Raw genomic sequence first — 72,089 nt, forward strand, 5'->3', positions numbered from 1 at the left:
TATGACCTTGCTGAGTTATTATTGAGACAATTCAATAAGAATATAGAAAGTATTAGAACTTACAAGAATAACCCATGCAAATTTGGTTCTTTGTTAATCTGTTTATTCTTTTATGTTCAAAAGTTATTCCCTTCCAAAGGCACTGTAGTCTAGAGAAAATATGTGCCTATACTGTACCAAATAAATGAATATATTGCAAAAATGGGTGAGAATTATGGTAGCATCATGGACAACTACTTCAATGTGTTCAAAGATAAAATGAACAATAGGTTCAAAATTCCAAAGAAGTTAGTTGAGGACTACAAGGATGATTTGTGCTTCATGGTGGACTATGATAAGGTATACATCCAGGTAGTTAAGCCTAGAGTTGTGTGGGTCAAACCTCTTGGCTATGAGGTAAACACTGACGAGACTAAGGATATCATTGAAGCCCTTATCAATGAACCTATTTATCCCAAGGCCCCTTATTTTGGTACTTATGATGCAGCTAAGGAAAGAATAAAGCAAGAAATAAAGCTCCCATAGGTGATTAACAAAGGAAAGAGGAGGATAGCCAAACTGAAATCTAGTGCACCTCTCATGCTAATCGAGGGTAAAGGTGAAGATGAGGAATGAGCATAGGATGAAGAAGAATTAGAGAAAGAAGAAGAACCTTTGAAGAAAAAGGGCAAGGTGATCTTCACCAAGCCTTCAAAATCATTCACCACAGTCTTCACAAGGAGGTAAAAGAAGAAAGGAAGTGAATTTTTTTTTAGCAAACCTTCACCCATCTTTCAAGGAAAATTGAAGAAAATAGAAGAAGGAGCTGGAATAACAAATTTCAAATCTTTGAAATATGAGACTAGGATAGAGGTAGAGCAGAAACAAGTAGAAGAATTGGTGGTGAGAAAAATGGGTAAATGGATATGGGTAAATGGAAGTACTGACCAGACCATATCACCTCTCAAGTCTCTAATGAATTTTTGGAGAAATTAAAGCCAAGATGGGATTTTTCCATGCAAATAGTAAAAGACATTTATGTACAAACCTTAAGGTAGTTACCACTGAGCATATCAGATGCTAAGATTAAAGAATCTTTAAAGAAAAATGAAGAAAAACTGACTCTAAGATTTAATACTTATTTAGTTTTGATCAAGGATATAGAGCATGTAGTTAAGAATGCTACAAACACTTGGAAGAACATTTATCATCTTCATAAACCAAGTGAATAACTAATTGACATAAAGGATGTTGATGAAGAAGAGGATAAGGAGAAAGATGAGGAGGAAAATGTTGAAGAAGTGACTCATTTTGATAATGAGGAAGATGAAGAGGATCAAGCTGAAGAAGCTACCGAGGAAGATAAGCAAGATGATGAGGAGATTGAACCAATAAAGATAGCTATTGTAGTCATTGTCTCACTTCCTCATTCCCTAAGAAAACTTTTGTCTACATCAAGTATGGAGACAACTTCAACAAGTTTGGTTGTAACTACTATAGATACATCAAATGTCCAATCACTCTTTGCCCCAACTCATCTCAGCATATCATTGATAGAAGTGACTTCCACTTCATCAACCAAGTTGCAGACTCCTTCTTCATTTTCTAAGTTAAGTTCTTGAGTCACCACCTCTCCAATTTTGACTTCTTTAGTTTTGAATACACCCATGGTAAGCTCTCCAGTTTTGTCTAATTCAATTTTGGATTCTACAATTTTGACTTCATCAACTTTGGATTCTTCTAGCATCTCTGTAAGTATTCCACTAGTCAATGCTATATTTTTTTTTAATACAAGCCAAAGTATGTCCACTATTATTTCCATTCTAGGCACAAAAGAAATAAGTACAAGGATAGTTGAACCTAAGGCTCAATCGAGTACAAAATTTTTGAAAGGAAAGGAGATAGAGGAAGATATAGATTTGGATGAGGAAATAGAAATTCCCAAATGGGATATCTAGAATCTTTTTGCAGACCAAATGCACATATTTGGTAAAGCCCTCTAGAAAAAGGCCAAGCAACAAATATTGAGAGAGGAGAGACATAGAGTACAAGATTATAGATGATGCCAATAATATTTTAACTAAGGCTATTGGAATTGGGGTTCATTCTTCTCAACCTATTTTGTTTCAACTTGGAGAGGCAATCCAAAAGTTCAAAGAGGACACTAAAGGACAAGAAAAATTGGTTGAAAAGGCTAAAAATCAATTCAATAATAATGTACTGGAGCACATTGCTCAACAAATAGCTATTCATCAAGTTGAGCTTTCAACAATTTTGGTTAATTTTGAGGCATCTTGTTCAATTGTGTCATCACTTTTTGCAAAACTATGTGATATCATTGAGTATAACAAGGAAGTAAAGGAAAAATTGTCCAAAATTGATACTAATCTTAAAGTAAGTGCTTAGCAGCTGCAACTTGACCCTACTTCAAGCTCTGCACATTTTAAGAAGATCAAATTTTTGACAGACATGCAAGCTAAAATTTTAAGAGAAGAAGCAAGGATCCAGTCAAAATTGGTTGATATACAAAACATGATCCTTCCAGTCATGGATTCTATGCAGAAACACATTGTATATTCAAAAACTTTGATCCATGGTAACAACTTTTCTGTTGTTGACCACATGTTTGAATTATCAATAGAAGTGCAAATTGTCATTCATGCATGCAAGGTATTGCAAGAAAACTAGGATAAAAATTTGGCAATCACTCTCAAGGTACACTCTAAATTCTTATCTCATTTTGGCATCTCCATGTAAACATGTTAGAATAAAACTTTGGCATTATTGTCAAAAAGGGGGAGATGAGATATGGGAGAAAAGCTACAGGGGGAGATATGTTATTATATCAGAGAAAAGTTACATGTACATAGTAGAACACCTAGTATGGGGGAGAAATATGCTATGGTGGAGAAATACTTTGTATATACTTACAAAGATCAATTTTGAAAAATCTCAAAATAGACCGAGCTAGTATCACATGGTGATGAAAACAAGATATTTAGTTTTGGGCTAATAAGTGTTTTTGTCACTAATGCCAAAGGAGGAGATTGTTGAAATATAAGTCAAGTTTGTTATTAGTGACACACACTTATTCAAATTTTATATAGCTACCAAGCTCATTGAATTTTTTTTAGTCTTTTCCATGTAATTCAGTAGCTATCAAGTTCTATAGTTGCTATCGAGTCTTTTGGACTAGTTCCAGTGGTTACCGAGTAGATTTAGTTAGTGTGAAGTCTTGTAGTTCAAACTGAGCATTTCAGTGTATACCAAGTTTATCAATGGTTACTGAGTTCATAGTTCATGTGATGTGAAGCCTATGTTTATCAAGCATTGCAATATCTACCGAGTTTGTAGTTTCGGTGATGCAAAGCCAGTGTTAACTGTGCTACTTCATGGTAAACAAGTGATTCAGTGTTTGCCAAGTTGTACAATATCTACTGAGTCACTAGTGGAGACCAACTTCAAGACTACCTAAAAGTGATTAGTATGAATCAATCTTTTACATCTACTAAGAGCATGATGATGCCAAGAAATGACAGTGGATACTGTGTATCAGAACCTCACCAAGTTAGTCTTCAGAACTTGAGTATCTTCATGTGGGACAACTTTGTAATATCTGTGTTAACTTGTGTCATGGCCAAATTTGTAATTTTTAAAATTGGATTGGTATATATATGTGATGTATTGTATCATATCCAATGTATGAAAATGTAAGCAAGAGCAAGAAAGTGCAAGAATGCAAATGTGTAAGCATATGTATTATGAATGCAGTAGATAAAGAATTATAAAGGCCATATCAGTACAAGGAGCAACAATGAAAAATGTATCATATAAAGGTGATCAGTATACTATAGAATCTCTATCGACAAACTCAGTTACAAATCAGAGATCTACTACTTCATCCTAATAGGTGAACAAGTCAAAATCCTCTAACAAGGTAGACCTAATAGTCTTTTCTAAATCTCTTTACCGAGTGCATACTTCATTGTACATTTTTAAATCCTCTCACAAGGTGAACCTAGTAGTCCTATTTTCTCCTAATAGGGTAGATCATTAGAAGTGATCAATGTAAGCCTTAATAGGCCAACTTTATGCTGTAGTACTAAATTTTGTGGGCATCATCCCCACCCCAGTTTTACTTTCTATTTGGAAGGTTTTTGGGTCACCAAATCTTTGTGCTCAAGTGTTGTGGATGCTTTCATGTTTTTAGTTTCTCATGCATGCAATTAGTGATGAATTAAGTACTAATTGATTTATTGGATTAAGAATTGAAATTGTTAAAGTTTTAGAAGTTACTGATGTGCCCCTCTCCTCTCAGTAACTTATCATAGTCTTGAATATTTCCAACATAAGTGATGGTGAGGTGGAGGATGAGAAAATAAAATAGATAAGTTGGATTCATAATTACAAAGAATGTAACTTTCACAAAGTGAATTTTTTATTATGGGTCTATGAATGGTATCAAAGAGAAGATGCAATCTGAGTACATGAACTAGATTCATTTGTTGTGAGAGTAGTATAAGTTCCTTGAAAATTAAATTTCTGTAGAAAATCTTCCTTAATTTATGATTTATGATAAATCTTGAGATGATGGCCATTCACCAAAAAATTTAACCATATTAGATCTATGGTATATAACTTCATAACACCATTGTCATAGGCTACTACTATTTCATATGGGCCCAACCACTTGGTTTAAAATTTTCTAGGAGTTTGCTGGTAATTAAAATCATATAGGAGCACCCAGTCACCAAAGAGAACTATTTGTCCTTTATGAATTTATAATGCCATCTCTTGCATTGTTGCTGGATAACCTTAGTATTATGCAAAGTAGATTTCCTATATCCATCCAATCCATGCAACTATAGGATTTCTACTCTTTGAGCTTTAGTGAGATCAATGTTCAATTAGAGAGTTGTTTGAAGTGTCTTGTATTCAAAATCCATAGGCATACAAATTGATTTCGCATAAACCAATCAAAGGGGGTGAAGCTAGTAATTTTCCATGCTATCTAATAGGCCCAAATTGCTTGAATAATGTGGAGTGCCCAATATTTCTTATGGATGGCTATTGTCTTTGTTAAAACTACTTCAATCTCTCTATTAGTTATCTCTTCTTGGTTATTAGCCTGAGAATAATAAGGAGATGACTTCCCATGCGTAATGGTATATGCATTCATTAGGTCAATGATTAGGTTTGAGGTAAATCGGGCACCTTGATCAATTAATAACTCTTTAGGGAGACTAAATTTAGTAAAAAATGGCTCCACAAAATCTTCAAATTATTCTACAATATTATTATCCCTAGTGTATTTCATAGGTTTTACCTCTACCTACTTAGTGACATAACCAATACAATGTAAAATGTAAGATTTACCATTTGATAAGGACAATATTGGTCCAATGAAATCAATTCCCCATCTGTCAAAAGGTGTAAAAACTACCGATGATTGTAGGGGAATTTCCTTAGATTTGGTAGGTTTATCCATCATTTGACATTTGGTACATTTCTTAGTGTACTATGCTACATCCTTATGTAGAGTTGGCTAGTAGTAATTGATTATCAATATTTTGAAGGTGGTACTTTTTTCTACAAAATATTGTCCACATGGCTCATCATGACATGTACAAAGGATGTCATATGACTCATCTTCATGTACAAATCTGCACATCACTTCATTAGGTCCTATGAAAGATGAGCATCCAAAAATCGAAGAAAAGTTGGAGCTTTTCTCTGTTAGCAACCTTCTTTCTATTGGAGAGAAGTGAGTTGGAGCCCTTCATGTAGTAAGGTAATTTTCTATATTAGGATACCTTCTGATCTAGGTGGATGGGTTTGGGGTGAACCATGTTAAATCTTGGTGTCTTGTGTTCTTTGATCTCCCACTTGGGGATTGATCAAACTCCACACTAGATAATAATATCCCACTTGGAGACTGATCCTATAGCTATGCCACTATGCCATGAGGCTCCCATAGGATCAAACTACCTTGGACTCTGCTATTTTTGTATTCCTATTCAGTCTACAAGACCAACCAAAGCTGAAGAGGAATTTAGCTTCTCCTTTGTCACTATGTTTGTAAACATATCTACTAGATTGTTATTTGTATGTATCTTATCTAGCTTTAACTATCCATCATCCAAAATTGACCAAATAAAATGGTACCACAACTGAATGTGTTTAATCTTTGAATGCAAAGCTGAATTCTTTGCAAGATGAATCACAATCTAACTATCTATAAACAAATAATTATCCCTCTGAGAGAGTCCCAATTCTACCAAGAAGATCTGAAGCCATATCATCTCCCCTATTGCCTCTATAGCAAGAACATACTCTACCTCTATATTGGATAAAGCATTAACCTTCTGTAATCTAGAAACCTAGCTCACCAATACCCCACCAATAGTAAATACATAACTAGTAGCATTTTTCCTGGTATCAATATCCCCTATCAAATATGAGTCAACATAGCCTTGAAAATTAGTAATAGAGTCCCCAAAGTGTAAATACTTATTGGATATTCCTCTCAAATATCTGAGAATCCATTTGACTTCATTCCAATGCTCAATTCCTAGATGAAACATATATATGCTAATGACTCCCACTGTATGTGCAATATTTGTCCTTGTACATACCATAGCATACATTAAGCTTCCTATAGCTGAAGCATAGGGTACCTTATACATCTTATCCTCCTCTTCTTGTGTCTTAGGACACATCTCCTTAGTCAACTTCAAATGAACAAGTAAAGGTGTGTTGACAACTTTAGTATTCTGCATAGAGAAACATTGTAACACCTTAACATTATCAACTTGAGATAAAGTCAATTTCCTATTCTTCCTATCTTTGCAAATATTTATACCAAAGATTTTCTTTGCTGCCCCCAAATCCTTCATACCAAAAGCATGCGCTAATTGGTGTTTCAGCCCCTTACTGTGATCCATGTTAGACCTAGCTACAAGCATATCATCAACATATAAATATAAAATAATGTAGCTATCATCATCCAACCTCTTAAAATAAACACAATGATCTAAAAAACACCTACTATATCCATGCTCATGCATAAAAAATATCAAATTTTAGATACCATTTCCAATGTGCTTGCTTCAAGCCATATAAAATTTTCTTCAATCTGCACACTAAGTTCTCCTTACCTTTGACCTCAAATCCCTGTGGCTGAGCCATATATGTATCTTCATCCAAATCAGCATGAAGAAAGGTTTTTTTAACATCAAGCTACTCCAAATACAAATCTTCAATAGCCACAATACTTAAAACAATACAGATAGAAGTCATTTTAACAATAGGAGAAAATATCTCATCAAAATCAATGCTTTTTTTCTATGTAAATCCTTTTACCACTAATGTAGCTATAAATATTTTCTTACCTCCATTCTCTTCTTTCAGCCTATAAACCCATTTATTATATAAAACCTTTTTACTTATAGGCAACTTGCATAAATCCCAAGTCTTATTTTTCAGCAAAGAGTCCATTTCATCTTTCATGGTAGACTCCCACTAATTCTTAGTATCCACCTACATAGCTTCATCATAAAATTTAGGTTCAGCAACATCTGTTAGAAAATTAGAATACAAAGAGAGAGAAAATCTTTCTGGAGGTCTAATTTTCATTGTTGACGATCTAACATTCACTAGTGTGTGTGTTATTTTTTGTTACGATTGTTTCACATCATGAGGAATTGCTATAACATAATCTTTTGGAGTACCATCTAGCACTACATAATCATCTTCTTTCTTCTCATGTTGCTGCAACATATCTTTGTACAACACTTTCTCATTGAATATGACATCCCTACTTCTTACAATTTTACAATTTTCAAAACCCCAAAGCCTATAACCAAAATCATTAATGCCGTATCCAACAAATACACATTTCTTTGACTTAGCTTCCAGCTTGGTTCTATTTTCAAAATCTATATGAGAAAATGCTTCACAACTAAAGGTTTTGAGAAAAGAGTAACTCACCTTCTTACCAGTCCATACTTCCTTTGGAATACCACAACCCAAAGGAGTAGAGGGATCTCTATTAATCAAATATATAGTAGTATTGATAGCCTCCACCCACATGTGTAAGGGAAGCCCAACATGCAACCTCATGCTCCTTGCATGATTCATTATAGTCCTATTCATGGATTCAGCCACTCCATTTTCCTATGGAGTCCTTGAAATAGTTTTCTATCTACAAATACCATTATTAGAGAAATAATATTCAAATTCATGATTGTAATACTCACCACCATTATCAGATCTAAGACATTTTAATTTCTTACTAATCTCAATCTCAACCAAGCATCTCCATTTCTTAAAAGTTTGAAATACATCAGATTTCTATCTAAGGAAATAAACCCATACTCTTCTAGTTGCATCATCAATGAATGTAACTTAATAATGAGAGCCACCAAGGGAAGATACCTGAGCTAGTCCCCATACATTGATATGCACAAGTTCTAATTTCTTCTTTTTGTTTTCCTTCCCAGTCTTCACAAAACTCACTCTCTTTTGTTTTCCATACACACAACTTTCATAGAAATCCATATTAACACATTTCAGACCTAGTAAAAATTTATTTGAATGAAGTACTTCCATACCTTTCTCACTCATATACCCAAGCTTGTTGTGCCACAACGTTGTATCAAAATCTACAACAACTATTTTTTCTCCCTGCTCAGTTGTAGCGACTATTCTTGAACATTCATTTTTCTTTGAAACAATTAAAGTAGAAGGAACAATATGACCTGTACAAAGATATAAGGTGCCTACTTTCAAAAATTTTTCTACTATAAGGGAACCTTTTGAAACCTTCCAATTTTTATCATTAAAAGTAACTACACAACCCTGATCACCGAGTTGCATTTCTGAAATTAAATTCCTACTCAGCCTTGGAACATGTCTTACGTCATGTAGTAGCCAATGATTCCCATTCTGCAACTTAATCTTAACTTTTCCCTTTCCAATAATCTGACAAGGTTTATTATCTCCCAAATAAACAAGCCCAAATATCCCGTTGGACATAATCAATGAAATAACCTCTATGAGGTATAGTATAAAAAGAAGCACCAAAATCTAAAACCCATGAATCATCAACACTTTGTAAAGACAGAAGCAAAGTATCCTCTTCAGATTTGTTACTTACCACATTTGACTCCTTGTCTCCATCTGGTTTATCTCTTTCATTTTCTTTCAACTCCAATAATCTTTCTTTTTATGCCCTAGTTTTCCATAGTACTAGTAGTCATTCGGTCCTCTCGATTGAGATCATCTCCTTTTGACTTTCTTGTTGATTTCCCATGATTTTTAGAATTTCTTCCTCTCTCAATCATTCTGCCTCTACTTTGTGCATTCAAAGCACTTCTTGATGTAGATGCACTTGAGGCTTTCCTATGAGTTTCCTCACTCAAAATAACACTGATTACATCATCATATTTTAGGGTACTAGATATAGGAACAAAATTACACACAGTCATTACCAAGCTATTCCAACTTTTAGGAAAAGAACACAAAATCAAGAGAGCCTAATTTCTTCATCAAAATTGACACCCATAGAAGATAGTTGTGTAGTAATAGTATTAAACTCATTTAAATGATCTACAAAAGATCCACCTTCTACCATTTCTATATAAAATAAATGTTTCATGAGAAATACCTTGCTTGAAGCAAAGGGATTTTCATACAATTTTTTTAGGGTTTTCATCAACTCTTCCATCATATTTCTTGTTTAATATTAAATGCCACCAATGGTTCTAGGCATAATCAAATGCTTCCAAGTTCCTTTCTATCTAAAATATCCTAGTCATCATTTGACATGGATCCCTAATTCTTGGTTTTTCCTTCCAACGACTTCCATAAATCCTTCTAATAGAGATAGTAGTCCATTTGCATCTTCCATAACTGAAATTTTTACCCATTAAACTTGTCAACCCTCAGCTTACCCTCGACTGCCATTGTTCCCTCTCAAAAATGAGAATTTCTTACAGAGGATAACTATAAAAAAACATCACTTTGATACCACTTGTTAGGATTAAACCTCAGACAGAAATAACAATTACATGTAAATATAAGCAAGATCAAAAAATAATAGATCACACAGAAAAGAACACAAGATACCAAGATTTAATGTGGTTCACTCAAACCTTGAGCTACATCCACCAAATGGTAAGTTCGATATTATTACAATCCATTGATTACAACCTGATTACAATCCGTAATCCCTTACTGCTCAATACCACCACAAGAACCAATTTTCACATCGTTCACCATAATACAATCCCTAACCCTAAGCCCTTTTATACAAGTATTTTTGTGCCTTTAGGGTTACAACATATCAGCCCTAAATTGGCAAATAATAGCCACAACTTTAGTGGCAAATTGGTAAATAGTACCAAATTTTTTTTTTTTCAGGGCAATGTCCTGAACCCCAAAGAATTTATGAAGTATGTACAGTACTTCCTTGATCGGTCACCATAAACTAACATGTTTAAAAAACATAAAAATACACTTAAAACACATAAGTGAACATGGTCAAATACATGACTAACTACTACTATAGGAACCTAGTCTAGTGTAGCAAGATAATAATACATAGTGCAATCTTTGTACACATCTTAGGGTAATCATGGAACAAACTCATGATACCACATCAATCCTAGTAACCATTAGCACAAACCTAAGTGGAACCATCTAACACATCATAATTGCATAAATAACCATGACCATAATCAAAGGAATTGATACATCAACATAAATATAATCACCTTAAGGGTGTAGACCAGTCATGGTCCCAATCACGATCACTTCACTAAGAACATCAACAAGGTTGCATCCATCAGGATGACTTATAAAAATCAAATGGTAGAGGTACTACATCATTCCCTACAAAGACTAGGCTTACTCGTGGAGCTTGCAATCCAAGAATAGAAAACAAACACACCAAGTGCAAAATCAAAATTAAGCAATAGGAATTACTCATCAACCTCTCCACAAGTCAAATCCAAATCACTCCAACATTCACAAACCTTCTTGTCAACCCCCAAATAGGTTAACTATAAGAGAATAGGTGTTACACCAACACAAGGTCCTCCAACAAGGAACTTCCTAAGCACTAGGAAAACCCATCTAGCCATAAAGTCAACACTATAAGGTAAGGATACAACCAAACCTAGTCAACAGGTGCACAACTACAACACACACCTACCTATTGATATTATGGTCACAAGTTTGTTTATTTGTGACTCACACTTAGTCAAATTGTTAGTATTTATTGAGCTTATCTTATAGTTTATAATATTAACCAAGTAATCTAGGTTCTATCGAGCTCTATAGTTGCTACCGAGTTTCAGAATTAGTATTTAGTTCACATTGAGTAGTATCTACTAAGCTGATAAGTAACAATGCAAACTGAGCTTCATAGTATTGATTGAGTTTCAAAGTGTCAACCATGTTATCTAGTGTCTACCAAGTTAATAGTATCAGTGATGTGGATCTAGTGTTGACCAAGCTAAGAAATATCAACCAAGTGATTTAGTTTATACTAAGCTTGTAGTGTTAGTGTTAACTAAGTGCATGCAATCTCAACCAAGTGATTCAGTTTATATGCCAAGTTTCATAGTATTCACTAAGTCACTAGTGTTGACTGAGTTCAGACTACTTGGAGGTGATTAGTATGAACCAAACTTCTACATCTACTAAGAGCATGATGATGCTGAATGTTGACAATGGTTGTTGAGTATCAGAGCCTCAATGAGTTTGTGTTTATAACTCAAGTGCCAATAGTTGAGCCAACTTTTTGTATTTTGGTGAAACTTGTATTGTATTTGACTTTTATGAATTCTAATTTGGATTGGTATATATGAAATGTATTGTATCACATCCAAATAATGGGAAAAATAATACAAAGAAAGTATGAAGAGAAGAAGTATGAATTAAGAAGGCTATAAGTAGTATAAGGAGCACCAAAGATTTATCTATCACAACAAGGCAATTGTTACACTTTAAAGGAATCTCAACCAAAAAATCAGAGTTGTAGATCAGAGATCGACCACTAGTTCATCCTAACAGGTGTATCAGTTAAATCCTTTCACAAGATAGACTTAATATTCTTTTGCAAATCTCTTTATCGAGTGCATACTTCATTATATATTTTTTAAATCCTTTAAAAAGGTGGACCTAAAATTCCTTATTGCTCCTAATAGGGAAGATCATGAGAAGTGATCAATTGTAAGCCTTAGTTGACCAGCTTTATACTATAGTACTAAAGCTTGTGGGTATCATCACCACCCTAGTTTTACTTTCTATTTGGAAGGTTTATGGGTCACCATATCTTGTGTCAAATTGTTATGAATGTTTTAATGCTTTCATTCATCCATGCATGCAATCAAATCAAAATATAAATGAAGGATTATTTGATGTAATAAGATTAAGTGTTATTGGCTCCTGATTCACACCTCCCCTCTTAGTAACCTAGCCTATCCTATATTTCTAGCACTATCACATGACCACAAAAAAAGGTCAAAACACTACGCACTTCCAACAAGAGTTGGAATCATGGGGGAATAATCATCCCAAGATTTCCAAGAATGCTATCATGCCACACATGAGAATCCTTGAATCTATGTAAACTTACCCTTTAGACAAAGAGGATGATAGATTACTAAATAAAGTGTACGATCCTCAGGATACTCTCCACAAATAACCACCAAGCATAGGAGCACATAGTCTCTATGATACAAAAAACTCAACTATCATTGGGAACTCTGATTACATAACCCAACCAAACAAGATATCACCTTTCCACAAGGTTGCAAAGAATTTCATTAGTGGAAAAAATAATTTAGTAACTTCATACGAACTCATAAGATGGTAATATGTGTCCAATGATACCATGTCCTTCCAAGAACATGGTAGGAATACTACACCCCACCTATTGCTAAACTCAATCTCTCACCTTGAGTCAACTGAAAGTGGGCAACTCGGCTGAGACAGTCCTCTTGAAGATATAAGATTAAGGAGAAAGAAACTACAGAGTATTAGGACTGAGATGGAGTCTCTCTCAACCTCTGCACTAAATCAGCCCAAGACGTATTAGGGAAAGTAACAATTCCACCAACCATCAAAACAATTATCCAAAACTATCTAAGCTAGTGGCATTACCATGCCAACCTATCCACTCCTAAGAGGTAAGCACAAGGGGATACACCAACATTGAAGCTCAAAAATAGGGTCAACCTTAAAGGTGAACTAAGCCACACCCAAATATAGTAGGAATAACATCCACCACAGAGGACGACACCAAAGAAACACAAAAATTGGCTTCTCTCCAAATGCCATAACTTTCACTTTTGAACACTCATTGACTCCATTCCAAAATAAATTAGAAATATGTTGATGAGGCCTACAACATGATATAGTTTAGAGAGTCCTAAGATCAAAGAGTTTTAGTCACCACTCAAGATAAAACACAAAGGCACAATCAAACAGTCTTGGTTCCCAAGACAAGCAATAAATGCAATGTCCAAAATAGCCAAAGAGAAGACATGTCCAAAATGACATAAGGCATGAAATTAAAGATAATTAAAACATTGAACTCAATATTACTTATCTTTCATAATTTCATTAGTTAACCATAACACAAGCATTAATGCACAATGAAACTAAAAGGTTTTTGAAGCAAGGGTTCAAGAGTTACTTACCATAAAATAAGTACGCATCTTTTGAAGTTTCTTTCATGAATAACATTATGTTTAATCATCATTTAAACCATCCAATTATACTAAAAAAATTACATCTGTCACAAACACACTAGTATGTCCTCAATGATATTATCCCTTGTACATAATACCAAAGGTTTGAGGTGAACATGGTAGAGTCACAACACAAGACTAGCTACCAGTAGAAAACATGTAGAATAGTCACCATGAGACAAAATCAAAAGCCCAAATGTGGGAATTTTCAAATCCAATAGTACATTATAAAAGATCTCATTTCCACAATAAGTCAAGTGTGACAACAACCAATTAGCATCTCCATCCAATAGGCTCACATAAGCAACCAAAAAAACTAAGGCACATAAAATCTATCCACATAACTAGGAAGACTCACTTCCTTCTCCTCACACTTCTCTAGTCTCATCTACTAGACAAGCAAGTCCATCACAAGTAGATATCTAAGCAAAAAAGATCATGAGCTCTCAACAAGAAATCACACTCACATGATCACAAAATCAACCATATGGGAAACATATACATAGAGATCCCAATATTTGAACATGGGCTTTGATAGTAGATGTAATGCCCCACTTGGAGATCCTTGGAACAAAAGGATAAAACATGCGTTGACTAATTTTTTTCTTAAGATAATTTACTTAACAACATCCTAAAGTAACCAAGTGCAAGAGTGAAGTAACAAAGTAAGATGATAAGAATATGGAACATGGCAAGAATTACATGTTCATCTACACTAGTAGAAGTCTCACATCTAATTCCAAAGATCTCCAAGCTCAAAACTACAACTCACAAATCAAAGATCACATGAATCATTAGAAACTACTAATGGGATGTTCTTGCTCAATCTCAAAGTAAAATCTCCTAGCATGGTTAGACATACAAGTCCATATCCAATAATCATATCATAATCAAGAATCACAAGCAGAGACCAACCATGGTCATGCAAAAGAAAAGAACTCAAAGCTACATCCACTCATCTACTAGACACCATGCTAAAAGATAATGATGACTCCTAAAATTTGGCTATGTCTAAAATCTTGAAGCCCTAAAATTTCTTAGAATCCTTATATTAGCTTGGAGAGGCCTGGAACCTAATTCAAATGAATCATCACATATATTAAAATATATCTTAAGTATAAGGAATTAGATATATGTCAATTTATACTTGAACGATATATTTTAAACCCCATAGAAAATTTTCTAAACTAGGAAGGAGTGCAACCCTAAAGGGTACCCAAAACACCCTTCAACTCTCAACTGAAAATTTTGGAGATACCTATTGTTTGCTCAAGTAGGTATTTGCAAGAAAATAGGTGACACTTTCCAATAACCACATGATATTTCTTACTATAGCCAGGAAATAAATTTTTCCAAGGTGATAATTTTCACTATATCTAGGTGATGCTTCTCAATATGGCTAGGTGATAGTTCTAAGTATGGCCATGCAATACTTCACTAGTATTGTACGATATTTCACACTACTATGGTGTGATACTTTCCTGTATCATACAAGCTTTCTCCTTAAGGCATCCAATACTCTTCCAGTATCACCCAATGCTGAACCACTATCACCCAAGATTGAAAAGAAGCAACCTGAAAAATAATCAAAAGGGAAAAAAAATTAGAACCTCCACAACAGGGAGTACTAGATCCACTATAATTGAGGCTTAGACACTCGAACACATGAAATACAAAACACCATGCAATAGGGAGAAGAATACAACTATCCATCTAATTGATAATGGTATATGAAGGAACATGTAGAAAAAAACATTGCAATGTACATACATGGTTCAAGAACCAAACATCATATGAAGGAAAACCATAAATATCTAAGAACCAACATAACAGAAACTCATGTGCAATTCTTCCCAACCATAATAGGATAATGAGACCTCAAAGGCCCTAGCCATCTCCACATGTAACATCCCAAACTACCAAATAGATAGTCATAGCTATCTTATGAGGGAGTTACTACTATAAATCTAACTAACATCATAAGAACAAGAAGATATAACATGCTAATCCATCAAAGCATATATATTCCAACTCATATTAAATCACATCATTTAACCATATGCTAAACATCATAATAAAGGAATGCATGAAATGAAATTAACATCATCTAAACATGATATACAAGCATTCCAATTAAAGCATAAATCACAAGGAAATATACTCTAGAAACTCAAAATACCAAGTAAAACATCCAAAATTAGTCTCAACTAGAAATCAACCATCTCTATACACTTATCTCTAATAGTAGTATCGGTAGCTACACCTCCCAATCATGTGGAACCCGTAGGTCCACTCCCATAATGCTAATGTAGATAATGACCTAACCATAAATACACACAAAGTAAATGTCCATGGCTAGCACTCACACAAAATAGTAAAGATGATTGAAACCAAGATCATAAGACAATGCAAGTGGATTAGGTCCTAGTTAGACACTCTATGGTTCAATATGTAGGGGCTCACTGGAGGGTAAGTAGCTTGGCATCGAGTAGGCCAAGCTAGTATTAGTAGCTCAAACTCTCTTGGGGAGGAGCACAATCCTATGTCCTCAGACTTAACTAAGTGCTCACATATCAAGTGTCCTTAAACTGAATAAGGTGCTCACTTACTTTTTATTATCTTATATTCATTACCTAGTAATTTATTTAGTTATCACTTATTAGAATCTTCTTGATGTCAATCCTCTGGGAAATAGTCACCAAGGTTGCGATAGAAGCCCCTTCATACTACCCTACCCTACCCATGCTCCTCACATGATGAGTTCCCATAGGAAATGCATATTTTGAACCCAACCCCAATGAACATAACTCCATCAAAATAAAATTGGGAAACCAGGCCTCGCAAGCCACCTGACAAATACACACACACGTGCATGTGTGTGGCACACCACCAACACAAAGATCATAAAACAAGGGCCAGATTAGAACACAAGAAAAGTATCACTCAACCAAATACAAGATTAAGAGTATGGATTCTACACAAATACTAATGAACAATAAAAACATACATCATGAATTCACTCGACCGACCTCAATCTAGGAGTATGGATTCTACACAAATCCTAGTGTCCACCAAATAACAACAAGAGTTTGATAAGAAAGAATAACACTAGGTATAAAATCACTCATTCGAGCACAAAGTCAGGAATATAGATGGAACACACATCCCAATACCAGCATAAAGATGTAAAAATGTTCAAATTGACATCCTATAGATAGTCTAAATCCATGACCAACACCATGTTGAGAAAATTGGGTGACACACAAGTTGAGGTGAAAACCTCAAAACTCAAAAACTACAAAATTAAAACCCATTTGGTGTTAGGGCACAAAATCCACAAAAATAAATAAAATATAAAATGTCCCATTTGTGATTTTATATGATATTTAAAGTCTCTAATCAGATTTTTAAAATCAAACAACCAATATTTCAAAGATCCGCCAATTTCTCAAATAAACCCAAATCGGGTATGCCCGAATAGTGCCATAAACTTCATAGCTTCACATATTATTAATAAATTTGAAAGTGGAAATTTTTCCAAAAAATTCACCGGCATAACAGCCTAAAAAATTAAATTTCTAGATCTATATAGAGTTTACAAAATAGCTCCCAAATGGAGGACAAAAACAATGCTCATTGGGCTCCCGAAAATAACACTAAATAGCTTGAAAATACTACAAAAACACTAATAATCTATCACAGAATTATAACCATGTCCCAATAAATATATTAAGCTCTCCTTTAACATCTAAATATCTGAAATACAGTAGCAACCCAAACTGATATGAAATACTCAACCGAAAACACCAAACTCTTACAAAAAAAACACCCAAAAACCCACAAATCTGCACTGTTTAGCACAAGGGAAAACTCTGCATGAGATTGCACATGGAATGGCTTTAAAATCCCATCCCTAGCCTTCCTAGAAACCTAAAAACTCCCATCCTTGGGTCTCCTTCTCCACAGGTTTGGTAGCCTCTGAAGAACAACAAAGCAATGAGCAAAATCAACTTCTGAATGAGTCCAAAATGCCTCCAAATCCCTTAAAAGAGGGTATAACCCTAACTCATGTCCAAGAGGGGTTAATAAAATATATTTTAATAATAATTTTCATTTATTAGTCCATTGGTTTCCAAAGATTAGCTCCTTTTTCTGAAACTTCACCTTTTGAGCCTGCCTGCCTTAGCAAAGATTATTATTTTTTAATTATTTGAAAAGGGGACATGAAAAGTCCTCCCCTCCCAAATATTTCTTGTCCTCAAGCAATGAAGGTTGGAATTCTCAAGAATATGTGCTCCTCCCCAAGTTACATCCTCCAGTGGTAATCCTTTCTATTTGACCAAATGCTTTATGATGCTCCTATTTCTCAATCTTTTCTCTCTTGTATCCAAAATCTCTTTTGGTATCAAAACTAATTTCCCTTCATCATCAAGAGGTGGAAATTCTATAAATACTATGGTTTTCTGGCCTAGAACCTTCTTTAGGAAAGATACATGGAAAATATTATGTATTTTACTATTTGGTGGGAGCTCCAATTCATAAGCTACCTCTCCTACCTTGTTGATGATCTTATATTGCCCATAGAACCTTGGATTAAGTTTCTCTGCCCCACTCCTCTTCAAGGTGCTTTGCTTATATGATTGCAACCTAAAAAATACCAAATCTCCCACCTCAAAAGATCTTTTAGTCCTTTTCCTATCAGCATACAACTTCTGTTGGTTCTATGCATGTTATAGATTATCCTCGAGGGACCTTGTTATGTCTTGGCTTTGCTTGATGAAATCACTTGCTGCAGGTACTCTGCTATCTAAAAGTACTAGATCAATAAAGGAAAGGGCATCATAACCATAAAGAACATGAAAAGGAGGCATACCAATAGACAAGTGATGAGATGTATTGTAACAATACTCCCCTAGGTGCAACCATTTCACACAAGCATGTTGTTGATTTGAAACATAGTTCCTCAAATATCCCTCTATCCATTTATTAATTATCTCTGTTTGTCCATCTATTTGAGGGTGATAGCTAATACTGGGAGTGAGTTCAGTTCCTGCCAAATGAAAGTGCTCCTTCCAAAAAGAGCTGAGGAATCTACTGTCCCAGTCACTAACAATGTTTCTAGGCAAGCCATGTAATCTAAAAATTTCCTTGAAGAAAAATTTGACCACTTGTGATGCCTTGAAATTAGATGTGATAGGAAAAAAATGTGCATACTTATTTAATCTATCTACCACCACATATATGCAATCCTTACCTTGAACCTTGGGCAACCTAGTGATGAAGTTCATAGAAATACTTTCCCATTTTTGTTTAGGAATAGGAAGTGGCTGCAACAACCCTACATGAAAATTTTTCTCACTCTTACTTTGTTGGCATACCATACATTCCTTAATGTGTTTAAGGACATCCTCCTTCATACCCTTCCACAAAAACCGCTCTCAATTTGCCTGTATGTCTTGAAGTATTCTTGATGACTAGTCAAAGGCATGTCATGAAAGGCCCTTGATATCCTCTCCTTAGTTTTTGATCCTGGCACTAAGATCCTATTCTTGTAATAAATCAATACATCAACAACCTTGTACTTGTTATCATCCACTAACTTATCCAAAATCTTGGTGGCAAAGGAATCTTTAGGATACTCTAAAATTATGGAGACTTTCCAATTAGTAGAGATAGATGTTAAGGAACACAGAGTGGGCTTTCTTAAGAGAGCATCAACAACCACATTATTCTTTCCTTTCATGTATTCAATATCAAAATCATAAGCTTGCAATTTGCTTACCCATTTTTGTTGATGATCATTCAAATCCCTTTGGTTCAAGAAGAACCTGAGGCTATTATGGTCTATCTTTACAATGAACCTCCCACATACCAAATATTGTCTAAACTTATGAAGTGCATGCATGATTGCCAACATTTCCTTATCATAGATGGAGTAACCTTTCTCTGATTGATTTAGTTTTCTACTCTCAAATGCTATTGGATGTCCCCTTTGAGTTAGGACAACCCCTATACCTTCTCCAGAAGCATCACATTCAAAAACAAAAGGTAAAGAGAAATATGAAATTGCAAACATAGGGAATGAACTCATTACCTCCTTAAGCTTATCAAATGTTTTTTGAGCCTCTTTTGTCCAAAAAAAAGCTCCTTTCTTTGTCAAATCAGTCAAGGGGGAAAAAAGTTGAGAAAATCCCTTGGCAAATCTCCTACAGTAGCTACACAACCCAAAGAAACCTCTCAACTGTGTAAGATTAGTGGGTGGAGGCCAATCCAAAATTACCTGAATTTTTTGTTGATCAACTTGTACTCCTTTAGAACTTATAATATGTCCCAAATATAGGATCTCTATCAAACCAAACTCACATTTAGATAGCTTAACATAGAAGGATTACTGCTCCAAGATTCCCAAAATAGTGTCTATGTGCTTTAGATGTTCTTCCCATGTTTTACTGTAAATCAAGATATCATCAAAAAATACCAAAACACATTTTTGAAGATGTTGGCTGAATACCTTATTCATACAAGATTGGAATGTTGCAGGTGCATTAGTGAGGCCAAATGGCATAACAACAAATTCAAAGTGCCCATAGTGACATCTGAAAGTAGTCTTTTCCACATCTTCACTCCTCATTCGGATTTGATGGTACCCTGATCTTAAGTCAATTTTTGAGAAGTATACAACACCATGTAACTCATCAATGAGTTCATCTATGCGTGGTATGAGATACCTATTTTTTATGGTCTTCTTGTTTAGAGCCCTATAGTCTATACACATTCTCATTGTACCATCCTTTTTCTTGATAAGTACCACAGATGATGCAAATGGACTAGAGCTAGGCCTTATGAATCCCATGTCCAGGAGTTCCTTAATAGTTTTTTCAATTTCTTCCTTATAACCTCTTGGATGGCAGTATGGGGTTGTTATAACTGGTTTGGCACCCTGTTCTAACTCTATAACATGCTCAAAACCTCTATCTGGTGGTAATCTTGGAGATACGTCATTGAAAAATATACTATGCTTATCAAGAATATTTTGAATTTCAAAATGGAAATTACCTTGATTCTTTGGAGAGCTTGTTGGATGGATTATGACTCCTACTGGCCATGCTACTTGTCCTCTTTGAAAAGTCCTCTCCATCCTCTTTGTAGAGATCGCCTTAGGTGCTCCATTCGATAAGCCTCTCAATAAGACTTCTTTCCCATTGGAATGAAATTTAAACTCTATAGTTTGATGATTCATGTAATAGCCTCCAATAGAGTGCAACCATTAAACACCCAGTACAAGATCTGTCTCTGCAATGCCAACAACATAGAAATCATCACATAACTCATAATCTCCTAGGGTCATCTTGAGTTGTTTCACCACCCATGTGCAAGGCATAGTGAATCCATTAGCTGCAATAACATTGAATCCATCAAAATCTTCTATTTTAAGCCCTCTTTTCATGACAAATCCCTCATCAATAAAATTGTGAGTTTCCCCACTATCAAGAAGAACTATCAACCTTTTCCCTGCTAGTACCCCTCGAATTCGAAAGAGATGGTATCTTGGGACTCTTGATAATGCTGCCAAAGTACCACCCTTGCTACTTTCTTTTTCTTTCTCTTCTTCTTCCTCCTCCTTAGTGTCATGAAATTCCTCATGCTCATCTGAATCAAATTCTAAAGCAACTTCAATATAGTGCACTTGACCTTTCCCCAAACATCTGTGTCCTGGAAGCCATGGTTCTCTACAAGTGAAATAAAGCTTTTTCTTTTGTAATTCACTCCTAGTCTCTTCATCTACCCTCTTTTTTGCCACATTTATCACATCTTTTGGTGGTAGTGTTGGAAAAGGTCTTTTTCTGAAAATTCCCCTTATGTTGCCAAAGATTTGGGGGTTTTTGATTAATGATTGGTTTCATAGGCATGCAAGTTTCAAGTTGTAAGCTTCTTTTGATAGCTTCCTGTAAGGTTGAGGGTGAGAAAGCCTTAACCAAACCCTTAAAAGAATCTTCCAAACCATCAAGAAAAATATAAACAATTCTCTTTTTACTCATATCAGGTACCATAATAGCCACTTTTTGAAACTCTTCTATATACTCATTAACTGATTTGGTTTGCTTCAACTTTGACAATTCTTTAAAATACTCTTCATCATCATTGAGGTCAAATCTATCTATCACTCTTTGAATGAAATCATCAAATGTAGTTACCTTATCATAACCTTGAGTAGTCATTCCATGATACCACCAATCATAGGCTACATCTTCCAAGTGTAAACTTGCAAATTGAACAACATCACTCTCCTTCATGGGGTTAAGTGTGAAGAAGGTCTAGCTGAAATTTTATTTGTTCCATCAAAAGTAGGTGCTGTAAACTTGCTTATTTTATTTTTGAGCTCTCTTCTACTTATTTCATGCTCCCTCCTATACTCTTTCTTGGGCATCAAAGTTTTCATCATATCCACATATTCTCTAAAAGGAATCAAACTGCGAAATTCATCATCTAAGCCATTGTAAGTAGCTCTTAATGCAATCAAGTTACCTATAACCTCTTCCATGAGATTAAGGGCTAGATTTGGTACTAGTGGCTCATCTGTAGGTAGGAAAATAGTTTTTGTTGATTTAGAGGGTGTGAGTTTTAGATTTCTTGGCTCCTTTGAAGTGCTCCCTTTCTCATTAGTAGACGCAACTCCCTGCAGTTTTTCTGTCAATATTCGTAAAGCCTCTCTAGTTTTTTCTAGACTATCCACTATTTGCTTCTAAGTATTCTGGATGTCTTGGAAGAATTTCTTTGCCATCTCATCTGGGTCAGCCATAATTTTTCCTTCCTTGGATTTTGTACTTTTACTTTTAACTGGAGGTTTGATCAAAATTTCTTTATTCTTTTCTCAGTGCAAATATCTCTTTTCTCTTTCACTCAGTTGCATGCAAACTTCTACAAACCCTTAGGCCGGCAAGATCATAGCTCTGATACTATTGAAATGTCCCCTTTGTAATTTTATATGATATTTAAAGTCTCTAATCAGATTTTTAAAATCAAACAACCAATATTTCAAAGATCCGCCAATTTCTCAAATAAACCCAAATTGGGTATGCCCGAAATAGTGCCATAAACTTCACAACTTCACATATTATTAATAAATCTGAAAGTGGACATTTTTAAAGAAATTTCACCAGCATAATATCCTAAAAAATGACATTTATAGATCTGTATAGAGTATACAAACAGCTCCCAAATGGATGACAAAAACAATGCTCATTGGGCTCCTGAAAATAACACCAAATAGCCCGAAAACACCACAAAAACACTAATAATCTATCATATAAGGATAACCACATCCCAATAAATATATTCAGCTATAATTTAACATTTAAATATTTGAAATATAGCAGCAACCCAAACTGATATGAAATAATCACCCGAAAACACCAAACTCTTACAAAAAACACATCTGAAAATCCACAAATCTGCACTGTTCAGCACAAGGGCAAACTCTGCATGAGCTTGCACATGGAATGGATTTAAAATCCCATCCTTAGCCTTCCTATAAACCTACAAACTCCCATCCTTGGGTCTCCTTCTCCACAGGTTTGGCAGCCTCTGAAGAACAACAAAGCAATGAGCAAAATCAACTTCTGAATGAGCCCAAAATGCCTCCAAATCCCTTAAAATAGGGCATAACCCTAACTCACATCCAAGAGGGGTTAAAAAAAATATTTTAATAATAATTTTCATTTATTAGTTCATTGGTTTCCAAAGATTAGCCCCTTTTTCTGAAACTTCACCTTTTGCGCCTACCTGCCTTAACAAAGATTATTATTTTTTAATTATTTGAAAAGGGGACATGACAAAATCTAGGTTTGGAGTCAGTATGAAAAAAAAGCTAGCATTATGATGCAAAATCCCAAACCCCCATCCTAGAAAATAAGGAAATGCTCATACCTGCCCAACTAGGTAGAGCTAACATACAAAAACAGAGAGGAACACTAGTTCTTAACATTTAACCAAATGGTTACCAAAGAAGGAAGCTAAAATGAAGCTAAAACAATAAAATGAGAGAACCCTACCTTGTAGCCAAAAGAGAAAATACAAAAAAATGAGTAATAAAATACAAATGTTGCAAAAACTACCAAAAGTCGCGACAATCCAAGGTCTCCCTTAGTTGGATCCAATGAGACCAATCTCGTAATGATCCCACACTCGTATCTCCCACAGTGAAAAAAATAGTATTTTCTTATGAAGATGACTTAAAATTTTCTCTCAAATTTCTATTTCAAAAAGTGTGAAGTGAGGAATAAAATTCCTTTTTGGATACCTATTCACTTTTTGAGTGAATAAAGAATTAGGGTAACTAACTAGGTCACCTAGTTAAACCCTAAATCCACCAAAACAAAAATAGGCTATTCCAAGTAAATGGATTTCAACTATGAAAAAGCTATTGAGAATTAAATAAAATAAGATAAAGCACAAAATTCCCTTAAACCAAAAATCACAGAATTTCTTAATAACTTTTATGATAACTGCGAACCTCTAAATGCACAGACACCCTCATGGGTCTAATGATGTAATGCAAATGAGTCTAGATTTATTAAATCAATAGAGGGCTTAATTTAAACTATTAAATATGATACATTGACCATACATGGATGACATTGGCTAGATATGAACTGTTGAATCACTAGCTCCATGTGCCTCTGTTAGGGATATAAATCTTGCACACTAAAACACATGATCAAGTGAAATTACATATAATAACATAGACAAAGAAATAAATGTATTAAAAAACTTAATTTAACCATTTGTTTAATTATACTAAAATAATCCATTTACATTACTCACTTTCGCATAAAGCATCACAAAGCAAGAATGAAGTAAATAACCATAGCATTAAATTCAACATATAAACGTAATCAAAGATATGTCCAAATACTAAATAATCGTATATTATCATAAAATATACAATCATCTCAAAAAAGGCATCATCATGCAGATATGATCAACTAAACAACATAGTAATTTAACATGGTCAATTCATTTCTAATTATTTAAGCATTTAATAATTGTTGTTTAAACAACATAAAAAGGCACTTAAAACACATAAGTGAACATGGTCAAATACATGACTAACCACTACTACAGGAACCTAGTCCAATGTAGTAGATAATAATACACAGTGCAATCTCTGCACACATCTTAGGGTAATCACATAATAACCTCATGATACCACATTAATCTTGGTAACCCCTAGTACAAACCTCAGTGAAACCATCTAACACATCATAATCTCATAATCATCCATGAATATAATCAAAGCAACTGATACAATAACATAAATCTAATCACCTCAAGGGTGTAGACCACTCCATGTCCCAATCATGATCACTTCACAAAGAAATATCAAGAAGGTTGCATCCATCTAGATGAGTTACAAAAATCAAATGGGAGAGGCACTACACTTTAGTTGATAACTCCATCATATTATCAACAATAAAAAATTTGTTATCATGGATTAATGTCTTTGCATGAACAATGTGTTTTTGCATCATATCCATGTTAGGAATGATCATACTCTAAATTTTTGCCACTGTAGCCCTGATTCTTGCTTGTTCTTTCAACAACTCTACCTGCAAGTCTGTCAGATACTTGATCTCGATGAAATGCGCTGAGTTGGTACTAGGATCAAGTGATAACTAGTTTGCACTTGCCTTCAAAATAATATCATTTTTTGACAACTTATCCTTGATTTCCTTGGTAAAGTTTGTAGTATCACTTAATTTTACAAACAAGGAAACAACATTATTTATAATATTCTCAAAATAAATAAGAATAGTGGATATTTCCACTTGATTAATGACAATCTTCTGTGCCACCTTCTCTGATACCTTGTTATCAATTTTTCTTTCTGCCCTCTGGAATATATTTTCTTGACCATTCAAATCTTCAATGTTACTTCAATTCACCAATTAATCTCTTATAATCTAATTTGATCTAATTGCATGCATGGAAGACTTAAAACAATAAAAAATTCAAAACACTTGACACATTATTGGTAACCTAGAAACCTTCCAAATAGAAAGTAAAACTAGGAGGGGGTGATACCCACATGCTTTAGTACTGCAATATAAAGTTGGCTTGTTAAGTCATACAATTGATCACTTCTAGTGATCGGCTCTATTATGAGCAATAAGGACTATTAGGTCCACCTTGTAAAATAATTTATACAATACAATGAAGTATGTACTTGGTTAGGAGATTCTGAATAAGACTGTTAAGTCCACCTTGTCAGAAAATTTGACCAATGCACTTGGTAGGATGAACCAATAGCTGATCTCTAATCTACAATTTGGTTTGTTGAATAAGGTTCCTTGATGTAGAATGATCACCTTTATGTGATAGATGAGACTATGTTGTTCCTTTTAATTCTTGTAGCCTTCTTCTAGTTTGCACTCATACTTATTACACAATCACACATGGATATGACAAGATATCTTACATTTATATCAATTGAAATAACTATTTTATAAAGTTGACTACAATACCATGTTCAATAATTCTCACTAGGTCAGCTTAATATTGATACTCAGGTTTTGAAGACTACTCGAGTGATATACTAACACTTAGAAACATAGTGAACTTTTTGGATCTTAGATTGGTTTTGACAAGTGAGTGTCAACACACTTAAGTTATTTACTTAGTTCATGCCCAACTAATAGTACATGCCAAGAACAACATGTAAATATCAGACCAAGCTAAGTCATAGTGAGTGTCGAGCCACTCATGTGTCGAGACACTCAAGTACTAAGTAGATAGTATAAGCCGAGTAACAGAAGAGCTAAGTAAATAATGAATGCTGAGTAAAATAGGTGCCAAGTTAGAATAGAAAGATCAATGTATGTCAAACATCAGAGACTTTAGATGTCGAGTAAAACAATTTTGACATATTTGTTTGTAAAGGCACAAATAACTATGTAAACTATTTTTGAGCTGACTTAAGATTGTATTTTAATATTTTGGAGATAAGGATGAATCTCTAGTTGGATTCCCTATGCAATTACGTGCAACTAGTCATAAAATGGGAAGGATTAAGGAAAAAATGGATGAATCTCAGTAGTAGATTCATACCTAACCCTAAGCCACCAAAGTCTTCTTAAGGAGGATGAAACTCTAAACTCTTTATAAATGAATGAATGAATGTGTAAGTGTGTTGAATGAGAGAAGATGATAGTTTTCATGAGAAAATAGAGCATTCATGGTGACTTAAAAGTTATGAAGTGAAAGTACATTGCAAAATTAGTTAGAGCAGAATAGAGGATAAAGAAGAGTATACGACATAGAGACATCTAATCGAGAAGGATCAAGAAGACATTGTTTAGAGGTGATCTATTATCAGGCAAGCAAGTGCCAACTGTAGGATCTATGCTAAGACATTCTAATAGGTGATTAGTCAAATATCTTAACAGAGTACTCCTAATAGGTTGCATGAAATCCTTTAATAGGGTGCTTACTTAGTTGTAAGTTAAAGTCCTTTAACTAGAGACACATTTAACAGGGTGTTGAAATCCTCTAACAAGGTGAAAACTAACAGTCTTTGTAAGCCTTTAACAAGGCAGGCCTCTCATAGGGTATATCATAACTCATGATCAAAATATTGTAAGCTTCATTACATACACTTTATTTCTGCAGTAGTGAAGATTCATGGGTCTCATACCCACCCCAGTTTTACCTTCTCACTTGGAGGGTTTTTGGGTAATCATATCTAGTGTTATGCATGTGAATGTTTACATGTTTACATGATTTAGATGTATATGATTTACATGTTATTTTAGTTTACTCATTGAATGCATGAGATAGATGTGTGGTGAAAGTTTTATGGGTCCAAGTTTAAACTATTGATTCACCCCCACCCCCTCTCAGAATTTTACCTTTCCTATTGTAATTCCAACAAACTTGGAAAGATCTAGCACTCGGTTGAGACTGGTGCTCAATCCATATTGATCACTCAGGAGTAGGTGTGAACTTGGTTAACATTGATGACTCAACAAGTATTATTGAATCTGATTGGCATTGTAGATCTTGATTGACACTCTAGCTTAGTCAACCCTACTAAATCTATGCTTAGTTAACACAACTAGCTCGATTGACACGATCTTTTTGTTCTGCTCAGTTAACACTTACTTTCTTCTTTGTTGATATTGCAATAGTTCAATTTACACTATGAGCTCAGTTGACTTTGCAACAACCCAGTTTCCATTGTGAAGCTTGGTAACAATGTATCCAACCAAATGACTAAGTATTTTGGCACTAATTGATAAATGGTTTGACCATAAGGTCAACACTCCCCCTTTGAAATTAGTAGTAAAGACATAAAAATATGGGTTGAAATAGGATTTAGAGTAATGTGCATGAAAGAGACCCTAAACCCATGCTTTATGCTTACATATGAATTGTAAGGGGATGGAATGTAAATCTAGAAATGCTAATATTAAAATGAAGAAATGAAAGTACTTGCCTCTGAAAAAGAACCTGCTAAAAACCCTATCAAACAGTCTCAAAAAGTGTTGATTTTTTTGATCGTGTATCAAAACTATGAGATCTATTAAACCCATAAATCTTTTTCTTTTTTGAGCCGATCAACCTTGACCCAAAGTTGGGTTAAGATCTTACCCTAGGGTAAAATCTTGTCAATAGAAATTATGTTCATGGATCTCAAAAGTTTTCCAAAAAGGGTAGCCAAATATGCATTGATATTCATTGTCCAAAACCTGTACTTGCAAGAAAAAGGGTTTTTTTTTGGATGAGGGGTTTGCCTTGGTGAAACCTCAGTTTGGAATCAACCTTAATAATGGAATTGAAATAGAGAATGCTAGAAAGTAGTAGAAGTAGATCTATCAATGAAGTTATGATATTAAATAGATATGCAATTGTATTTGAAATGTAAACAAGTATATTGATATGAAATCCTGGACTCAATAATGCAAATCAAAACTATAAATATAAATCAAAATCTCCATGATTGTATGCTTTAAATCCACCTTGAGGGAAGAATGAGAAAACCTTGAAGATGAACAGAGGACCTTGAAGGAAGATCACACCACCATGATGGATAGACCTAGGGTTTGAATGATGAATCTTGAATGTTATATTTAGTTTCTAGATTTGATTGTGTGAATTTTTTATCATCTATGTTTTGGATCACACTATGTGATCCATCATCAAGATATTCATGCAAATGAAGAGAGGATAAAAATGGGAGATTGTAGAACAAGAATCCAATAAAAGGAGGGTGAGGAAAGGCGGTGCAAAAAATGAGCACAGCTACCCAAAAGGACAAAAAGACTTCAAGTTGACACAAAGAGAGGAAAGAGCTAAATTAATGGACAAATAGAAGCCCAAGAACTTAAAGGAGGAACATAAAAACAAGAGAAATAAAATAAACATCAAATTACAAAAGACAACCAAAATAGGAGAAAAAAGGACAACACAAAAACACACACAAATATATGTATACGAAAAACACAAGGAAACAAATGCTAATCTAACCCCAAATATGAAATATATATATATATATATATATATATCACATAAAACCTGAAGAGACGAAGACCAATAAAAGTAATAAAAACTAAAAAGAAACCATAATAATAGTAATAGGAGAAATAAAAAGAACAAAAGAACATAAGAAATAAACCAAACAAGAAAAATATTAAAAATAAACACATAAATAAAACAAACAAAAGATAGAACTAAATAATATAATAATGAAAAAATAAAAATAATAGTAATAATAAAAATAAAAATACTAAAAAATAACAATAGAACAAATAAATCAATGACAAAAACACAAAAAGGACAACATATATATGTATATACATATATACATATATACATATATGTATATATGTACATATGAATATATATACACTAGGGCAAATCTCTAAGTGAAAATATATGAAGAAATGCATAGAAATTATGATACATAAATAAAAAATAAAAAAGATAATAAAAGAAATAAAACGTACAATAAAAAAATAAAATAAAAAATAGACCAAACATGAATAAATATAAATGATAATCATAAAAAAGAAACAAACAAAAAAAAATCTATATAATATAATAAAGAAATAATAATAATAATAATAAATAATAATAAGTGATAATAATAAAAAATAATAAAAAAATAAAAAATAAAAAATAAAAATGAACATGAATAAATAAATAAATAAATAACTAATAATGATAGTAGCAATAAAATACATAAATCTAACAATGATAAAAGTGAAAAAACAAAAATACTAAAAGTAATAATAATGCAAATTGATAAATAATAATGAATAAATAAATACTAAAATAAAAGAAAACAAAAATGCAAAAAATACATAAATGCAATGAAAAATAAAATATTAAGGGGACAGTTATAAAAAAATACGACAAAAGCCACAAGACACAAAGAAAAGGCACCACAAAGTGACCAAGAAAAGAGGCAGCCCGCCACCACCCACAACACAAAAGGAAAGGAGTTGCAAAGTGAACAAGGAGGCAACAAGCCAAGGACACGAAGGATGCACAGAGCCAAGGGAAGGAAGAACCAATGGGCAAGGAAAAAAGATAGAGCCAGATGAAAGGAGGAGGAAAAATAGGGAAGACGAGACAAAAACATGGGGAGTAGCTACGAGGAACAACTCACAAAGGGAAAAAACAACCACAGGGCAACTAACAACATGATAAGAAAGGGGGGAATAAAGGTCAAGAAGGTTGTCAGTGAGAGAACCTAAGGGATGAGAGCAAGGGACACTAAGAGTGATTCAAATGCCAGCCATCATCGTGATTTAGGTTGGACGGGCTATTAAAGATCTCAATCACCTCTTTGAACTTTCTGTTAAAGAAGTTGTCCTCCCTATCAACAATAGAAGCATACTCTAAGAGAATATGATGCTTGGTGGAAGAAAAATGCTCCTCAAGGGCAGACTTAAGAACACATTCACGTCTAATATCTGTTGAGTGTTCTTTAAGTCTGGTGTGGAAGGAGCGACCGGTTTCACCTATGTAGGGAGTTCCACATGAGCAATGAACCTTATAGACCCCCAACTCTAGGAAAGGGTTCCTAGAGTCTTTAAGATGGAGAAGGTATTTGCTGAGGGTGAAGAAGGGCTTGAAGGAAACACGAATCCCTTTTCTAACTAAAATCTTGGAGATTTTATGGGAGATTCCCTGAACAAAGGGAAGGGAGATGAAAGGGGGCAGGATTGGGGGCAAAGAGCGGGGGCAGAGATGGAGAGAAAAACATACCTAGCATGATGGAAGGCTCTAGAGATTTTCCTGTTAGAGTAACCATTTTTCAAAAAAACATGACAAAGATGAGCCATCTCTAGAGGTAAGTGATCATCATCACAGATTCGAAGGGCTCTCAAAGAAAGGGTTTTGAGAATGCCCTCTTTTTAGTGAGGATGGTGGTGGGAGGAGCCATGAAGGTAGCAATCAGTATGGGTGGCTTTGCAAAAGGTACAATGACCAAAGGAGCCCTCTAGTTTCTTAATGATCAAGACATCAAGAAAAGAAAGGAAATTGTTCGACTGAACTTCCTTAGTGAAAGATATGCACAGAAATAACTTTTTGCGGTGATTGTGAAACTCTTCCAACTTGTCCAGACCATGGGGCCAAAAAATGTTGGTGTCATCCACATACCACTTCCACCACTTAGGTTTAAGTGGGGTGGTGCGAAAGGAAAGATCCTCAAAATTCTCCATGAAGAGGTTGGCAATCACCGGAGAGAGGGGGGAGCCCATGGCAACCCCTTCCACCTACTCATAGATCATGTCTTGGAAGGAAAAGAAGGTAGAGCGCAAGCATAATTCAACTAAGGAGGGAATCTTAGCATCAAACTTGCACTTGACAATCTCAATAGAATCCGAGATAGGAACCTTGGTGAAGAGAGAAACAACATCAAAGCTAACCAAAATGTTCCCATCATCATATCTCATATGCTTAATGAAGTAAAAAAAATGGTAAGAATCTTTGATGAATGAGCTAGACTTACCAACTTGCAGGGCCAAGAGCTTGGCAAGGTAGGAGGCTAGAAAGTAAGTAGGGGGACCAATAGTGTCCACAATAGGTCTGAGTGGAATGTTGACTTTGTGGATTTTAGGTACCCCATAAATACAGGGAGTAAACTCTTTGGTAGGTATCAACCACTTCTTAATAGCGGCACTAAATGAGGACCCTGCAATGGTTGCTTTAACCTTTTTGATGATACTGGTGCAAGGGTTGCGAGAAATAACCTTGTAGCTACTAGAATTAGAAAGGAGGTCAAACATCTTAGAAACATAATTAGACTTGTCAAGAATGATAGTGGCATTACCCTTATCTACTTTGACAATGACAAGGTCATTGTTACACACAAGCATTTTAAAGGTAGAAAGTTAACCTTTAGGAACATTGTGCCTAGGAGGTTTTGAATGTCTAAGAAGAAAAGCACAATCTTGTCTGACTTCCTCAGTAACGTCAAATGGAAGGGCCTGAATCACCTTTTCAATGTTGATGAGGAAGTTGATGTGAGAGACAGAATGGGGAGACAGGGAAAAATTGAGAAAAAATTCACACAATCAAATCTAGAAACTAAATATAATACTTATGGATTGTGGAAATCTGATAGCTTGAATCTTGAATGCTCAAACCAAATCCCTTCAAATTCTTGGATTCTTGAATCCTTGATTAATAGAAAAATTTAATGCTTAAATGGTTGATTGCTTGCTCACTTGATTTTCTTGGTTGAATTGAATGGAAGGAAAATGCTTGATCATGAAAAGTAGATGTGAAAATGAGAGAGGAAGGCTTCCTTTTATAGTAGTCTAGGGTACAAACTTCTAGAGAGGTCAAAATAGGAGAATTAAATTCCAATTAAGACTTAACCCTATAAATAGACCTAGATTAAATACAATTTAAGAGTTTACTATTCCAAAACCTGAAACAACTGACGTGGAAGTGGGAAAACAAACTTTAGAACCTCTCCCCACATTCAGCAAATTTTCTCATGAAAAGGGGGACCTAGGTCAATGTTGAGGTTGACTCTGACCTAGGTTAAGGTCAAGTTCATCTTTGACCTAGGTCAAGGTCGACATCGACCTTGACCTAGGGGTTTTGGACCTCTTGAAAATGAGCCATAAGGGCAAAACAATGCCCAAGGGGAAAAAATAGAGCTCTAAATAGGCAAAAAATATGGGAAGGGGGCAAAAAATAGGAGACAAGTTGATGAAGGCCCAAAACACCCCCTAAGCAAGGCTAAATGTTCTTAACATGGAAGTGCTTCCATTTTAAGATGATACAAGTGGAAATAACACTTTGCCATGACTTAGCTATCCATACAAAAAAAAATAGTGCTCCACCTAAGACTATGACTAGCTAGGTCTTCAAAACTTATATCTGCTATACAATACATACATGTCTACAAAATCTAATGCTAACTCATCTAATAATTATATTTATCATCTTTTACATTTTTACTATGTGGATATTTTCCCCCTTTTCAATTCCTTGTTCCATTCATAAGTAGATTTACCCCTTAATTTATGTCATGGAGATATTTCCCCCTTGTTTTTGGCACTTATGGCTTGGGGTTTGCAGGGGTCAGTTGGTACTTATCCAAAAAAAATTATGGCTGGCCAAAATTTCTTCAAGTACTCTATTCCATTTGTCTCTAGCTTATTCCATGACTTAAATGTGAATTTCTAGCTAAGCAACTAGATCAATTAGGCTCTTTGCTGTTGAAAGATGTAGATCTTTCGTTGTATGATTCTGAGCCACATAAAATTTCTTCTAAATTATCTCCAAATGGGGTAGTAGCATAAATTGAATTGAAATTAATTTATTCATAACACCACTATCTCTAGCCATTAACTCAACTAATCTCTCCTGATCAAATGCCAACTTATTGTAAGAATGTGAGCTTGAACTTGTGTCCTTACCCCAAAGAAATTATACAAGCCTTTATATCTGCCTATATTAAATCAATAGAAAATTGATTCTCCAATGTGAAGAACTTAACATCATAAAGTTTCATTTACAAAGAATGAATTACTTCCAAAATTCCTTCCAACTAAGTGGTAAGGTTAGAAAGATGAACTTGCCTGATTGCAAGTTTTGTTGCGACATTCTCCAAAACTTTGTGCCCAAATCTCTTTTGAAACCATCTCAAAAATTTGTTATTGGTCTCTATATATTGTGTTTTAACTTTATCAACTATATACATGAGTTGATCCAATATTTTATGTTTCTCATTAACATCAAAAATCTTAAAAGCATCAACAAAAATGTCTTTGATATTATGTAGTACTTGTATCTTCTTGTCTTCTCTCCTCAATTGTTCTTGCTTTATCTTGCGACTCTACAAGGTTTACAAATGTTGCATCTGTTCGAGAGTCGTATTTTACAAGTGATAGACAGGCAATGTAATTACATCATTTAAACTCACTATCTCCTTTGTTGTATCATATTTATGTGCCATTATCTATGATCGAGGGATTCTATCGCTAGTTAGGGATACACATAGTTATTTTCCCTTTGGAATTGATTTAGATATTTGTCTCAGCTCCTATTGAGTTTATCTAACCTATTCTATAGGTGTAACAATTAATTTCTCTATTGACATGACACTCGATAATTGTATAAGATCTTGAATAGCCTCTTGTTCTTTTGGCTTATCTTCCTTTGCTGACTCTTTCTCCTTTTTTTCCACTTCCTCATTTGTTTGGCATACTGTGACATGGGTGAATTGTGGAAACATAATTATTGCCTTATCTTGTTGCTCAACACTCATGTCAAAATCATTGTGACTAATGTAACTTGAAAATCATCAGTCTTTGCACTTTCAATCTGTGGCTAATCTTGTCTTTGTACCAACACTGGATTAGTAGATGGCAGAGAGGTATCTGATGTAGCATTTTTTAGATATTCCTCAGTTAATATAGTTTGATTATGTGGAGATGAATGATTAATGTCCTCAATGGTGGCATCATCTTGTTGTTCACACCCTTCTATCAATTTCCTTATTTCTTCTATTAGCTTAGCAACTTCTTCTTCATCTTGATCTTTTAGCTCGACTACATCTCTACCTTCTTCCTCTTCTTCTTCATTAGCTGATGGAACAAGAAATCCAAATTCTTCTTTCCATAATATTATACTCTATTTTTCAAATTCATGATCTTTATTCTTCAAAATTTTGTACACTCTTTCTTTTGGTATAAATTTCTTCACAAAATCCTTCAAAGCTATAGACATATGTGTCTTTCCCAAATCAGGCATTATGTGTGCCAAAGTGGTCTCCCTTATCTTTCTTTCAACAAATAATTTCCACTTCCAATTATAATATAATTTATTGTATAAATCTTAAGAAATGCCTTCACCTAGTTGTATAGGTGTATAACTAAACTTTATCATCATGCCCATCATAGCTTTTTCAAGCTTTAATTGATCATCTTTATTTAAATAATCATAGTTAATTTTATCGAATGCTTCTATACCCACTAATTCTCTAATATTATCACATACCTAATCAACACTCATTAGAGGTAGTCTAGGTACAATCCAAAGTTTCCTATCTGAAGTTTCCTTAGATCATCAAACTTAGTTTCTTTATCATCTTCCTCCTCATTAGGTGTCATGACTAATTTTCTCCTTGGCCTATTAGGTAATCTTTTCTTTTTTGCTTTTGCTAGCTTCCTCTTTGTTGGGATTTCTTTCCCTTTTGTACTTGGGGATTGAGCTGCCTTTGATCTTGTGATCACTCTTCTCTTTAGCTTTGGCTCTTGTGGTGTGACAACCTTCTTCACAAATTTCTTTAGATCCTCCTTTACCTTTAGATCATTAATCACCACTTTCTTTTGTTTTGTTGCCTTGGACTCAACAACAAGTAACTCTTTTCCCTTTGATTCTTTTGCTTCATCTTCTTCATAAGATTCCTCATCCTCTCCCTTGCCTTCAATTGTTTGAAGTTGACCTTTTCCAAGTCTTCCCTCAAGATCTTTAATCATTCTCTTTATTTTTCTATCTATCTTGGGTACTTTTTATTCAATTATTAACATCTTGATCTTGGCTATCTCATATTGCATTGGCCTTATCCATGCGACCCTTAGTAGTATTGCCTATGCATAGGTGAAATATGAATCTACCATAAAATATATATCGTCAAAATAGTTATCTACTACTGAATTAGGTATCCTCATCCCCTTCTTCATTTTATTCTTGAATTCTTCAAAGTAATTGTCCACTATCACCTCAAAAGTTTTCCTAAATGATTGATTAGGTCACTTATTTGCTCAATTTCTAGTTTGCTTCTATCATGCAAGTAGACCAATACATAGACAAGTAGGGAACTAAAATTACGTGAAGTATTATTTACTTTCCTTATTGCTCCAAGATTCTCTAATAATTATTTCAATTATAGCTTGGCAAGATCATAACTATGATATTTCTATATAATTTTATATCCTAGGTCCACTGCAATGAAAGGTACACTATTCAATTAGCTTGACTAATATTATTTGTGTGTAATCACACATACTACAAATTAAACAATTTGATCTTTGATTCCATCGATTGACATACCATGACCATTCCATTTTTCCTTTTTCTATTGTTAAATAACATTTCTAGTAGTAAATCTCATTTTCTTCGGGCTATCTAAGGTAGGGCAACTAGTGACTCAATGAATGACAGCCTTGTTTATCTTGATTGGTCCACCCTCTAACCATATCTTCATATTGTGAACTCATCACAACACAATCTTTATCCATTCAACTTTAAAAATCTTTGAAAAAACTAGGGCATGAGTCAACCCTTTCTCGACAATAGTTTTGTTCTCATCCCTCAAAACTCCTTTATCACACAATTTTTTATATGCTACTCAAAGTTCATAATCTCCAATTTCTATAACTTTTCACATGTAACACAATCACACAGCATGAATCATTAACACTCTTGGTGGAATCAACTAAAGGAAACCAAATTCATCACTAGTAAATGCAACATTAAGATACTCCTTGAAACTTGGTGGACACTGATCATTCCTCACAATCTATGTATTGCTTACCATCAACATTTTCTTAGCAGACGCAAATGCAAAGTATGCAATTTCCAAACTAGGGTTTTGAAGAAATTTTCTTCATAAATAACTTAACTCAACATTGAAACTTAACATACTGAGTTCTTCCAATTTTTCCAATGATACACTGTGATTCACTTGCTATGTTGCTTAAATTGCCTTTGATTCATCTTTGTAGTAAAACTTGCTTGGTAAAATTAAAATGAGTACCAAAATTTGATATATACCTTCAATCTTGTCCATTTAGGTTTGGAATAAATGTATTTGTACTTTGGTAGGTACATAACAACTATCTTGACCTTCACAAGTTGTGTTTGTGCTCTTTGCATTCAAATGCTTGGTCGCTATCACTTGACTTGGTCAATATCATTTGCTTCAGCCAATACATTAGTTCAATAGATTTAAGGTCTTGGTTTATATTGAAATGCTTGGTCAATACAAATTATATTACTAATGCTTGACACTTTGTTAGTGTAACTTATTCTATTATCAACTTCTTCTCTTAGATCTATCCTAATACATATGTATTCATGCTAATATGGACTCTCAATCACATTTAGTTTTATGAACTAATATCTGATATAACATTTAATTGTGTAGTCCCTTACATACCTCTTTGGTTAGTTGGATTTGGTGTGATCACATGATCCATTGGATTAGGTGATCTCAACTTTTCTTGATTAACTACTTCTAGCTTCTACTATTGCTTTCCATGATTTAATCATCTCAACTTTGTATTTTCCTTTATTCCCTTAATTATTTTTTTAGTGCTCAAGTCATTCAATTCTTACTAACATGTCCAACCTTGAGACAACTAAAGCAAACTAGATTTCCATTCAACCATTTCTTATAGTTACCTCTAAAAGGTGTCTTAATATAATTTTCTAGAATGACTCCATACTCTCCACAATCATTACAATTATACCTTGTGTAGGTGCTTGATCTTTCCTTTTAGATGTCCATTTGGATTTATCTTTGGATCTACATTCTTGAGCTCCATGTCCATATTTTTGATATTTGTAACAATGTCCTTCAAATCTAGGTTTAGTAGGTGTATTACTTGCCTTTGACTTGCATTCATGTGCTTGGTGTCCTTGTTTCTTGCAATTAAAATAGTTACTAGTAAACTTAGGTTTAGAGTTTTGCATACAATTTTTTCTTCTATAGATGTTGGTGGTATATCCAATTTTACTACAATACTGACATGTAGGTTTGTCTTTGGATTTTGCATTTCTTTGCTATCCAGTCTTTGATGACTCTACAACTTCAACAGATAAAGAGTACTTGATATGTCCTAGACCATAAGTATCACTGGTTGACCTTGGCAATCTAATTAGTTCTTCAAAGTATCTAATAGCTTCAATTATTTTTTTCATTCTTTCTAGAAGTTTTTTCATATATCTCAACTCATTTCTTAGTTGGTCACTCCATGATTTCAGATTTGTAATCTCCATGTCCTTTTTGTTCATCTCTTGATTTGCAAGTAACAATTAATTCATCATATCCAATTGATTATTTGTGAGCTTCTGCACATCAAATGATCTTTTTTCAAGTGTGGTAGCCATTTGTCTTTTGTCTTATTCTACTATGATCTTATCTTTTTCAAATTTATTCTTTTGTTTAGTCACCTCATATAGTCTTATTGATTGAATTTCCTATTATCTTTTGAGTTCTCTAATTTCTTTACTTTGAATGTTCTTCTTCTCCAATAGATATGTTATTTCTGTATCACTATCATCAATATTTCATTATATAGTGTGTCATTCTAATGAATGGCCATATCTTTCATTTTCTTTAAGGATTTCCTTAAAACTTATTTTTCTCCTTCATGTTGTTGCACTATGATTTGGATTTCAATCATTTGTTTCTCAATGATCTTTCCCAAATTGTATTCCTCCATTTCCAAGATCTAGACTCTTAATCTATTAGACTTATTTCAAGAGAACTTGGCTTTGGTACCAATTGTTGGAAGTCTTTTGGGAAACAAGATACTAAAAGAAGTGGGGGAGGATGGGGGGGTGGGTGTTGGAAATGTGAATGCTGATGATATTCCTATGGGGGAGTATTATAGATATGTTACATTCATGACTAAGTTTGTCATTGATGTCAACATAACAATTTTTTGTGGTATCTAATAGAAGAACTACAAAAAGATTAAGTTGGTACAGATGACTAGTTGAGCATTCTAACCATTTGAGGTTATGGGAGATACTTTTGAGTATATGGTATATGTAGTTAACATTAGAAGAAGAAAGGATAAGTCTAGAAGAAGTTATGTAATTTTTGGTGATGTCTATCCTGAGATAAAGTTTACAGAGGCATGTTCTAGTAAACTTGTTATATCTCTTAGCATAGTTTATATTCTAAGGATAAAGGTTGAGGACATGAAGAAGACATGTTGACGATGACATGGCTAAGTTTTCTCATCATAATATTATGTGTACAAAAAGTTATTTAAGTTGCAAGGTGAAAGATTTATGTTATCGATAAGTGTAACACATTCTTAATGTGGTTCTATAATAATTAATTGAGAAGGTCTAACAAAAAACTCAAGGAATTGTTTTGAGGACTTGGTATAAAGGAAGGAAATTTTTCTTTATCATGGTATGTGATGATATGGTTTTATATTTGATGATAAGAAAAAATAAGAGCGAAATGCAAAGTTGAGTAGAGCAGTGCGGAAGTGAAGGAAGCTTCATAGCCGAGGTTTTATTGAGTGATCCAAGGTTTGACATTTGGATTTGAGGTGCATGACCTAGTCTACAAGGTTTGAAAATGATTGGTCTAGTTGATAGGATAGAGGAAAGAGGAACATAACAGTAAATTACATGTTTGAGCAATGATCTATTCTTGTAGTTGAAATTACATGTTTGGGCCATGAGCTCATCTTGCATACATTGTACTACAACTCCTAATAGGCTTTGCACAACTCCTAATAGGGTTTGTATCTCATTACATGGATTTAAAGTCTCCTAATAGGGACTCTATGTACTAAATGTTTTAATAGACTCCTAACAAGGTCTATCCTCTAACAAAGAATATTTATATTAGTACATCATCTTGTGGGCATCATTCCACCAAGGTTTTCCCTCTGATCAAGTGTTTCCCTAGTCAAGATATATGGTGAAATTGTCCATGTGCATTTTATTATGATTTCTATTTACTTTGGTTGAATGGTTAAGTTTTTTTAAAGAAGATAAAAGTTTATAATTATCAGATGACTGATTCACCTCCCTCCCTCTTAGTTATCTTGGTGGACTATTGTTTCTAACAATTGGTATCAGAGAATCAGGTCTGTGAAGGTAAAGTATAACAAATTTGGGAGATCCATGGTGAAAATTATTAGGAAAAATAGTTTGAAGTTTGATGGAACAAATTATGACAGCTAGAAAGAAAAGATGAAGACATATTTGTTGTGTATGGGTCTAGGATATTGGATCTTGAAAAAATCAAAGAAGACAATCATTGCTGAAAGTATTTGGAAATTTGCACTGAGGAAGAAATATATCTTTTTATGTGTGACATTAGAGCTAGAGAAGCACTATTGACTACACTTCCTAAAATTGAGTATAATTCAGTAAAATCACTTGCTACTTCACATTGATTTGGAAACCTTTGGAAAATAGTTTTGAAGGTGATGCAAATTCTAAGAAATTGAGGCTACAAAGTTGGTTTTGTGCATTTCAAGGATGCCAAAATGATGGAAGATGAATCTATAAGAACACATATAGGCAAAATATCATAAACTATTGTAGGTATTAGATCCCAAGGAGTAACCAAAGAAGATGGTGAGGTTATATGGAAGATATTGAAGACTCTAACACCACCATTTAAGTTAGTAGTTCAAATGATACAATTGTTAATATCTTGTACCAAAAAATTCACAAAGGAGATATTGCTTGGAATACTTGAAGTAGTTGATAATGAACTTAGACAATTCAGAGAATTGACCAGAATAGAGATAGCTTTTAGTGCCTTGAATATTTGACCTAATTTATCAAGGAGCAGAAGTGCTAGAGGAGTTTTTTCTAGTAGCAAAAATTTTGAGGAAGATAGAAAGACTGAATAAGGAGTAGCCCTTCTGGTAAAAAGAGAAAAAGGAGATAAGAAAATATTTAAATGTTGGACTTGTGATGAATATGGTCATTATGCATCTAAGTTTCCTAAAAAAGAGAAAAAGTATAATAAAAATTAAAAACCTAGCAAAGATAGAGAGTGTTTGTATGCAAATGAAGATAATGATTCTGATGAACAAGCATTAAGTGCTAGTGATGATGAAATTGGATTTGTGGAAATTAAAGAAGAAAGTCTAGAAAAGGTAGCTTTTGTGTCATAGGTTGAGAAGAAATCTAATTGGATAATTGATAGTGGTTGTTCACATCACATGACTGGTGACATGAACAAGTTTGTTGACTTCAAAATTCAGGATGGAGGAATTGTCAGAGTTAGAAACAATGCAATGTGCCAAGTTAAAGGTATTGGATCTATAACTCTTGATGGTAAAACTAACACTGAGTATGTATACTTTGTTGATGGTTTAAAGAAAAATCTTTTGAGTGTTGGACAACTAATAGAAAAAGGTTATCAGTTATAGTTCACAGAAAAGACATGCATGATCAAAGATAAAGATGGAAAGGTAATTGGAACAAGAACCAAATCTAGAGGTAATGTATTTTAGTTGAATCCTACTAAATGACATGTTTGGTTGCAAAGGTAGATGACATTTGGTTGCATGACATAAGAGATTTTTTCATATAAAATTTTATAGTATTGTGAGGAATAATAGAATGTTTGTAGTTAGAGATTTTTTGAAGATTGTAAAGCCTAATAACACAATTTGTGAGGAGTGTATTTTTGCAAAGCATAACAAAACTTCTTTTCCTGATAAGAAGTTGACCACTATAGTGAAGTTGGAGATTGTACACATAGATCTTAGTGGTCCTACAAAGATTAAATGATTCTATGGTGAAAGGTACTTTATGATTCTAGTTGTTGATTTTTCTAGAATGATGTGTGTTGCATTTCTTAAGGAGAAATTTGAGGTATTTGATAAGTTCAAGATAATCAAGAATAGGGTTAGGAATTAATCTAGTATGAAGATTAAATGTTTAAGATTAGATAGAGGAGGAGAGCTTACTTCAAATTAGTTTAACTTGTTTTCTGAAGAAAATGGAATTAAAAGACAATTGTTAGCTCCAAGGACCCCTTAAAAAAATGATGTTACAGAGAGAAGAAACAAGTTAGTTACAGAACCTATAAGAGCTATGTTAGTAGAGAATGATGTATCCAAAATGTTTTGGAGGGAAGCTGTGAATACAATAGTATACACTATGAACAAAGTGCAAGTTAGGAAAGACACAAATAAGACAATTTATGAATTGTGGTTTGGACACTCACCTATAGTTAAGTATTTCAAAAATTTTGGGAGTAAGTGTTATATCAAAAGAGATGATGATATTGGTAAGTTTGGCACTATAAGTGATTAAGGTATGTTTCTTGGTTATTCATTGAAAAGAAAGGATTATAGATGTTATAATTAGAGAACTAAGACTATTATGGAAAGTGCAAATGTGAGAATTGATGAGAAATTTAGAATATAAGAGAGAATAGTTGATTACAATTCAGATGATGATGTTGTTACTAACCCAAGGAATGATGAGGTATTTCTTGAGACTAAAAATTATTTGAAAAATGAAGGAGAACCAAGGGAGGAACAAAGCTTGAAACCCTTGGTAGAGCCAAGAGTTGAGATAGAAATTCCTACTTCAGGAAAGAATATGATAAATAATCATCCATCTGAACAGATCATCAAAAGCAAAGATAAAGGTGTGATGAAGAGAAGTAGAGTAAATGAAGAACTATGCTTGATATCTCAAGTTGAACCTAAGAATGTAGATGAAGTATGTAAAGATGATTATTGGAAACAAGCCATGAAAGAAGAATTGGATTAGATAGTAAAGAATGAGATATGGGAATTGGTCCCCGCACCAGCATACAAGAATATGATAGAAGTAAATGGGTATTTAGAAACAAGATGAATGAACAAAGCAAAGTTGTAAGAAACAAAGAAAGATTGGTATATAAAGGGTGCTCACAACAAGAAGGGATAGATTATGAGGAGACTTATGCTTTAGTGGCTAGAATAGAAGTAGTAAGATTATTCTTAGCCTATGCAACACAGAAGAAATTCAAAGTATATTAGATGGATGTCAAGTTAGCATTTCTAAATGGAGAACTTGAAGAAATAATATACATTAAGCAACCTGAAGGATGTCCTTTGATAGATAACAAGGACATGGTATGCAGATTAAGGAAAGCATTATATGGATTGAAGAAAGCACCTAGAACCTGGTATGCAAGGTTGGACAAACATTTGACAAATCTTGGATAGAGAAAAGGTATGGTAGACAGTAATTTGTATTGGAAAGAAATTGATGATGGTTTGATGATTTTGGTAATATTTGTTGATGATATCATGTTTGGAGGAAATGATGAAGAAAGTGAAAAGCTTTCTAAAGAAATAAAGAAAGAATTTGGAATGAGTATGATAGGAGAGATGAAATATTTCCTAGGATTATAGATTGTATAGAATAAAGAAAGAATCTTTATTTCTTAGACTAAGTACTTGAAGGATTTACTTAAAAGGTTTGGTTTCAAAACATGAAAACCCATTGGAACACCTATCATAATTGGACATAAGTTATCTACAAAGGATGAGATACCTATTGTTGAGTGGAAGAAGTACAGATCTATGATTGGAGGATTGCAATATCTGACTCACACAAGGTTGGATATAGCAAATGTAGTTGGAATTGTTAGAATATTTTAATATGATCCAAGAGAAGCACATTATGCAATAGTCAAAAAGATATTTAGATATCTAAAGGAAACATTTGAGTTTGTATTATGGTATGATAGATCTAATGATTAAGTGCTTATAGTAATGTAGATTGGGTAGGTAGTATGGATGATAGAAAAAGCACTAGTGGTGGAGCCTTCTTTCTTAGAGGAAGATTGGTTCTTGGTTAAGCAAGAAGCAATATTATACGCCACAAAGTACAACAGAATCAGAGTATGTTGTAGCAACAAATATTTACAATCAAGTCATTTGGATGAAGTAGATGCTAAAAGATATAAGGATAGAAATCAATGAACCTATTGTCATACATTGTGACAACACAAGCATGGTAAATATGTCTAAGAATCTAGTGTAGCATTCTGACACTAAGCACATTTCTATTAAGTATCATATGTTGAGAGAGAAAGTTGCAAAAAAGGAAATCAAATTGGAGTATATGAGCACTAAAGAGAAAATTGCAGATATATTCACTAAGCCTCTTCCCAAGAGACATTTGAGTATTTCCAAGGTATACTTGGGGTTATGACCCTTCCTACATTAGAGTAGAAGATGTAAGAGTGCATCAGTCTAGCGTGACAAAGCACCATTGTTGTTTGGATTGAATGTTGATGCTTACTATATGGGGGAGTATCCATGATGGATAGAGTCATCTAGGACTCTTGTTGGATGTTGTTTTGAATAGTGTCTTTTGAAACTCAAGCTAAGTAAGTATCAATTGTTGTAGACTTTGATGTAGTAAAGTTGGTTGCTGATACCTTTGACATTGATGTTAATGGGGGAGAATATTGCATGAAAAAAATTATGTTGAGGGAGAAGTTTGGCATGAAAAATAGAATGGTAAAGCAATATGCATGATAGTTGGAGAAGTTTGACATGAGTACAACATGTTTTGCATAAGAAGTTTGACAGAAAGCACAGTGAGGTATATCAATGGGGGAGAATGATTGATGAAGAGGATTTGAAGTTGAATAATCTTTTGTTGGTATTCTTTGAACTAGATGTTTTTCATCTATGTTTCCATCAATGCCAAAGGGGGAGATTTTTGGAAACATGGATGCTGATGATATTCCTATGGGGGAGTATTGTAGATATGTTACATTCATGATTGAGTTTTTTGTTGATGTCAAGATAGCAGTTTTCTGTGGTATCTGACAAAAGAATAGTTGAGAGATCAAGTTGGTACAGATGGCTAGTTGAGCATTCTAACCATCCGATGTTATGGGATATACTTCTAAGTATTTGGTATATGTAGTTAATGTCAGAAGAAGAAAGGATAAGTCTAGAAGAAGTTATGTAAGTTTTAGTGATGTCTGTTTAGACATAAAGTTTATAGAGGCATGTTCTGGTAAACTTGTTATATCTCTTAGCACAGTTGATATTTTGAGGATCGAGGTTGAGGAAATGAAGAAGAAATGTTGATGATGACATGGCTAAGTTTTATCATCATAATATTTCATGTGCAGAAAGTTATTTAAGTTGCAAGGCATAAGATTTATGTTATCACTAAGTGTAAAATGTTCTTAATGTGGTCGTATAATAATTAATTAAGAAGGTCTAATAAATGACTTAGGGAATTGTTTTGAGGACTTGGTATAAAGGAAGGAAATTTTCCTTTATCATGGTATGTGATGATATGGTTTTATATTTGATGATAAATAGAAGCAAGAGCAAAATGCAAAGTTGAGCAAAGCATTGTGGAAATGAAGGAAACTTCATAGCTGAGGTTTTGCTGAGTGATCCGAGGTTTGATATTTGGATCTAAGGTTTGTGACTTGGTCTACAAGGTATAATAGTGATTGGTTTGGTTGATAGGATAGAGGAAAGAGGAATGTAATAGTAACTTACATGTTTGAGTAGTGAGCTCTCTTTGTAGTTGAAATTGCATGCTTGCCCAATGGGCTCATCTTGCATACATTGTCCTACAACTCCTAATAGGTTTGGAATCTCCTAATAGGGATTCAAAGTCTCTTAACATGGACTCTATGCACTAAATGTTGTAATAGAATCCTAACAGGGTCCATCCTCTAACAAGGAATATTTATATTAGTACATCATCTTGTGGGTGTCATTCCCACTGGGGTTTTCCTTTTGATCAAGGGTTTCCCTAGTCAACATATCTAGTGTAATTATCTATATGCATTTTATTATGGTTGCTATTTACTTTGGTTGAATGCTTAATTTTTTTAAAAGAAGATAAATGTCTAATTATCAGATAATTGATTCACATGCCCCTTTCCCCCCCCACCCCCCCCTTAGTTATCTTGGAGAACTATTATTTTTAATAGGGGGGCAGGGGGGGGGGGTTTGGAATCATGATCTATAAAACTTTTCACTGTTAAAATAATTAACTATATTCACAACTAATCCATCTCATATCTTAGACCTCATACCATATAATCATAAATTGTAATGCTAAAATCAAATCTATCTAAACATAACATATATGAAAACATAAAAACATAGCACAAAGATTTTGGTAACCCATAAACACTTCAAGATGAAGATAAAATAGAGGCAGGGATGAAACCCACAAATATTTATTGTTATAAAAAAAAAGTTCTCTTGTTAGGGATACAATTTGATCACTTCTAATGATCTACCCTATGAGGGGTTGACTCTATTAAAAGCTTTATAAAGAGTATAACTAAGAGGGGAGGGCTGAACCAATTACCAAAAAAATAATTCCCTATCGCTAGATGTAAAATCAAACTTTCCATTAATAAAACAATACCATCCAACTCAACAATAACTAAGATAATACTATCACTCGGTTAAAAAAGAAATCTTATGAATATTAATCTATTTCAACCTTTAGTAACCTAGTTGCAAAAACTTTAAGCATAAAAAAATAACATTAATACGGATAACACCAAGATTTAATATGGAAACCCAATTTGGAAAAAACAACATGCAACTAGTTAAAATATTTTTCACTCTTTTGAAGTGAGCCCTATTAGGAGCCAACCTTGTCAAAGGTTACAAAACATACTGTTAAATATGAGCTTTTTGGAGGATTTAGATCACCCTATTAGGAGTGGCTTGGTTAGGGGGTCTTTAAACACTTCAATCTTGAAATGTCACCTTGTTAGAGGATTTACAATATGACTGTTAAGTCAGCTCTATGAAGAGATTTCTTTACTGCTACAATGCTTAGAAGGTAACAATAATTTGACCTAATTTATGAAGCAACTATCTTTGCAGATTCAGATATCTATTTTGGCTTGACTTCTGGGTCCCTATTGATCAAACGTTCTTTGTAACTTTTCTTCCACACTTTCCTACTCTACCTTTTCCTTTTCTCACATATCCATCTTATTTCATATTTTATTTGTACTCATTATCCTCACAACTTGAAATTTCTTATATATCATAAGCTAGGACAAGCCATCTTGAATACCCTTCCAAATAATCAATAAAGATCCAAATAGTCGACATCAAACAATTAATTATTAGACAATTATATTCTACTAATACTCGTTCAATACTATGATTGAATTCTCGGTTAACACAACAAGTCCTTTGATGGCCGACCACTCAGTTAATACTACAACTAGGATACCCTTCATTAACTAACTACTCGGTTAACACTAAAATGGCTTCATTACCTAACTGTTGGGTCAACGCTGAAATATGCATGGTCAACACTATAAATTCTTCATTGCTTGGTTAATACTGATGTTTTTGTAACATCAATGGCAACATACAATTGAATAATTATTTCCAACAAGGTCTCACCTTGAATAACATATTTTACACTTATAATAAAGTAAGGAATTTTTTGGGAGATTTAAATAGGTCTGTTAAAACTAGTCTATTAAGAGATTTTCCCTGACTCAATTTGTTAAAACTAATTCAATACCTGATCCTTTGGTTTTCTCTACAAGCTATTTATGGATCTCCTCTCTTCAATGTCTCAAATTGATCTTTTATTCTAATATGCTCTGTTTTGTCCTTAATTGCTAGGTTGCGCTACTCGATCTCCTATCTAACTTAGCCTCCTTGTTTTGTACTTGTTCATCTCTTTACATCTTCACCATCATTGTTCTCATCTATATCATAATGATTTAGGGTTAAATCCCTTTTTAAATAGGTAGTTGTAGAAAGTTTTATATCTTAATCAATAATCCTTATTCCATCCTTTTTCCATTTTACCTTTCTAATTTTTTGATTGGTTAATTTTATTTTCTTAGGATTAATACCTTCTAAAAAAATGTGTAATCTTCTCTCAACTGTCTCTAACATCTTTAAATTTCATGTAAAATTCATCAAGAATTATTTACATAAGTGTTTGTGTCATTAAAAACTCATATGCTAAAACTAAGTTACTCAAAAAATGAATGTTTTGATGTCTGGTCATAACTAACATTCATGCCATTCTCTTGACTTCTCTAGGCTCAACATATACTAATTCACTTGGTGTTAATTAAATTTCCATTGCTTACTCTCTAGTGTTGTACTTGACATTTTTTCTTTCTCGATCTCCACTAGGGTGCTCAGTAACCTTTGACTTGCTCAACATGTGAAGAAATATAAACAAGTCCTTTGTAGAATATATAGTACACCAATATAACTAAGACAGGGGGGTGTGAATTAGTTATCCAACTAATATCATAATTATCAACCTTATAAAACTTTAACAATATAAGAAATATAATTAGAAACCATAATAAGATACTCATGCAGAATAACATCATATATGTTAACTAGGAAAACCCTTGATTAGAGGGAAAACCCCAGTTGAGATAGTAATCACAAGATGGTGTACTAATAAAAATATTCCTTGTTAGAGGATGGACTTTGTTAGGAGTCTATAACAACATTTCGTACATATCAGTCCTTATTAGGAGACTTTGAATCCCTATTTGGAGGTTCCAATCCTATTAGGAGTTGTAGAAGGCATATGGACCCACTGCCCAAACAATTGTAGGGGCAAGATCAATGAACCCATAGTCCAAAAGATATATGTTTAATTCCTTGCAAAATAATAGAAATGAATAGTACTACTCCTTCCTCTTTCTATTTCCTATCAACTAAACTTTTGCTCCTTCTGATCCTTGTAACAAAATCACAAATCTTGCATCCAAAAATCCCTTGGATCACTTACTTGCATTCACAAAATATTCTTCTCCTTGTTACACTTCACATAAAACATACACTTGATACTCTTTAGAAACAAGGAAAACATCTTTCCTTTATATCATATCTTCAAAATAATTTATTGAGTTGGCCTTAAGGATTTTAAAATTAATTATAATAAGATAATTAATTAGTTTATAATTACAATAGCAATGTCGGCTCACAGTATGTACAAATTCTCACACATAGGATACTAGGGCTTGCACACTCACTAACATCACCATAATATTGTCTTATGTCACTTACTAACCGCACATCTCTAGATTATATCTCTGTTAGAAGATATAATACAAACATCATAAATTGCTTAACAATTACTCTATCTTTGCACTGCTCACTATAAGTTAGGAATAACTTCCATACATTTTCAACTTAGCTAACAAAAATTGAAAATTATCATTATGAAAAAATGTACAACATGTCCTTGACCACACATCACTAGAGAATCAAAACATTATCCATACAACTATGATCTCTGTATGATACTTTGTCAATCTTCACAGACTTATTGCTATGCTGACATCAATAATGCAATATGTCAATACTCTCCAATGCTTAGGATACTCCCCCAAAGGAATATCATTAGCATTCATGCTACCATGTATGCTTTCTCAATCTCCACTAGGGTATTCAGTAACCTTTGACTTGCTTGACATGTGAAGAAACATAAACAATTCCTTTGTAGCTCAGCCTTCTCTGGATGGATCGGTTGTAATGATGAACAACCAATGCTGCCATGCATATGAATAAGTGTTGGATACTAATGAGAAACTTAGGCTTAGAGATCAACAAGAAATGAAGCTATTATTATCATATGTAGTACACTTAATTAAAATCCAATCGACCAACTTGTATGCATGTGTACTCAAATAATAAATTTGATAAAGAGAGGCAAAATTTTCAATGAAAGTCTATTAGTTATAGGTGCCATGTTCATAAAAAGTTCTAGTTATATTTCATATTGAGTGCAACTAAGGTGAATGTTAACTAGGTCTTCCTAGTCTCAAAAATCTAAGGAATCATCAGAGCTTGTCAATATGTCACCACCACTAGATTTGGAAGACATGAAAAATACAATCATCATTATCCACTGTGGTATACTCAATTAATATCCCATTAACCAACTTATATATATGTGTACTCAAGAAATAAATTTGAAAGAGGAGAGGTAAAATTTTCCATGATAATCTAGTAGTTGCAAGTGCAATATTTATCACAAGTTTTAGTTATATCACGTGTTAAGTACAACCAAGGTGAATGTTAACTAGGTCTTCCAAGTCTCAACAATATAATGAATCATCAAAGCCCATAAATATATTACTACCATCATATTTGGAGGGTATGGAAATGCAACCATAATTATCCTATGGAATACCCTTAAGGAAAACTTGATGGCTCAAATGTGTCTAAATAGGTCATAACGGGCCCTAGTATGTTGAGAGGGTCATTGACACCCCACATGACCTCTTGCGAGACATTAGAATCATCAAGTGTTCTATAAGGGGTCCTAAGACCCCTTAAGGCACACTTGTTGGCTCTAATGTGTCAAAAGGTGCTAAGAGGGGTCCTAGTGCTCAAAAGGGACATTAGGACCCCTTATGTTCCCATAAGATCCCTTAACATATTTTTTCAAGTACATGTGCATTGAAGACCTTCTATCACTAATTGAGATTCAAGTAGATGGTGAGTATTCATTATCATCATTTGACATAGGCTCACATGCATATCTTACTTCATTCCATTATCATTTTCCCTTCCTATTTGTTTAGGTATTTATCTATAGCTTCTACCATGGGTCCAAGAAGCTCTTCCCACTCTTTTCAATTAAATAGGTAGGCTTTGTGTCTTAATCCTAAGTAATTTGTTAATAGTTTCATTCTTAATAGAATTTTCTCCATAGCTAATTTTCTTCTTGATCACTATAATATTTTCTCCTCAATTGAAAATTTTGTAGTTAGTTGATATACAATATCCTTCTTGAAATGGTCATTACCTAACCCCTTATGTCCCCATATGATCCCTTGGGGCACATTAAAAGTATAAAGTATGAAACTAATCTTCCTCCCAAGAAAAATGCACCACTAGTAGTGCTTTTCCTATCATCCACAATACTTTCCCAATTTGTAAATGTATATGGACATAAACTGAAATTATGTGATTTTTCATACCATAATCCATAATATAATGTACCTTTCAAATCCCATCAACCAACTTGTATGCATGTGTACTCAAAAAATTAATTTGAAATAATTTAGAGGTAAAATTTTCCATGACAGTCTAGTAGTTATAGGTGCCATCTTCAACAAATGTTTTAGTTATATCATGTATTAGGTGCAAACAAGATGAATGTTAAATAGGTCTTCCTAGTCTCAACAAACTAAGAAATCATAGGACCTTGTGAATATGTCACCACCACTAGATTTTGAGGGCACAGAACTACAACCATCATATCCTATACAATACACTTAATTAAAATCCCATCAACCAACTTGTATACATCCGTACTAAAAAATAGATTTGAGACAAGAGAGGTAAAATTTTCCATGACACTCTAGTAGTTATCGTGCCATATTCATCACATTTTTTAGTTATATCATGTGTTAATTACAACCAAGGTAGGGATTTTTTTAGTGGCTATTATTCGCCAATTAGCTAATATGTCCCGATTGGGCTATAGAAATTGGCTTAAAAAAACATCGTATACTAGTTGATCGGTTTGCCTAGATTTTATAAAATACTCATATAGTGCTCGAAATGTTTGCCACTATTATTATGTAATTTCAGTTTGGTATTCGGGTTCTTCGCCCATAATTCTCTTTAATGTTTACTCTTATTCACCATGGAATTAATTGAGTGTCGCTTTCGATGATCATCATTTGCCAAATTCCCATTTTCCTATGTGATTTTTTTTTATGAGTGACATTATACTCCATAGACAACTTACCTTGATATGTGTCAACATTTTGGTGACTACCTCGACAATTCTTCTTCCTTCAAAAGATGTTGGCCAAAATTAAACCTTAGCCATTGATCTTGGATCATCAGATGGTCTAAGTTCTCAAATAATACATTTAACATAATTACATTTCAAAACATAATTCGCCATCAATATTAATAATTTTATTTTAAAAAAATTATAATCGCCATTATTTTATAAAAAATTTCTAAACTATTAAAAAATTTGCCACCAAATATCCATCGATTGACGCATAATTCGCCAACACTATTAATTTTTTTCCACACAAATGATACGTGATTCACCACAATTTTATAAATTTTGGGAGGGGGGGTGGGGGGGTTCCTTAAAGTTATCCTTGAACCAAGGTGAATGTTAACTAGGTCTTCCAAGTCTCAACAATCTCATGAATCATCGAAGCTTGTCAATATACAACTACCACTAGATTTGGAGGGTACAAAAATGCAACCATAATTATCCTATGTGGTACAATTAATGGAGTATGTAGTTTTGTCATTAGTGTTGAAAGTTGATGTGAATATTGTTGTTTCTATAAAATCAATATTTCTTTTGGATTTCTCAGGAAGCTTTTGTACAATTATTGAATCCTAATTCACAAAATTATTTTGAGTGGCAAGAGAAAGAATAAGGAAAAACTATTATAGATAGAAAAGGTATCAAGTTGATACGCATAGCTTTGAATCATGTTGGGTTTGATATAGCTTTTGATAGTTGGAATGCTTTATATGTTGTCATCCCTCCTATATATTTTTATATGATCATGGTAAGTCAAGTGTTTCAATGCACCTACTTTTTGAAGGTATCTATAGAGCTTATTACTAAACTTTAGATTTTTGTTTTCATGTAGTTATTATAAAAGGACAAGGAGGTCTAGTTGGGAGAAATATTCAAAATTGATGGCATCAATTAAGGAGAGATATCTAAGATTACATTTTCTATCTTGATTTATGAAGTAGGGTGATCCTTTCCATCCAATCCAAATTATACCATTAATTTTTATTAGATTTTTTCTTCTCTCTCTCCCTCCCTCCCTCCCTCCCTCTCTCTCTCTCCCTCTCTCTCTCTCTCTCTCTCTCTCTCTCTCTCTCTCTCTCTCTCTCTCTCTCTCTCTCCCCTACCCCTCATTTTCTCTCTCTTCTTCCTTACCCATATCATTACTCTCTCTCTAGATATAAAGTTATTATAGATATAATGGGTATATCTCCTCTATTAAAAAATAATATAAGTTCTTCAAGAGACTTGACTTTAAGTGGATACTACCAATTTCTAAATATGCCACAATTTATCACATGAACCATATGTCCCTTGAGGAAAGAAAATATTGATTTATTAAAGCTTCTTTATGGGCACACTTGGAGTTACTTACAATCTTATGCAAGTATGTGATATTTATTTTGTATTGAACCTTTGGGAAAAATCACAACCATCAAGTGTTCCCTAAGGGGTCCTAAGATCCCTTAAGGCACACTTGATGGCTAAAATATGTCTAAATGGGTCATAAGGGGTCCTAGTGTGTTGAGAGGGACACTGAGACCCCTTTGACCCATATGACCCCTTGTAACACATTAGAACCATTAAGTGTTCTTTAAGGGGTCCTAAGACCCTTTAAGGTACACTTAATGTCTCAAATGTGTCTAAATGGGTCACAAGGGGTCCTATTGTGTTGAGAGGGACATTGAGACTCCATATGATCCCTTGGGACACATTAGAAACATCAAGTGTTTTGCGAGGGTTCTTAAAACCCCTTTGTTAGAGTAGGGTTGTTGTTGCACCAAAAGATCAATCTATTAATGCATGATACAACCACTCAACTTATTGTACATAGGAGGTAGTTAAGCCCTTGTCATGAATCCCGAGGGGAGTGCTGAATGCATTTCCAAAAATTTCTCCCTCAATGTTACTTGATTTCCTGAGGATTCAAGTGTGTGACCAAGCTTTGATACCACTTGTTAGGGTGGGGTTACCATTGTACCAAAAGACCAATCTATCAATGGTTGATACAACCACTCAACTTATAGTACACATGAGGAAGTTAAGCCCTTGTCATGAATCATGAGGGGAGCATTAAACACATTTCCAACACCCTTAAAGGCATACTTGTTGTCTCTAATGTGTTGAAAGGGGTCAAGAGGGGTCCTAGTGTGTCAAAAGGGACATTATGACCCTTTGAGATCCCTTAAGTTCCCATAAGATCCCTTAAAATATTATTTTTGAGTACATGTGCACTAAAGACATTTATCACTACTTGAGGTACTAGTAGATGGTGATTATTCATCATCATCATTTGACATCAACTCACATGCATATATTACTTCTTTCCTTTGCCACTTTCAACTTCCTATCTCTCCAGGTCTTTACATGTAACTTCTTCTATGGGTCCAAGAATCTCTTCATAGTCTTTCTCATGAACTAGGTGGGCATTATGCCTTAATCCCGAGTAATTTGTTAATAAATACATTCTTTATAGAATTTTCTCCATAGCCAATTTTCTTCTTGATCATAAGCATGCAATGGGTTTCAAAGAGAAAGTTATAGGTTGATGACATACCCAAGTTCAAAGTTAGAGTGGCATGAGGGGATCGATTGAGGTGAATTGAGAAAGTGCCAGGGATTTCAATTCACTTTGATGTCTTTATTCTAGAGGAAAATCTTTATGTTATTGATTTTGCTGGATTAGATTCCATGTTGGATAGACAATGGTTGTAGACTATTGGTAGGTACATAGTTGATCATGATAAGATGTGATGACATGAAGAAATAGAAGTTTTATTAGCCCTTTTTGTGAACATTTTTCTATAACATATTGAACTTTATCATCCTTTAGTGCAAACGTTTTGAACTTTTGATGTATAAAGTATGGACATAGGGCATAAAATGTTAATTAGAATTATATTTAAAAAGGGGTTCATTTTGTGGTAAAAATATTTCTTCATGAATGTTCGATATGGGTAGATCTTCCTGCAGCTGAAGAGATTGCAAAAACTGTTAGTTGAATAATTAATGCCTTTTCTTTATAAACTAATAAATGAAAATAAAAAAAGTCTTGTGTGTATCAAATGTTGGTCGCAGGATACAAGCTAAGCGGGAGTTAAACAAACTACGAAGGAATAGTGCTAAGGCATTAATGACAATTAAGGAGAAGCGTTATGACACCGTTGCAGCTGGAAGACATGGTGACAAAGTTAGAAGGGACCTGTTTTAATGAATAACCAAGTGGGACCTGATAAAACAACTAAGAAAGGAAGCAAGCATCAAGGCAATTAGTTAAATATGCAATGCACGATACCTGGATTCCTGGAAAGCTATTTGAAGATAGATAAAAGAGAAAGTCTAGCATTTGCTATGATCTATATTTGTGGGGAACTGAAGGGATAATTAATGTCTTTCAGATTGCATGTTTGCAGTCTTAAGTTGTAACTGACTTTCCTTCATGAGGAAGTCGTAGTTTTGGGAGTTTTTTGTTCTTCCCTATAAATAAGACCCTGTCTGTATCTATGAGATAGATAGTGAATAGATAGACAGAGTTGATAGACATCTTATCATTTTCCAAGTTATTGTAATATTGCATATTGAATGAATACATGCCTTTGCTGAGTTTCTAAATTTTTATTTGAGTTTGTCTTTCCTTCATTCTTCCATGGGGGCCCACACAGAAGGTGGAGTTTTCTTTAGTGAATAGAAGTTAGACTCAATTTTCTAAGTTAGAGTTAGAACTGTTGTTCCTGCAGCCACTGGAAATAGAACCAGTCACTGTTCTTACAATAGAAGGTGCATAGATGTATGGCTAAATATTTAGAATTTCATTCCAATTATTTGGTATTTGTCTTTCCCCTGGATAAAATAGATTTCCTCAATGGTTATTGCATTCAAAGTAGTAGTGACTTTTAGTGAAAACTAGAGCATATACTTTGTAGACATCATCTCAAGCTCATGCTCCCGGATTGACATTTAATGAAAGTTAGCATAGTAATTTGGTAGTAAGGGATGTCCAATCCTACAACTAAAAGGGTGTTATATTTATTAGAAATATTTTTGGCCGTTTTCGGGGATGGTGTCAGTCTAGTATTTACTATTGAGTCATTTAGTTTCATTTTCAGCATTCTTGCATGCATAGAAGAAGAGTTCACCTTGGAAGATTTCTTCCCAACTTCAATCAAGAAGATCATTTTTATCCTGACTCTAAAGAAAGAGAAGAGAGAAAAGAAGAAATATTTGAGAATGTATTTGCAGAAGTATTGAAACAAGTACAATCACTGACCACATCTGAAGAATCTTTTCATTTGAATAATATTTTTGCTGAGCCAGAATATCAAGATAATCCATTAGCTCTAGTCATTTATCAACCACCACTAGGACACCTACAAATGGCAGTAGCTTAGCCTACCTTTCCTTTTCCAATTCCTCCTCAGCAGGGTAATCAAAATTTGAAAAATATACCCTCAGCTACCCTGCCTAAATTCTATGTCCTTATTACTGAAGATTCAGAAACTTTTATCTTTGAGTTCAACATCCTTTGTCGAAGTTATGACTACACAACTGATGCCCATAAGCTGAAATTGTTTCCATCAACTCTAAAAGAAGCCGCTTTGAGATGGTTCACGAGTTTAGGTGCCAATGCTATGATAGATTTTCCAACTATGAGTAATATGTTCCTTAATAAATATAAGTAATATTGTAGAGGCCATGATTTGAAAGGAGATGACATTTCTAAAATGACACAAAAGGAGGATGAGACTTTGGAGGACTATGTTTCCCGTTTCATGTTTAACCTATAGCGCAACACACAACATCAGCTAAATGAGGAGTCTCAAAAACATCTCTTTCAGAAAGGAGTACATGACAAGAGTATGGAAGCTTTAGACTTAATGGCTCGAGGTGACATTACACAGAAGACATGGGCTGAAATTTGAAATATTTGTTTGAACTATTCCATAGCAACAACAAAAAAAGGATGAGGTTTGAGGGATTTACTCCAAAAGACTCCTGGGGCAGGAGTATCTAAGATAGAATTGTCAAACCTCTTGTTGAATTTCAAGCAAGAAATCATTAATGATGTTGCTACACAATTGGATACCATGCAAGCACACAGGAAGAAGGAAGATGCTGATAGTATGTTGGCAGAATATTGCCCCCATTGCAGAGAACAGAAACTCAACTGCCGATGTAAGCCTATTGCTAGCGTGGAATCACATCATGTGCCTACTGAGTTCAAGGAAATTGATGAAGATGGGGAAGTCTTTTATGTTGCTCAACGAAGGCCATGGGCTCCAAGATCAAGTATTCCTCAAGACCCAATCCATAATTATGGTAGTAATAGTCAATGGCAACAACAACATGGTAATTATAATCATTGGCAGAAACCTTACCAAGGTTGGCAACAACCTTACCAAGGTTGGTAGTAGCCTAACCAAGGGTGGCATCAGCCTAACGAGGGTTGGCCACAGACCAACCAAGGTTGGCCGTAGACCAACCAAGGATGGTAGTAGCCTAACCAAGGTTGGCACCAACCTCAGCAGGGTTGGCAGCAAACCCAGAATTGACAGTAGCACCAAAAGCAGCCGGCTTTGACTCAACCTCCTCAACAACAAGCCTTAATGCCTCCTATAGCCAATACAGCTCCTCCAAAATAGCCATAGTTAGCTGCACAACCTACACCTAACCCTAATAGTGCAAAACCTTCAGCCCAGCAAAAAAGTTATTCCATCACCTTGAATGATATCCATCTAAGATCTGGAACAACACTTACCTCACCTCAACAGCCCATTATAATAGAAATAGATGATACAAATGCTAAGTCAGTTCAAGACCCTGCCACCACTATTTCTCCCATAGCCAAAACACCACCATTTCTTAGTAGGTTAATAGAGCAAATACTGCCAAGTGAAAATCAAGCTGCACTAGATTTGCTTGAGCAACTTAAGCAAATGACGGTAAAGATTCCCTTACTTGACACAATCAAGGAAGTACCTATATATTCAAAAGCCATCAGAGAAGCTTGTGTTAAAAAACTAGGAAGGAAAAAGAAAGACCCAAAGACTATCCATGTCCTTGGACATCTTTTTGATCTTATGCTTGATAATTGCAAAATGCCTAAGTATACAAACCTTGGTAGCCCAGTAGTAACCCTCACCATTGAAGGGGTACAAGTGTAGAATATCTTAATAGACCTAGGAGCATCCATCAATTTAATAACCAAGGAAGTAGTGTCCAAATTAAGCATCATTGGTCTTAGGCAGACCCCAACAATCTTGTAATTAGCAAATTGTTCTACCATCATTCTGATGGTATGCTAGAAGATGTCACTATCATATTACATTCATGGGAGTATCCAGTTGATTTTTTTGTACTCTCTCCAAAAACAAGTACTAGAGGCTACCCTATCATTTTAGGAAAACCATGGTTAGCAACAAAATATGCTTATATTGCATGCTGATTAGGGAAAATGACTATCTCAGATGGAACAAACACAAAAAATTTGACCTTGTATTCTCCTGCTCAGCCTTTGCTGTAGGATGATCAAGTTGTCTGGCCAAATATGGATGACTCTGATATGGACATAGATTCTATTAAGCAATTGATGATGATCTCACAGGACTCATTTGTAAACATTAAAGAGGAAGATGATGTCATTTCTTCTATCATAATGAATGAGTATGGAACACAACCTGTGACATCTTCTACACAAGAGTATGTCTTAGAAAGCATTCTGCCTTTATGTGATGAACTGCATTATTCCAAGTCTGCATAGCTTATGCATTCACTCCTGCCACATGAAATAGATTCACAACCAATTGTGCAAATTTCAATGGCTGAAAAAGTAGTCAAAACAACAATCATTCTAGGAAGAGAATTAAATATAAGCAAGTCCTTATCTCAGGCACAACATCATGATACCCTGCAGCTGTTACAAAAGCATCAGGATACTTTTTCTTGGGAGTATATAGATATGAAAGGTTTGGATCCTGTACTCTATACCCATAGAATTTATATCAGTCCAGATTATAAACCTATGTGACAACCTCAGTGTAGGATAAACGCAGCATTAAGGGATATTGTCAAAAATAAATTGCAAAAGTTACTCAATGCTGGCTTCATATATCCTATTTTCGATAGCCAATGGGTGTCACCATTGGTTATTGTTCCCAAAAAAGGGGGAAAATGACGAGTCTACATAGATTATAGAGAACTTAACTTGGCTACCAAAAAGGATCATTTTCCATTGCTTTTTGTCGATCAAGTCCTTGATAATCTTGCAGGGAAAAAATACTTTTCATTCTTAGATGGGTTCAATGGTTACAATCAAATCCAGATAGCACCAGAAGATCAGGAGAAGACAACATTCACATATCCATGGGGAACATTTTCTTATTCTGTCCTACCATTTGGTTTGTGCAATGCACCCGCAACCTTCCAAAGAGCTATTATTAGCATTTTTTCTGACGTATCTGCAGATTATTTGGAAGTATATATGGATGACTTCACCACATATGGGAAAACATTTGAAGAAGCCAAGGAAAACTTGGACAAGGTTTTACAAAGATGCAAAGACTACAATTTATCTTTAAACAATGAAAAGTGCTTTATGATGATGCAAGAAGGAGTGGTCTTGGGACACTTTATTTCTCCTAAAAGAATTGAAGTAGATCCAACAAAAATAGAAGTCATACATACATTAGCTGTACTAGACAAATTGAAAGAAGTTAGGAGTTTTTTAGGACATGTGAGATATTATTAGCATTTTATCAAAGATTTCAGTCAAATTGCAACACCCTTATACAAATTGCTTCGAAAAGATGCAAAGTTTGTATGGGAATCAGAGTGTACAAAAGCTTTCCTGCAGCTTAAGGAAGTCCTCTCAAAAGCACTAGTGCTTTGAGGACCAAATTGGGAGTTACCTTTTCATATACACATAGACGCTTTAGATCATGCCATTGGAGCGGTACTTGGCCAAAAGACAGATTCAATAGAACATGCAATTTACTATATCATTAAAAATCTTCAAGGAGTCGAGTATAATTACATAGTAACAGAGAAAGAATTGCTTGCTGTGATTTATGCTCTAAATAAATTTAGACATTACATTACAGGATACCAAATATTTGTACATACAGATCACTCTGCTATCAAATATCTGATGAACAAACTAGAAATCTCTGGATGATTGGCTCAATGGTTGTTATTAATGTAGGAATTTGACATCACCATTATTGACAAACTAGGAAAAGAAAATGTTGTAGCTGATTTCTTGTCTCATCTTCAAACACCTAATGATCCTATAGCCATAGAAGATAGCTTTCTTGATGAACATCTCTTCCTTTTGTCAACACAAAACCCTTGGTATGCTGACATTGCCAACTATCTAACTACTGGCAAAACTCCTTCACATTTTTCTGTGAAATAAAAATGATTGCTGGCAGAAAAGAGTTTTAATTTCTCATGGATCTCAGGATTCATGTTTTATACTAGACCAGATTAGGTAACATGATGATGTCTCAGAGAAGATGAAACATATGATGTTCTTCGTGCTTGTCATGACGAGCCTTGTGGTGGACACTTTGCTAACAAACAGACTACATTAAAGATTCTGAATACAAGTTATTATTGGCCTACACTTCACAAAGATGCGACTCAATATACAAAAAAATGTGATAAATGTCAAAGAATGGGTAGATCGACAAAAATAGGTGAAATGCCCTTGCAGCCATAGATAGTAGTAGAACCATTCGATAAATGGGGAATTGATTTTGTTGGCCCTATTGAACCACCATCAGAAGGGAAAAGTTACATATTGGTTTGCACTGATTATGTTACTAAGTGGGCTGAAGCAAAACCCATGAAGTGTCCCTGTGATAATAATGTTGCAAAGTTTCTATACGAATGTATCTTTACCAGATTTGGTGTTCCAAGAGAATTACAATCAAATCAAGGGCCTCAATTCACATCTAACCTGATAGCATCACTCATGGAGGAATATAAAATTTGGCATGGCAAATCATCTCTATATCATCCACAAGCCAATGGATAGGTAGAAGTAACAAATAGAGAGCTGGAACATATTCTCACTAAAATAGTGTCTTTGCATCATAGAGATTGGGCAATTAAACTCCCTAAAGCCTTATGGGTGTACAAAACAACATGGAAATCCACTACTAGGTTTACGCCTTTCCAACTCGTATATGGGAAGACAACTATTATGCCTATTGAATTTGAATATAAAACTCTATGGACAGCTTTGGAACTTGATATTACCCTTCCTGCAGCACAACATGATCACATTCTGCATCTCAATGAGTTGGATGAATGGAAAAAATCAGCTCTTCATAACACAAAATTAATTCAAAGTCAAAGAAAGCAATGGCATGACAAATTCATTAAAGACATAGAATTCTCTGTTGGTGATTGGGCACTCTTGTATGATTCATGATATCAGCATCACCAAGGCAAATTTCAAACTCGACGGTCTGGTCCCTATGAAATCATCACAATTTTTAACAATGGAGCAGTTCAACTATCAACAATTGATCCAGTTAAATTCAAACTCTTGGTTAATGGGCATTGCTTGAAGTTATATCATAAACCAGCAACCAGGGAAGAATTTTTTCAATAGTTCACCACAATAGAAACATCTCTTCTTGCAGCCACTTCGTCTAAGGCTCAAACTCAGATGCTTGCAACCCCTTGAATTTATTTTCAAGACCTTCATAATAATTTTTTTTTGCGCTCATGAAAAAATTCATTCCTTTTCCACCTCATTCCATTCCATCTTCTTCTCTTTCCATCATCATTCCATCTCACTTTCTTTCTCTAATAAGGCACTTCTTAGTTCATCCTTCCTATCACACCTCAGGTTAGTCACACTCGACTCCCTTTGCATTTATTTACTTTATTATTTATTTAGGAAAGCATGATATTTCAATTTTTAGAATTTGCAATCTTTACGGTCTGGTAGGACCCAGTCTCTACTAGGTTGGGGGGAGGGGAAATCAAAATCATGAATGCAAAATCAAGGAAACCTTAAGTTAGCATATAGGATGTACAAGGAAGGCTCATTTCAGTAATGAGTTGGCAACCCTTTGTACTTTTGAAATGTATGAAATAATATTAAATCATGATTTTGCATAACTCCTCATTAATATGGCATATGTTTTTGAGCACGATTTTTATTCCCATTATAGTTTGGTGAATAAAATGCCATCATGAAGTACTGAAGGATTTGATGTTTGAAAAATATTAAAGTATTGCAATTTCCCTTTGTAGAAACCCCTGTAGCTATTACTTCCCATACTCTCAAAATAATTTTCAGTGAATTTGCTTGTACTGGCATATTTTTTTTCAAAAATATGGGTGGAGAACCTCAGCAGCATGAACTAGCAGATCATAGAGTCTTACTGACAGACCCAACAACATGTAGTTTGTTTCAGCAAGGAGGATGGCTGGCTTATTGTCTTAGTTTGAAGCAGTTTGATCAAGAAATTGCGCTCCAATTTCATAATACATTGAGGGATGGATATGCAACTGTTAAGGGCATTCAGGTAGAATTCACCAAAGAAATAGTGGCAGAAGTTTTTGGTTACCCACAAATGGAGAATGTTGGATAGAGGATATGGATGCATGATAAGCAAAAGAGAAACTCTCAATATCGGGAGATCCTTGGCTGGAGGAAAACAAGAAGCAAGGTACATTACAGTTATCTCTCCCTCTGCAATTCATCCACCCTGCTGAATTTATCATAAGATATTTTACCTATGAAGGAAGATATTCCTATTTGCATGCTATTCATTTCAAAATTTTGAGTGGTTTGCAGCATGGGGATTGTCTTGTAAATCTTCCAAGTTTCCTTTATAATATCATCAAAAGGCAAGCTACCTATGTACAACAAGGCAAAACCCACTCGATATCCCACCATTACTTGATTAGGGCTATAATTGAAAAGGAGTTGACTAGGCAGCACTTGAGAACATGGGATGATTTTGTAAAGCTAAGGTTAGAGGGACCTAAAAGGGGTGGACCTAAAGGGCAAGGAGTAGGGACAATAGAGAAAACAACTGTAGGAGTCAAGAAAGTAGTATATAGAATGGCTCAAGGAGCTTCGGCTTCTGCATATATGCCTAAAATTGCAAAGAGGAAAATTTTGACCATAGAAGACTCAACTTCTATGAAGAGAAAATCACACACAGTTGTCGCAGAGAAAGGTTCAAAAAAAGTATCTCTAGTATCACAAGAACCTGCACTTAACCCGAATAAAGGGAAAACTGTTGATAAGGGCAAGAAACCAATTTCTACTCCATGACGAGTCACTAGAATGTCTGGGGTAAATTTAAGAACTGAACCTCTTGCGCCATCTACTGAGCCTCCTATACCACCTATTGATATTGAAACTCCAGTACCTACACCTGCACAGTCACCAGAGCACACAACACTTGATCCTGAACATAAAAATAATCCTGAAGAAATTCTTGCAAAACTGAATAGTCCTATTAATGCTGATAGTGACAAAGAGTCCTTAGAGGAAATAGTGTCAAGATTTGAACAACCAGCGGGGGAAACTGATAATCTACCATTGGAAGAATATCCATCTATTGCATAAGAAATGGTTTAGGAAATTGTTGAAACATTTCAAGATAAAACGACTATTGCACCCCATCTTGTAGCCATTGCCCCTTCAGAAAAAGTTGATAACACTGTTGCCTGTCAAAATAAAAGCTTTGTTAAAAGTCAAAATTCTCAAGATGACAGTGCTACTGAACACCATCATCCGAAGTACTGCCTTGAAGATTATAGACCTATTGTCCGTCGTCATACACCACTAGACATTTCCACTCTGTTAATAGCCAACTTTAGTTTGTACCAACAATTTCAATGGGAGAAAGCAAATTGGGATTTAGAGAAGAAGAAAATTCTTAGAACTATCAGGGAACAAGCACAACAAATTGAAGAAAAGGATAATGAAATTAAGATCCTATAAGAACATATCACAAAGATCACAGAGCTCATTCCAGAGCTTGTAAATTGTAGGTCCCCATCTCCAGTCTACACACTATTCCTAAAGGAGCAAATGATTAATTTTTAGTTGTCTCAAATTACTTGGGGGTTGAACCCTTCCTTACATACTCCTCAGGAATTATATACAACATTCAATTTGTTGGAAATGATTGAAATGAGGGAGATTGTTGGAAATAATTGAAATGATCATAAGAACAAATATTGGAATAATATATGGAACTGGTAAAGAATGTCCTCAATCATTGTTTTGTCATTGATGTCAAACTTGCTACTTGCAGGGATGAAAATTGCTTTAATGATCCAAATACTATCAATTAGTTGATTGTTAAGGTGGAGCAATCAATAAGATGTAACTAGAACACCTAGAGAAAGGTTGAAGTTATGATGCTGTAATGAAGTACAAGGATCAGTCAAGCCATTGATGAAATAGTGTATTGGATGACATACTAAAAGATACAAAGAATAAGCACACTAAAACATATCAAAAGATCTAAGGTTTTAGCTAAGTCTTTTGCAAAGCTCAGACTAAGTTCAAGTGTCGAGTAAGTTCAAATGCCGAGTAAGTTCAAGTGCCAAGTAAGTTCAAGTGCCGAGCAAGTTCAAGTGCTAAGTAAGTTCAAGTGCCGAGCAAGTTCAAGTGCCGAGCAGAATCAAGTGCCGAGTAACATAGAGGTGCCGAGCACCAGTAACTCAATAATGTCGAGTTGCTGCATTATTTAGGAAATCGAAGATTCGCCAGATCTAAGCTGACAAAGTTGTTATCTAGAAATTTGTGAATTAAAAGGAAGATAAGAATGATGAGTTGGTGGCACAGAATACCATGCAGAACATTTTTAAGATACAACTGGCAAAGTTTCAAGAAGAAAACAAGATATGGGGTAGATACATTGTATCCTACCTAATCCATTTTGAAATCCTAAAATTAGAGAGAGAGAATTGAGCGGCAAAGTAAAATAAAACTTTTATATAAGAAGAGATAAGTTAATGAGAAAGAGAGAGAGAAGTGTGGAATAGAGGGGATAGTGTGAGAGAGAGCCGTAGTCAAGCGTAAAAGCATGAAATGCTGAAGAATGTGCTAAGGAGAAGAAAGCATAGGACTCTATTTAATAGACGACCTCAAGAATGATTGCATTGGAAAAATGAGTAGGAAAAATCAAGGAGACAAAGCTTGAGAGGAAGACAAGCAGTTAGAGCTGAAGAGATTGAAGCCAAGCATAAGGATTGAACCAAAAGAGTGATCTGAAATCTGCAAAGTATGTTGTAAGTTATATCAGATCAAGAGACCATTATCATTACTTTCTAGCAATTGTAATAGTAAGATAAATCCTATGGACTTAGGTTGGTTTAATAGCCATTAGATAAATCCTTTAACAAGGTGACATTCCAAGTGGATGTTCTAAAGACCTTTAACCAGGCCCATTCCTAATAGTTTGGTGAAATCCTCTAACAAGGTCACATTTAACAGTGTGTTGTAAGCCTTTAATAGGGCAGAATTTTAACAGGGCATCACTTCAGAAGAGTGAGAATCAAGTAGCATGTTACTGGTGGTTTTTCCCAAATTGGGTTTTCACGTAAATCATTGTGTCATGTGTTGATCTTGAATGTTTTATCTTTGCATGTTGATTTACAGTAATTTGCTTATATGACTGATTTAAGTTTGAACATATGAAAAGGGTATTAATAGGGCATTTGGACCTTGAATAACTGATTCAACCCCCCCCCCCCCCCCCCCCCCCCCCCCCACTCTCAGTTATTCTAAAGAATTCTAACAACTAGTATCAGAGCCTGACTGTTGATTCAGTTTAAAGGGACTACTAGCAGAAAATATCAAAATGCCAAAGAGAGAAGTTCCCAAGCTCAACAAAGACAACTTTGTCGCATGGAAAAGTTTGATGAAGCTACATCTTGGATCCATAGGAGATTATGCCCAAAATTCAATTGTCACTGAACATGTAGATCCAACAGGAGCTCCTACTGCTAAAGACATGAAAAACAAACAAGAACACAACCAGACAATGCTGGAAATTGCCTCTGCACTCAGCTATGCTGAATTTGATGATATTAAAGGATGTGACACTGCATTCAAAATGTGGAAAGCCCTATCAGACATCTATGGAGGAGATCAGAATGTACAAAGAGAAAAAAGAGAAAGTCTCAAAGGAAAATTTGATGACATGAAAATGGAAGAAAATGAGAATGCTGCTAAGTATGGTGCAAGAATAAAGGAAGTGGTAACTGCAATAAGATGCTTGAATGGTCAACTGGATGAAGATACTGTTAATAGTAAGTTCTTAAGAACCTTGCTTCCTATCTATGCTATTAGAGTATCAACAATACAAGAGCTAAGATGTATACCAGGAAATAACCTAAGCTTTGAAGGTATAATAGGTAGACTCACTGCATTTGAGTTATCTAACTTTGACAACTACAAACCTGAAAATGTTGAATCTGCTTTTAAGGCCAAGTTATCACTGAAAGATGCTGAATAGGTGAAATCAAGAAAAGGAAGAAAAATGAAGTATGTATCTAGTGACAGTAGCACTGATGAGGAAGATGTGGAACAATTGGAAGCATTGCTTGCTAGAAGATTTCACAGGGGCAAAGGAAAATTCAAAGGTAAGATGCCTATCATTTGTTTCAATTGCAATGAAGTAGGTCATATTGCTATAAGATGTCCACAGAAAAAGGATTCCAAGGAAGGCAACAAATACAAGAACAAAAGAGATGATGACAAGAGAGACTACAAAGAAAAAGGTAAGAAATGTTATATTGTTGAAGAAAATTCTGATGACAATGATGATGAAGTTGTTTATGTAGCCATGAAGGACCAATCTGATGAAGAAGAAGCCACAGCACTGGTGACATGTATAAAAAAGAATGACAGATGGATCATAGACAGTGGATGATCACATCACATGATAGGAGACAAAAGTAAGTTTGTTAACTTTACTTAGTATGATGGAAATAGTGTTAGATTTGGTAATGATGCTCCATGTCAAATTAGAGGAAAAGGTTCCATTAAGCTCACAGACCAAATTTCATGTGACAATGCATACTATGTTGAAGAATTAAACTATAATTTACTGAGTGTCTCACAATTAGGCAATATAAGTTGTAAAGTGGAGTTTGAAAACAAAACTACAAATATCTATGATAATGATGGTAAACTGATAGGAAAAGGAGATCAAACAAAGAGTAATTTGTTTTATCTTGATATGGATAATACTTCTTGTCTACTTGCAAAATTTGATGATGAATGGTTATGGCATAGAAGATTATGTCATGTCAACTTTGACAATCTGGTCAAAATTAGTAAAATGAAGAAAGTCAGAGGACTACCAAATTGAAGAAGCTTGATAATGTCATGTGTAAACAATGGCAGCTAGGAAAGATGACAAAGTCAAGTTTCAAAAGCAAAAACTATACATCTAAAGAGATACTTGAGTTAGTTCACACTGACTTATGTGGTCCAATGGAAATACAAATCTATAGAGGAGATAAATACATAATGTTATTTGTTGATGACTATTCCAGGATGATGACTGTTATGTTCTTAAAAAAAAAATCTAATGCTTTTCAAATGTTTAAGTGGTATGTGGCCAGAGTTGAAAAGGAAACTGGAAAAAGCTTGAAATGTCTAAGATCAAATAGAGGTGGTGAATTTACATCAAATAAATTCGAGATATTCTGTAATGACAAAGGAATCAAAAGATAGACATCAACTCCTAGAACTCCCCCACAGAATGGAATTGTTGAAAGAAGAAACAGATCTGTAATTGACTGTGCTAGAACATTAATGATGGAAAAGAATGTTGCTCTAAAATACTGGAGAGAAGCTGTAAGTGTAGCAGTTCATACATTGAACTGAGTACAAGTCAAGAAAGGTATAAATACAACACCTTTTGAATTATGGTATGGTTACTCACCAAATGTAAAACATTTCAAAGTGTTTGGTTGCAAATATTTTATCCTTAAAGATGTTAGAAATGGAAAATTTGATGCAAAAAGTGATGAAGGTATATTTCTTGGTTACTCCATAAGAAGTAAGGCATATAAGTGTTTGAATGTTAACACTAACAAAATTGTGGAAAGTGCAAATGTAAATTTTGATGAGCATATAGAAGTCCAAGCTGAAGAACCAAAGAAAATGGAAGAATATAGAACCTTTTTATACTCTTATGAAGGAATGACTGCTGATGAGGATGATGTCAATCAAATTGAAAATCAACAACAAGTGTCAGTTTCAGTCGATTCACAACCAGTGAATGCCGAGTTACAGAATGAAGAAAATGCACAATCTGATTCAGAAGACAACATACATGAGGAAAAACAACCTAACAATGAAGAGCATAGTGATCCTGAATCCGAAAGATCAAGTATGGAAAAAAGGACAGAGCCAAGATTATCCAAATATGTAAAAATACATCACCCTGTTGAACAAATAATTGGTGACAAAGATGCAAGACCAATGACAAGGAATAGACTAAGATATGAATCATGTCTAATCAGCAAATTTGAACCCAAGACAGTATACAATGCATTACAAGATGATGATTGGTATAAAGCTATGGAAGAAGAAATTTATCAAATAAGAAAAAATAAAACTTGGAGTTTGGTCCCCAGACCAACTGACAAGAATGTGATTGGCACCAAGTGGGTATTCAGAAAAAAAAAAAGATGAGAATGGTGAGATTACCAGAAATAAAGCCAGATTAGTATGCAAGGGTTATGCTCAAGAAGAAGGAATAGATTATGGAGAAACATTCGCTCCTGTTGCTAGAATGGAAGGAGTAAGAACTTTACTTGCATATGCTGCCTACAAAGATTTCAAAGTCTATCAGATGGATGTAAAATCTGCCTTCTTAAATGGTATACTAGAAGAAGAAGTCTACATTGAACAACCAGAAGGATTTGTTGATGAAAACAATAGGGATATGGTGTGTAAGTTACATAAAGCACTCTATGGTTTGAAACAAGCACCTAGAGCATGGTATGAGAGATTTCACAAGTATCTAGTGCAAATTGGATTTGAAAGAACTGATGATAATAGTAACATGTACATCAAAGTTGAAGAAGGTAAAGACATTATTGTATCTAAAATTTTTGTGGATTACATAGTATTTGGTGGTAAGGAAGTACTTTGCAAAGGCTTTGCTGACAAAATGAAACATGAATTTGAAATGTCTATGTTTGGAGAAATCAAATTTTTTGTTGGATTGCAAGTTCATCAACTCAAACATGGAATATTTATTACACAATCAAAATACATCAAAGAAATCCTTAAAACATTTGGATTGGAGGAATCCAAACCAGTCAGCACACTAATGGCCATAGGAAACAAGCTATCCAAAAATGATGATTTAGTTGAAGTCAATCAAAAAATGTACAGATCCATGATTGGAAAACTATAATATGTTGTACATAGTAGACCAGACATAGCATTAGCAATTGGAATAGTGGCCAGGTTCTCTACTAATCCTAAAGAAAATCATCTCATAGTAGTAAAAAGAATAATGAGATATCTCAAAGGGACTGATGATTTTGGTCTATACTACAAAAAGAATGGAAAATTTGAACTCAATGCATATACAGATGCAGACTGGGGAGGAAACATTGATGACAGAAAAAGCACAAGTGGAGGTGCATTATTTCTTGATGTTAGCAAGAAACAAACATGTATATCCTAGTCCACTGCAGAATCAGAATATGTGGCAGCTGCAGTCAATTGTACAAACATTGTATGGCTCACACATCTATTGAATGGAATGAAAGAAGAAGTAACAAAACCGGTGATATTGTATTGTGATAATACAAGTGCTATAAACATATCCAAAAATCCAATGATGCATGAAAAAACCAAGCATATTGCAATCAAGTACCATTATGTCAAAGAATTGGTAGAAGACAAACAAGTGAAGTTGGAATACATTCACACAAAGGAACAAACTGCATATATCTTCACCAAACCATTGCCCAAGGATGCCTATGAATATCTTAGAGGCAAGCTGGGGGTTATACCCCTAAGTCAAGTAGTTTAAGGCAACAAGAAAGATGCCTTGCATCAACAGGAATAAATCATTGAAATATTAACAGGTTGATGCAAAGGATGACAACAGGAATTGAAACTCCAAATTAGTCACAAGCATGGTGACAGAGGGAGAAAAACATCAAGAAGCCAAAGCTTATATTTTGTATGATAAAGATGCTACATCTTTGGCATTTATGTCAAAGAGGGAGAAATATGTAGGAAATTGATCAATGCAAAGAAAGAGGGAGATATAATATGAAAGAGGGAGATACATGTGATCAGTAGTGAAAATGCAGCAAATCAATACAATCTTGGTGGTAATTGAATTGATTACTTGATCAGTTTGGTTTGCCATCAATGCCAAAGAGGGAGATTGTTGGAAATGATTGAAATGAGGGAGATTGTTGGAAATAATTGAAATGATCATAAGAACAACTATTGGAATAATATATGGAACTGGTAAAGAATGTCCTCAATCATTGTTTTGTCATTGATGTCAAACTTGCTACTTGAAAGAATGACAATTGCTTTAGTGATCCAAATACTATCAATTAGTTGATTGTCAAGGTGGAGGCAATCAATAAGATGTAACTAGAACACCTAGAGAAAGGTTGAAGTTATGATGTTGTAATGAAGTACAAGGATCAGTCAAGCCATTGATGAAACAATGTATTGGATGACATACTAAAAGATACAAAGAATAAGCACACTGAAACATATCAAAAGATCTAAGGTTTTAGCTAAGTCTTTTGCAAAGCTCAGACTAAATTCAAGTGCCGAGTAAGTTCAAGTGCCAAGCAAGTTCAAGTGCCGAACAAGTTCAAGTGCCGAGCAAGTTCAAGTGTCGAGCAGAATCAAGTGCCGAGCAGGTGCCAAGTAAAAAAGAGGTGCCGAGCACCAGTAACTCAATAATGTCAAGTTGCTGCATTATTTAGGAAATCGAAGATTCTCCAGATCTAAGCTGACAAAGTTGTTATCTAGAAATTTGTGAATTAAAAAGAAGATAAGAATGATGAGTTGTTGGAACGGAATACCATGCAGAACATTTTTAAGATACAACTGGCAAAGTTTCAAGAAGAAAACAAGATATGGGGTACATACATTATATCCTACCTAATCCATTTTGAAACCCTAAAATTAGAGAGGGAGAATTGAGCGGCAAAGGAAAATCAAACTTGTATATAAGAAGACATAAGTTAATGAGAAAGAGAGAGAGAGAGAGATAAGAAGTGTGGAATAGAGGGGATAGTGTGAGAGAGAGCTGTAGTCAAGCGTAAAAGCATGAAATGCTGAAGAATGTGCTAAGGAGAAGAAAGCACAGGAACTCTATTTAATAGATGAAATCAAGAATGATTGCATTGGCAAAATGAGTAGGAAAACTCAAGGAGATGAAGCTTGAGAGGAAGACAAGTAGTCAGAGCTTAAGAGATTGAAGCCAAGCATAAGGATTGAACTGAAAGAGTGATCTAAAATCTGCAAAGTATGTTGTAAGTTATATCAGATCAAAAGACCATTATCGTTACTTTCTAGCAATTGTAACAACAAGATAAATCCTATGAACTTAGGTTGGTTTAATAGCCATTAGATAAATCCTTTAACAGGGTGACATTCCAAGTGGATGTTCTAAAGACCTTTAATCAGGCCCATTCCTAACAGTTTGGTGAAATCCTCTAACAAGGTCACATTTAACAGTGTGTTGTAAGCCTTTAACAGGGCATCACTTCAGAAGAGTGAGAATCAAGTAGCATGTTACTGGTGGTTTTTTCCAAATTGGGTTTCCACGTAAATCATTGTGTCATGTGTTGATCTTGAATGTTTTATCTTTGCATGTTGATTTACAGTAATTTGCTTATATGACTGATTTAAGTTTGAACATATGAAAAGGGTATTAATAGGGCATTTGGACCTTGAATAACTGATTCACCCCCCCCCCCCCCATCTCAGTTATTCTAAAGAATTCTAACAAAATTCAATTCCAATGACTCTAAAGAAACTCCTCTATGAATTATATGTTCATAATCTTACTGTACCAGATGATAAAGATTGGAATTCATTGTTATATGTGGGAGATGTACAGTTTAGGGCCGTTATGTCATGGATGCTGAATGAGATTAAGCAAGAGAACCAGGCTGCTCCCTATAGGGAAAAAGAAATGTTTGAACCATTGTACATTTAGCCAAAAATAGAAAACACTTACAGAGTATTCTTCAATTGGCTTTCCATTAACAATAATTAAAGTGTTGCTGCCAAGATTCACCCTGTCCGTGAAT

Source organism: Cupressus sempervirens, chromosome 11 (assembly GCF_028749045.1).
Source record: "Cupressus sempervirens isolate cs-2001-9-10 chromosome 11, ASM2874904v1, whole genome shotgun sequence".
Lineage (NCBI taxonomy): Eukaryota > Viridiplantae > Streptophyta > Pinopsida > Cupressales > Cupressaceae > Cupressus > Cupressus sempervirens.